This window comes from Lemur catta, chromosome 1 (assembly GCF_020740605.2).
Source record: "Lemur catta isolate mLemCat1 chromosome 1, mLemCat1.pri, whole genome shotgun sequence".
Taxonomy (NCBI): Eukaryota; Metazoa; Chordata; class Mammalia; order Primates; family Lemuridae; genus Lemur; species Lemur catta.
In genome coordinates, this window is record NC_059128.1 from 114,761,148 (window position 1) to 114,832,871 (window position 71,724).

A 71,724-nucleotide genomic window follows, 5' to 3' on the forward strand; every position below is an offset into this window, starting at 1 on the left:
TGTGTGCGTGTGTGTGTGTGTGTGTATGCTCTTTTGCATGCTTTGGAGCAAGAGCAGGTTTCAGAGAAAGAGGACCTAGGCTTCCTATTCCAAAATATACCTCATAAGAAAAACACCAAAATGCAAGGCAATAGAGAGAAATAAAGAAGGGATGCATCTTAATTCATGAGACACCTCTGCAATTGTATCAATAAAGTGCAAATGTAAACACCATCTGGACAGAGGGACTCCTTGTGTCTTTATGTTTCAGAAGCTACAAGGCCATCTCATTCCTCATTCCTCTGGCACCATCTCTCATCATTCTCCTCTTGTTCATTTCCTTGCCATACCGGCTTCCTTGTTGGCCTTGAACATCTGAAATAACCACGTTCCACAGGGTCTTTGCATCATTCTTTCTTTCTGCCTTGCACACACATTACAAGGAGCCTTGTGACTCCCCCTTGCCTTCAGTGTGCTCTCTGATTAACTGTCACCTGGTCTGCTGCCCTTGCCTGACTGCCCAGTAAAAATTAACACCCCATCAACACTTTTCTTCTTACCTCTTTCTTTTTCTTCATTGGAGAAGAAAAACATCATCTGACTTAGCACATGGCATTTTCTTTGGTTTGTATTCTTCCTCAGTCATTAGATTGTGAGGACTTTTGTTTCATAGCATCATTGACTTATTGCCTAGACAGTGCCTGGAACATATCAAAATTCAATTTATATTCCTCTAATGCACGAAAGATTTTTCTCCTTAAAACTGTGGAATACATGTCCCTTGGGAAAGGCTGAGGGTGAGAATAGAATTCCTAATGAGAGATGTCCATGGGATTCCCTAACGGAGACCAGACTCACGCACAAAATATGGAAATTAACATCCTATAGAATGGACTTTACCAGAGACTGGAGCATTTAGGATGGGGTGGGTGTTGGTTAAAGGATACAAAATTACAGTGAGATAGGAGACATAAGTTCAAGGGATCTATTGTACAGCGTAGTGACTACAGTTAATGACAATATTTTGCATTCTTGAAAAACGCTAAGGGAGTGGATGCTGCATGTTCGCGCCACAGAAATGATGCCTGTGTGAAACAATGCAGGTGTTAATGAGCTGGATGTAGCCATTTCACTATACATACTTCAAAATATCCTGTTACATGTGAATTATTCATAGAATATTCTCTGTCAACTTAAATTTTTTTTTAAAAAAGAAATTAACTTCTTGACTGTGGAGTATAAATGATAGAATTTCTGACAGGTTAGTAATGCATGTATGTGTCATGGTCTCCTTTTTTTTTTTTTTGGTAGTCACAGCAACCACACGGAACCAGAAGATGATACACGAATTTCAGGATTTCTTCTTCTGGTGTTCTCAGTGGACCCAGAATTGCAGCCCATCCTCTTTGGGCTGTTCCTGGCCATGCACCTGACCACCGTGCTGGGGACCTGCTCATCATCCTGGCCGTCAGCTCAGACTCCCACCTGCACACCCCCATGTACTTCTTCTTGTCCAACCTGTCCTTTGCAGACATCTGTTTTGTGTCCACCACTGTCCCACAGATGCTGGTGAATGTGCAGACACAGAGCAAAGTCATATCCTATGCAGGCTGCATCACCCAGATGTACTTTTTCATACTCTTTGTGGGGTTGGACAGCTTCCTCCTGACCGTGATGGCCTATGACCGGTTTGTGGCCATCTGTCACGCCCTACACTACACGGTCATCATGAGCCTCAGGCTCTGCGGGCTTCTTGTTCTGGGGTCCTGGATCATGGGTGTCCTGCATTCCTCATTACATAGCTTAATGGTGTTGCGGCTAACCTTCTGTATGGACTTGGAAATCCCCCACTTTTTCTGTGAACTTAATCAGATAATCCACCTTGCCTGTTCTGACACCTTTCTTAATGACGTAGTGATGTATTTGGCACCTATGCTGCTGGGTGGGGGGTGTCTTATTGGGATGCTTTACTCTTACTCTAAGATAGTTTCCTCCGTACATGCAATCTCCTCGGCTCAGGGGAAGTGTAAAGCATTTTCCACCTGTGCATCTCACCTCTTGGTTGTCTCCTTATTTTACTGCACAAGCCTAGGGGTGTACCTCGGCTCTGCTGCTACACACAACTCACACTCCAGTGCAACAGCATCGGTGATGTACACAGCGGTCACTCCCATGCTGAGCCCCTTCATCTACAGCCTGAGGAATAAAGACATAAAGAGGGCTCTGAAGGATTCTTTGGGAGGGAAACTAGAACAGGTCCAATTGTCCTGGGGCTGAAGGTAGACCCATGATGGCAGGGCCCAAAGCCCCAGAGCCAGAGATGGCTATTGTTTAATCAGATCACAGATGTAGAAATTATTCATTCTCTTTATTTCCTGAAGTTTCCATTTCTTTGAACTCAACTGCTTTATCAAATTTAAGCAACTTCCTTTATGAAGGTTTCTGCTCTCTCTGATATTAAATAGATTTTTTTCCCTCTGTCATTTTCCTACCTTCCCAAGATTATTCCTAACCTTGGGACAGAAACAATTTGGAGATTCCTATTTGTTCCAAAGAGTGATGAGTTGTCAAAGACCTGTGGAATAAACTGCAATTGACAACTGAGGCCATTTATACAATTTTATTGGAGAAGAATTTCTGAGGCCACAGTTTTTTTCACTTTGTGTCTGCCATTTATGTTTTTGTTAATATGTTTAATTTTATGGATACATCACAGTTGTACATATTTATGGGGTATATGCGATATATAGATACAAGCATATAATGTGTAATGATCAAGTCTGGGTAATGTGGCTATCTATCATCTCAAACATTTATCATTACTTTGTGTTGGGAACATTCCAAAATTATTCTTCTAGTTATTTTGAAATATATAATAAATTACTGTTAACTGTAGCCACCCTATTGTGTTACTGAACACTAGATCTTTTCCCTTCTACCCAACTGTATTTTTGCACCCATTAACCAAACCCTCTTCAACCCCCCTCCCCACTACTCTTCGTAACCTCTGGTAACCACCATTCTGTTCTCTACCTCCAAGAGTTCAAATTTTTTAGCTTCCACATATTGAGTGTAAACATGCGACATTTGGCTTCTTTCACTTAACATAACGACCTCTAGTTCTTCTATCCATGTTGTTGCAAATGATAGGGTCTCATACTTTTTTAAGGCTGAATTGCATTCCATTGTATTTATATACCATATTTTCTTTATCCATTCGTCCACTGGTAGACACTTAGACTGATTCCCTGTCTTGGCCACCGTGAATAGTGCTGCAATGAACATGGGAATGCAGGTATCACTTTAATACTCTGATTTCCTTTCTTTTGGATATATACCCAGCAGTGGGATTTCTGGATCATATGGTAGCTCTATTTTCAGTTTTTTGAGGAATCTCCATGCTGTTTTCCATAGTGGCTGAACTAATTTACATTTCCACCAATAGTGTAAGTGCGTTCCCTTTTCTACACATCCTCACCAACATCACCAATCATAGAGAAACACAAGTCAAAGCCACAATGAGCTATCATCTTACCCCAGTTAAAATGGCTATTATCAAAATGAAGGAGAATAACAAACCTGTCATTCATTTCTCTATCGCTACTGTAACTGCTCCTCCTAATAATGTAGACTTTAACACACTAAGGTGTTTCATAGCTGGGCATGGCATTTTACTCTCCTCACAGGAATCCTGTCCTCTTTCGGCTCAGTGTCCATAGTGCCTGCTATATTCCCTGGTAAAGAGTAGGAAGGCAAAAATTGCTTTTCAAATATATGTTCCAAGTGTAGGCTACACAGAAAGAAAAATTTGCATGAGTCAATTGACTTCATATAGCTTTATAGTCAGAGATGACTGTAAACACAATGTAATAAAATTTTCAACCATACATTGAATTACTATGGAAGATTTGTTTTTGATGATTTACATCTTTTCCTCGAAGGGTGGAAGTTTGGTGTCCACACGTGACAAGGTTTGCTCATCCAAGTGAAGGATTTGTTGTCATGGTCTATGTTATTTTATTGTACCCTCTTGCTGTTTCTACTTGAAAATTCCAGTGCTATCTACAAATAGAACTCTTTACCTTGTCCAGAAAAATATTTTTCCCTTTAACAGATTGTGACATAAGCATTAAAATACAGGTGAGTGGGCAATATGTGTATTTACTCTACCACCAATTTCTTCACTTCTTTTATGATCTAAACTCTTTTCAACCATCGTGGTCAAAGAAAACTCACCCAAAAGCTTGAAATCCAATAATCTCTCTGGGAATGGAGACTTGTGATTCGTGGTCACAAGTTATTCCTACAAAATTACACACATCCTTCCAACCTCATGGTTTCCTGAAAGGGAATCCTAATTGTAGTTTCTTTTTCATACAGTTATCTGGGGAAGAAAAAAAACATGAATAACCAGGTAATCATGAATTCTGCCTTCAAATATCAGAACAAATGTAAAAAAAAAAAAAAAAGGAAGCAGCAGATTATTCTGAATGTCCTCAGTTCCATTGGCATTGATTATTCTATCACTAAGATATTGCTGTATAATAAGTCATCCTGATAGTAAATGGTTTAAGATAATGCTTTTTCTAGTGCCTGGGAGTCTATATTGGAAAAGTCTTCTGGTCTCTGCTGGTCTCCTATGCATCTTTGGTCAGCTGTGACTTGGTTGGAGTTGTTCTATTAATGTTGTATTTGTTCTCTCAAATTTGGGGGTTTTCTGTCTGTAGGCTGGTCTAGGGAGACCATGGTTGGGACAACTGGACACAGCTCCACATACTCTCTCCTGCTACGGCAGGCTAGCCTGGACTTGTCCATATGGCAGAGGCAGAGTTACAATCAAGATATCAGCAGAAACACATCTAGACCCCTTGAGGCATACTGTCACTTCCACCTTATTCTATTGGCCAAAGCAAATTAAAAAAAACAAACAAACCTAAATCTAGCACAGATTCAGAGGTAGAGAAATAGACTCCACCTCTCTATGTGAAGAGTTACAGTCACACTGTGAAAGTCATGGGTATAGAGAAAATCAGTGAAGGGGACATCTCTGCAAATGGTCTACCACCATGCAATTTTCAAGTCAATGGATGGAATTTTATTAGATTCTTCAAGACACAAACATTGAAGAATGATTCCTTCCATCTCCATCCTCAGCAATTGAATACATTTCTTAGAGAACAGAGTGATGAACAGATGATATGTTTAATGAGAAGCCAGGAAAATTCCACTGCTAAGATATAAAGACTCCCCAGATATAAATGTCCCCTTACTGACCCTCCCCTCCAGCTCGCCATTGTTAGACTAAGAAAAAATAAACGTTTTTTTTCTTTTAGATACCTCATCATGTCCATGAATCTTATTCTGACACATTGGTGAATGAGCTGGGGGAACTGTTGTTTCACTGATAACATTTTAATGATGCAGGAGAGCCCCATAAGTGATGCAGGGAAGTATAGAGGAGGGAAGGGTGGACTTTACCTGCCAAAACTCCAGGAACACAGAGATGGACATGCCATGAGCAAGGTCTCCAACTAGAACCTTCTTCAACAGTGGAGGGTCCTTGGGTTTCTCTCAGCCTTACCCTTCTCCCCCTCCACTCTCCTTGTCTCAATTTCTGGGTCTTTTCAATCTCCATAGCATGAGCATTCTTCTCTAGGTCTGATCTTTGCTCTATCTTGTCACTCCTACCCCTGTGACATTTCTTATAATATCAATAGAGGCATGTATAGCCCATTCTTTACATGGAGGAATTGTTTTATTCAAATATAATGTTCAGCTCAATGAATTTCTGCAAATTGAATACAGCCTAGGAACTCTCTCACCTGTGCTACTTTCCAGCACTCTCTCCCACCACCAAGGTAACTACTATTATGACTCTAACATTGTACATTAGTTTTGATTCTTTTTGCATTTTACACAGAGGAATAATACAATGTCTTATTTAATGTCTACCTTATTTCATGAGTTCATCCCTATTATTGTACATGGTTATATTGCAACCATTCTTATTGGTGTATTGTCTTCCATTGTTTGACTACACCCATTTTTATGTATCCCATTCACAAGCCAAGTATCTTCTGTCTCCAGGAAATGCATCTAACCCACAAAGATGCTTTCAGACTCAAAGTCAAGGGTTGGAAAACAAACTTCCAGGCAAATGGAAGCCAAAAGAAAGTGGGGGTAGCTATTCTTATATCAGATAACACAATCTTTAAAATAACAAAAGTAAAGAAAGACAAAGATGGTCACTATATAACGGTGAAATGAAAAATCCAACAAGAAGACTTAACAATTCTTAATATTTATGCACCCAACACAGGAGCACCCAGATACATAAAGCAAACCCTGTTTGATCTAAATAGCATTATAAACAATAATACCAGAGTAGCTGGGGATTTCAACACCCCACTGACTGAACAGGACAGATCCTCTAAACAGAAAATAAGAAGAAATAATGAACTTAAACAGAGCTCTAGAACAAATGTGTCTAACAGACATCTACAGAACATTCCACTCAAATAAAGCTGAACATATATTCTTCTCATCAGCTCATGGAACTTTCTCTAAAATCAATCACATCCTAGGCCACAAATCAGATCTCAACAAATTTTAAAAAACAGAAATTATACCATGTATCTTCTCAGACCACAGTGGTATAAAATTAGAGATCAATTCTAACAGAAACACTTACCACTTCACAAAGTCATGGAAATTAAACAATCTATTGCTGAATGACTCAGGGAGGAGATCCAGATGGAAATCGAAAGATTCTTCAAACTAAATGATAACAGGGACACAAGTTATCCAAATCTGTGGGATACAGCAAAAGCATTCCCAAGAGGAAAACTAATGGAATTAAATTCTCACATCCAAAAGACAGAAAGCTCACAAATCAGCAAACTAATAAACTGTCTCCAGGAACTGAAAATGGAAGAGCAAATTAATTCTAAACCTAGCAGAAGAAAAGAAATAACTAAGATCAGAGCAGAACCAAATGAAATTGATAATAAAAGAACTATACAGAAGATTAATAAAACCAAAAGTTGGTTTTTCAACAAGATAAACAAAATTGACAGCCCTCTTGCTATATTGACAAGGACTGGAAAGGAAAGGACTCCAATAAACTCAATTTGAAATGAAAAAGGAAAGGTCACTACAGATATCACAAAAATACAAAACATTATCTTTGAATACTATAAAAATCTTTATGCCCCCAAACTAGAAAACATGGAGGAAATGGACAAATACTTAGAAACACACAACTTTCCTAGGCTCAATCAGGAAGAAATAGAATTCCTGAATAGACCAATATCAAGCACAGAAATTGAAACAGCAATTAAAACTATTCCAACAAAAATAAAGTCCTGGACCAGATGAGTTCACACCTGAATTTTACCAAACTTACAAAGAAGAACTCATACCTATACTGCAGAAATTATTCCACAACATTAAGAAGGATGGTGTCCTCCCCAGCTCATTGTATAAAGCCAATATTACCTTGATTCCAAAGCCAGAAAAGGACACAACAACAAAAAAAAAGAAAACTACAGACCAATATCCTTCATGAATATAGAGGCAAAAAATCCTCAGCAAAATCTTAGCAAACCAAATCCAATAGTACATAAAAAAAAATAATTCCTCATGACCAGGTGGGCTTTATCCCAGAGATGTAAGGTTGGTTCTCAATTCACCACATAAATAAAAGCAAGAACAAAGACCATATGATTGTCTTGATAGACACAGAAAAAGTATTTGACAAAATGCAGCACACTTTTATGATAAAAACTCTTAACAAAATAGGCATAGGGGCAGGATATACCTTAAAATTATTAAGGCCATATACAATAAACCCACAGCCAGTATCATACTAAATGGGGGAAAATTGAAAGCATTCCTGCTTAGAACTGTAACCAGACAAGGTCGCCCACTGTCTCCACTTCTATTCAACGTAGTGCTGGAAGTCCTTGCCAGAGCAATCAGACAAGAGAGGGGAATTAAATGAGTCCAAATGGGGGCAGAAGAGGTCAAACTCTCACTCTTTGTTGACGATATGATATTATATCTAGAAAATCCAAGGATTCAACCAAGAAACTGCTGGAATTGATAAATGAATTCTGTAAAGTCTCAGGATACAAAATTAATGCACATAAATCAGTGGCATTCATATATGCCAATAATAGTCAAGCCAAAAATCAAATCAAAGACGCAGCACCTTTCACAATAACATCAAAGAAAATTAAATATTTAGGAATATAGTTAACAAGGGAGGTGAGAGACATATACAGGGAGAACTATGAAACACTGAGAAAAAACGTTGTAGAAGATGGAAACAGATGGAAAACCCTGCCACGCTCATGGGTTGGCAGAAACAATACTGTTAAAATGTCTATACTACCTAAAGTGAGTGATCTGCAGAATTAACACAATCTCTATTAAAATACCATCATCATTCTTTACAGATCTAGAAAAAATAATTCTACAATTTGTACAGAACCAGAGAAGACCTCGTATAGCCAAAGCAATCTTAAGCAAAAAGAACAAACTGGAAGGTATCAGTCTACCAGACTTCAAGCTTTACTACAAGGCTGTAGTAACCAAAACAGCATGGTACTGGCACGAGAGCAGAGATACAGACCTTTGGAACAGGACTGAGAACCCAGCTATAAAATCATCCTCATACTGTCATCTAATCTTCGACAAAGCAGACAAAAATAAACATTGGGGAAAAAAAAATCTCTATTCAAGAAATGGTTCTGGGAAACCTGGATAACCACATGCAGAAGATTTAAACTGGACCCCCACCTCTCACCTCTCATGAAGATCAACTGCAAAATTACTCTTTCAGGCTGATTACTCTTTCAGGCTGAAAATAGTCACTCAGAGAGGATGCTCTGTGTCCTACTCTTCTTATTTTCCAGAACTGCTTTAGTAATGTTTGATTTGGGCTCTAAAAAAACCATCTTTTGTCAGTTGTTAAAGAGGGCCTATCCTCTCTGAACTGAAACAACATGGACCATCCAATGGGTTTGTTTTGAACCTGTAAAGATGCAGATACCTGCAGAGTCCTGCCTGTGCAGCCAACCAATTCCCCCATCACTGTACTTTTCTTTTGCATGCCTGAAACTCTCTCTACTTTGCACCTTCAATAGCAATAATAGAACTTGTGGCGAAGTCATTGCAATGGTTTTGTTCGGAGCTGGGTGTGTGGTCCCTGTCCACAACTCCAGCTCAGGACTCAGATGGTCTTGAAATGTGTGCTCATGACTTTGATAGACAAAGAAACTCCATCTTTTTGTTTGTTTGTTTGTTTATCTGTCTTCTTCTTCTTCTTCTTTTTTTTTTTTTTTAGACACAGTCTCACTCTGTTGCCTTGAGTAGAGTGCCATGGCATCAGCCTTGCTCACAGCAACCTCAGACTCCTGGGCTCAAGAGATCTTCCTGCCTCAGCCTCCCAAATAGCTGGGACTACAGGCATGAGCCACCACAACCAGCTAAATTTTTTCTATTTTTAGTCACCTGACTAATTTTTTCCATTTTTAGTAGAGACAGGGTCTCACTCTTGCTCAGGCTGGTCTCTAACTCCTGACCTCAAGGGATCCTGCCACCTGGGCCTCCCAGAGTGCTAGGATTATAGGCATGAGCCACCGTGCCTGGCCAAGAAACTCCATCTTAAATGTTGAAAAAACAATCATGGGAGAGTCCAGTGAGCAAGGGAGGTAGACCCAGGGAGAAGAAAAGAACATCATAAGCAAAGAGCCCCAGGAGAAGGAACATACATATCCGGTATCCAAGATGCTACCAAGGATCCAAAACTGCAGAAAAGAAGTTCCTTTCTATCTTGGTTCCCTGGTTCATGGGAACCAAATTGCTCAGAGACTAGAGTAACAATGGAACAATTAATTTAATGAGCATTCATGAGAATTCAACCTCTGAGGCCTCAGAAATTGTAAATATGCCCTTTCTCCTTTTTCCTACAGCTCAACTGTTCCAGGACCCTCTCAGAGGACGCCTGACACCAACTCCCTGCCCTTCCTCAAAGCTGAATTGAACCTCACTACCCAGGAAAGAAAGGATCAAGGGAACTAGAACCTCAGCAATGCCCTTGGAGCACTTGGTGTGGGAAACAGGTATGGATGGGGGCAGGCAGAACTGTCAAAGGAAGAGCTTTGGCGGCACAAGTGCGGATTAATGTGATGCTAAGAGTCCATTCACTTAAAGCATTCTAATCAATTCCTGTGTCTCTCTCATCTTCTTTTCCTCTTAGCTTCCTCTCGGCTTGCTTCCCCTCTCTCTCTTCCAGAACCCAATTCTGAGGATCTCTCACCTCCTGAACAGTGGTCAACCTTCTCTTAGATCCCCAATATCTCCCAAAATTTCTAACCCAGCCATCTGAGCCGAATTTCTGGAGCCATTACAAGTACCTCCATTCCCTCTATCAAAGATGCTCCTGTTTTCTTTCATCTGTAATATCTTATTCATTCATTCATTCATTCATCCATTCATTCATTCAAGAAACATTCCCTGGGATTCCATGTGGTTAGCATTGACAAGCCCATCATGTATGTCTTCTGATGTTAGTTTACTTAATGTCTCTGTGTCTCCGTCTCCACCTTTGTAAAGTGAGGATAATAGTGATACCCAACTTCATAGGGTTACTACGAGGATTAAATTAGATCGGCCTTATGATCCAGCAATCCCACTGCTGGGTGTATATATCCAAAAGAAAGGAAACCAGTGTATTAAAGAGATGTCTGCACTTCCATGTTTACTGTGGCACTATTCACAACAGCCAAGACATATAATCAACCCGAGTGCCCATCAGCAGATGACTGAGTAAAGGAAATGTGGTGTGTATGCACAATGGAATACCATTAAGAATGAAGGCTGGGCGCGGTGGCTCACGCCTATAATCCTAACACTCTGGGAGGCCGAGGAGGGTGGATTGCTCGAAGTCAGAAGTTCGAGACCAGCCTGAGCGAGAGTGAGACCCCATCTCTACTAAAAATAGAAAGAAATTATCTGGACAACTAAAAATATATAGAGAGAAAAAATTAGGCGGGCATGGTGGCGCATGCCTGTAGTCCCAGCTACTCGGGAGGCTGAGGCAGGAGGATTGCTTAAGCCCAGGAGTTTGAGGTTGCTGTGAGCTAGGCTGATGCCACGGCACTCACTCTAGCCTGGGCAACAGAGCGAGACTCTGTCTCAAAAAAAAAAAGAATGAAATCCTGTCATTGGCTGCAACATGGATGAGCCTAGAGGTCATTACGCCAAGTGAAATAAGACACACATCGCATGTTTTCACTCATATGTGGGAGCTAAAAAAGGGGATCTCATGGAGGTCAAGTGTAGAATGATGGTTATCAGAGGCTGGGAAGGGTAGGGAGAGGGGGAGGGATGAAGAGAGGTTGGTTAATAGGTATAAAAATACAGTCAGACAAAAGGAATAGGTTCCAGTGTTTGTAGTGTGTCTAGAGTTAACAGTAATGTATTGTATATTTCAAAATAGCTCGAAGAGAACATTTGAAATGTTCTCAACATGATAAACGTTTGGGGTGATAGATATTCCAATTACCCTGATGTGATCATTACGCATTGCATGCTTACATCAAAATATCACATGGACCCCATAAATATGTGCAATTATGTCTCAATTTTTAAAAATAATTACACTAAATATTTTTGAGTAAACTATGAGGGTTAAATCCAAACAGATTGTGCATTGACAGTTTTTTAATAGTCTCTAACATCTAGTGATCACCTGTTCATGTTAATTATTATCATTGCATTGCTATAAATATTTTCATTCATTAAATAAAAAATAGTGATGATGATAATAAAATGAACTAAGACATATAAAACAGCACAAGTGCTTGACATAAGCTAATAATAGCTTAATAGATTTTAGCTATTGTTACTCTCGTTTGTTGAGTATTTACAAGTTTCCAGTTTCTGTTCCAAGAGTTTTATTTTTTTAAGCTATGAAGGGCTTTATTGCACAAATTATTCTAATCACATTCCCAGTAATAACTCCTACAGGTTTGGCATGACTCATTTTAAAAAAGTCATTAAATCATAAAAAAGGGTTCCATCAAATTTTAAAGGATTTTTTAAACTTTTAAAAAAAATTACAGACTATTACAGGGGTACACACGTTTTGGTTACACAATTTGCTTTTGTACAGTTTGAGGGGGAAGGAGGGGATGGGTACACTCACACTGAACCAGGAGCTTTTTTTTAATTTTTGTTAATATTTGAAATGATTGAGATCTATTTTCCAAGAGCTCCAACTATACACACAAATGCTACTTTTATTCTCTCTTGGAACCATGTTTTCTGTTACTTTTTATTTTCAGATAATTTAGAGTGACAGAAAAGTCACAGAGACAGTTGCCATAGTGACAAAAATGTTAGGAACCAGGTAGAAGCAAGGGTTGCAAAACATCCTGGATGTGCTCTACGCCACCGAACACCACCTTAGAATGGCTACTGCTTTTTACATACGTGTTTGCTATCAGCTGCCTTAGCAATATCATGTTCAGTTAAAATACATTTTCAGCTACCAATCCATCACCTGCAGCCAAGCCATCATCTGAGAACAATGATACGCTGCCTTTTCAATACCGAGGTCTTTTATTTTTTTTTCTCCTTGTACTGCCTTAATTGGTTCCAGGGCACTGATAAATAATTAATAATGAGACACGTTTTCTTTTTTAATACTTAAAGGATAATTCTGCTATTGTGTCTGCCAGAGGGCCTCACCAAGGAATTTTTGGAGGTAAGTTTTGTCGTTTTTTAAATTCCTTCCTTGGTTTTTGATCTGTTATGCTCCATCTTGAATCAACTTCAGACACATATTTTCCCAGAAATTAAGTTTGTTTCTTGGAGATTTTCACATTTTTGACATGGAGTTATAGGTAACATTTTCTTGCAAAGCTGAGTATTTCCTTATGTCTGTGTTCATTTTTCTCATTCCTAATTCTAGGCATTTCTGTTCTCTCTTTTTATCCCTTTCCTTAGACTTCTAATTTTTTCTATTTGTTAGTGTTTGGTAAAGAATTAACTGTGGACTTTGTTTTTCAGTTCTAGAATCTTTCTTCTTTTTAGTGCATTAACTCTGTTCTTACCTTTTTTTTTTTTTTAAGAGATGGGGTCTCACTCTGCCACCCAGGATGGAGTGCAGTGGCACAACCACATCTCACTGTAACCTCAAACTTCTTGGCTCAAGCGATCCTTCTGCCTCAGCCTCCAGAGTAGCTCGGACTGCAGGTGCACACCCCCGGTCTGACTAATTTCTTTTATTTTTTGTAGAGATGGGGTCTCTCCCACCTCGACCTCCCACAGTGCTGGGATTACAGGCATGAACCACTATGCCTGGCCTTTTATTTTTATTAACTGCTACTTTCTGTTTGAACTAGGTTCATTTTGTGAAATTTTTATTACCAGTATCTTCAAATTTTAAAGTTTTTATTTCCTGAGGATACACTACGTATGTATTTATTTGCAACTTCTGAAAAGTATGCTAGAAAATGAATCTAAAAATCAAGACTGATGTTACCACTCAAAGATAATCCTTGTTCATATTTTGGTGTATGTTATAGATAATTTTTCTGTACAAATATATGTGTAATTACACAAGATCTATATGCTGGTTTAATTTTTCCAGCCCAGAAAAGGAGACCAAGTATCTTTTCATAGCAGTATCTGAAATGTTATTTCTCTTTCCATATGATGGAATTTTCCATTCTTATTCTTTTTCACAAAGGACTTTTTAATTCCCTCAGTAAACAAGTTACCTTATTTTTAATTTCATTTTTATAGATTCATAGTAAGAATGAAACTTTTCTCAAATATTTATTACCCTTTTTACATTTTGTTTTATGAATCTTTAATACTCTCTTCCTTTCCCCCAGAAATTCATCGATCTTTCTGTGATTCATAATTGTCTTTATAGATTAGAGATATTAACATTTATCAAATAGATCATTTGTGTATCCCGTTTTCTGTGTGGCACATTTTCTCATTCAGAATTTTTCAATTTGTGGTTCCAATTACTGATCTTTCCTTCTCTTATTTCTGCTAAAGATTTTTTATTCAGAAAGAATTTCTACTTTCAAAGATTATACATGTATAAATTTGTATTATCTATATATGTATCTATGTTTTCTTCAGATAGCTTATGTAGTCTCTTGTTCCATATTTAAAGTTTGAAATTCACTTGGGAATATAGAGATAGAATTTAACATTCTTTTTCTAAATAGTTAATTAATCATTAAACACTTATTCGTAACTTTTTTTAAAAAAATTAAGGAAATATCTAAATTTTTAAACACTGAGAAAGGCCATTTACAGATTATCCTAAGAGAAGGAAATATAAAATTAAAATTAATCTAAGCTGTATTTATTTTTAAGAATACTTAGAAAGAAAGTAAATGTCCAAAACGAGTATATTTTAAAGAGCTATTTCCATAGGGGGGAATATTTTGATGGGATAAGAAGCAAATGACAGAAAATGTGCGTAAGATTCACTTCTATATTTAGAAAATCTAGGAATTCTGTATTTTAAAACTCCATTTTTGTTAAGTTTATGTAGGTAAATTGATAATATAAATGAAATGTAAACAATGATTAATAAGGCTGGGCCCAGTGGCTCACACCTGTAAGCACTTTGGGAGGCTGAGATGGGAGGATCGCTTGAAGCCAGGAGTTTGAGACCAGCCTGGACAACACAGTGAGACCCCCATCTCTACAAAAAATGGAAAAAAGAATTAACCAGGCATGGTGGTACACACTACAGTCTTAGCTACTTGGGAGGTTAAGACAGAAGGATCACTTGAGCCCAGGAGTTCAGTGAGCTATGATTGCACCCCTACACTCCAGCCTGGGCAGCAGAGCAATACCCCAATCTCAAAAGAAAATAAAACAATGATTAATAATAACAGTGGCCATTTTGTTTTAGCAGAAGGAGCATCCAAGGTTCAGAGGATTTAACATGTAGAAATTACAGAAATGCAACACAATAGAAGAAAGACTCTTTCGACGATCGAAAAAAATCTGCCTAGAATCAGGGAATTCTTATTCCCACGTGAATTGGGCAGAAAAGCAAGAGTGGCCACCAGGGATGCTGGGCAAGGGCTGATTGCTTAGGGATGCAGGCAAGCCCTGGAGCAGCAGTCCTCAAACTTGGGTGTGCATGAGAATTCCCAAGAGGGCTTGTTAAAACCCAGAATGCTGGCACCATTTCTGGAGTATACAATTCAGTTGATCCAGTGGGTCTGATAAGGCACATTTCTCACGAGTTCCCAGGTGATGCTGATTGATGTTGCTGTTCCAGGGACCACAGTTTGAGAACCACTGAGGTAGAGACAATTTTTCCAGGTAGCAATAGTAACTGCAGCTTGTCAGCAAAGAGATCCAATGATTAGCCAAAATGCATAACTTCTTGAGTTCCCCGGGTTTGAATAAAGGATATTACAATCATTCTGGGGAATGCCTATTTGGAGCAAATTTTGTGTTGCTTTTCTCTCTCTCTCTTCCTCTCTCTCTCTCTCTCTCTCTCTCTCTCTCCTTCTGGACAAACCCAGCAGCCCCATTTAGAAAAGAAACCAGACAAGAGTTGGAAACTTCCTCCTCCTGGGATTCGTAGAGGACTCTGACTTGCAGCCCGTCCTCTTTGGGCTGTTCCTGTCCATGTACCTGGTCGCTGTGCTTGGGAACCTGCTCATCATCCTGGCCACTATCTCAGACTCCCACCTGCACACCCCCATGTACTTCTTCCTCTCCAACCTGTCCTTTTCTGACATCTGCTTGGTCTCGACCACTGTCCCAAAGATGCTGGTGAACATGCAGACACGGAGCAAAGTCATAACGTATGAAGGCTGTCTTGGCCAGATATTTATTTCACTGTGTTTGGATGCCTGGACAATTTACTCCTGACCGTGATGGCCTATGACCGGTTTGTGGCCGTCTGTCACCCCCTGCACTACACGGGCACCATGACCCCCCGGCTCTGTGGGCTGCTGGCTCAGGCGTCCTGGTGCGTCAGTGTCGTGGGCTCCCTGCTGGAGACCTTGCCTGTTTTGAAACTGTCCTGCGCAAACGTGGAAATCCCACACTTTTTTTGTGATCTTCCCGAAGTCCTGAAGCTTGCCTGTTCTGACACCCTCGTTAATAACATAGTGTTGTATTTTGTCACCATCGTCCTAGCTGTTTGTCCTCTCTCTGGGATCTTCTTCTCTTATTCTCGGATTTTCTCCTCTGTCCTGAGAATTTCATCGGCCAGGGGCAAGAACAAAGCCTTTTCCACCTGTGGGTCTCACCTCTCTGTGGTTTCCTCGTTCTATGGCACAGGGCTTGGGGTCTACCTCAGCTCTGCGGCCACACCATCCTCTAGGACAAGTTTGGTGGCCTCGGTGATGTACACCATGGTCACCCCCATGCTGAACCCCTTCATCTACAGCCTGAAGAACAGGGACATGAAGGGGGCCTTGGGGAGACTCCTGGGCAAGGCAACGCCTCTCAATGAATTACCCAAGGCCTCTCATGAGTAGCAATGTGCACAATACTAAGAACCAGAAAACCTGGCCCCCTTCAGCTAATATTTTGACTACTTCTGTTTTTATGTGTATTTTTTTTGGTGTCTCTGCTTTTATTTCCCCCAGAATATTATGGGGATACAAGCATTTTGGTTACATAAATTGCTTTTGTACCATTTAAGTCAAAGTGTGCCCATCCCCCAGATAGTGTGCATTGTATCTGTTAGGTGTGGATTTACTCATCCCCTTCCCCCAACCTCGTTTTATTTCCAATGAATGTTATTTCCATCTGTGCACGTAAGTGTTGATCGATTGGTTCCAATTTAACAGTGAGTACATCTCGTGCTTGTTTTTCCATTCTTGTGATACTTCACTCACAACAATGGGGTCCAGTTCCACCCAGGTTAATGAAAGAGGTATTAGTTCAACACTTTTTATGGCTGAGTAGAACTCCATGGTACACATATACCACATTTGATTAATCCACTCATGCACTGATGGGCACTTGGGTTGTTTCCACGTGTTTGCAATTGTGAATTGTGCTGCTATAAACATTCGAGTGCAGATGTCTTTCAGTTCTTTCCTGTGATCTTCCTTTGGGGTTTTTCCTGCCCTAGCTACTGTTAATAAAGCTATATATTATTAATAGATCTCCCTTTTCACTTTCTAACCTGTAATTTCAACTTTGTATGAATACAAACTGGTATTTTCTCAGTTATCTTCAGTAATGATTTGGATTTTTCAATGCTCTTTTTAAAAAATGTTTTTATTTTTAATTATTATGGGTACATTATGGATTTTTAAAAATAAATCAAATCTTACATGTTTAATATATATCCTCAGAAGCAATGGGATGTGTACCTATTTTGGAAATGTTGCCCTGGAAACTCATTGACAGAAATGTTTCTTGAGATTATGTGAATAAAATTAACTCAGAAGATTTCTCTCCCCCCTTTTTTTAAGGTGATTCACTTTTCTTTTAGTCACACCAACTTTATTAAATTTTTCTACTCTACCACAGTTTGAATTTCTTGAATGTCAGAGCTATAGCTTATTCATTTTTGTGACCACAATACCTAGTATAGCTCTTGGTAAGGAGTCTATGCTCAGTGAATATTTGTCAAAGGGAGTGAAAAATAGATGTGTGGATGGTTAAATATTGAAAAAATAACTAAAAGAATGGAATTGGAATGTTCCTAACACAAAGAAATGATAAATGCCTGAGGTGATGAATACCCTAATTATCCTAATTTGACTAATTCATATTGTATTCCCATATCAAAACATCACATGTACCCTATAAAGATATACAACTATTATGCACCCATAATAACTTTTTAAAAATTTAAAAACTTTAAAATATATATAACAGAATCTGGACCAAAATGATACAAATTTATTAATTTAATTAAAATGAGCTAGAAATAAATTCAAAGTTATTGCTATTGATATTAAAAACAGCACTCTGTATATGCCAGCACTGTTTAAGCATTTCATACACATTATCTCATCTAATGTTTCCAATAACTCTTTTAGTGAACAGTATCATTTTCCTGTATTTATAGATACAGAAGTGAGATCTCACGGTAACTAGGAAAGTAGCTCGAGGTAATGAATGTGGTGGTGGCAAGGCTCAAACCCAGAGCCGCGTAAATCAGGCCACTCTCTTAGACGTGATCAAACCTTATAACAGTAGTTACTAAACCTCAGAGGAAATAGGAGTTCTCAGACATGAATTTCTAATTCTACAATTCTTCTGCCCCACCAAGAAGTGCTCTGTGTCTGGGGACTGAAGACTTAAAAATAAATCCAACCATAGAGTAAGATTTATTAAGTTTCCTTTAATATATTAATTTGACTTCCTTTGACTGTTCATGAAAATGAGCACATTTTCATGTTTTTGTATTAATGCTTTTTTTCAGCTTTACTGGAGTATAATTTACAAATTAAAAAAATGAATGTATTCAAGATGTCCAAAGTGATGATGTAATATACATTTATGTTGTATAATGATTTACTTGTACTTATTTTTTCTAAATTTTCAATTCACCTCCTTTGATCATTTATCATCTTAGATTTTTTATTTCAATTGGATTAAAAGAATTTTTATATGTCTACATTGCTATGCTGTGTAATTTCCAAGACATTCCAAATATTTTCCATAGCTTTCCATTTGCCTTTTATTATCTTTATTGTTTGACCTACAGGTGTTTAATGTGCTTGAATCCATCAATTATGTTCTCAGTTCTATTCCTTTCTTTCCTTCTGAGTTTACACTTGGTGAATCTCTACTTTATTCTAGAAGTTTACTGCTATTTCAGATATTTCCTTCAACTTCATTTTATTATAATGATTAGCATTAATTTAACTTGATTTTGCTTCCCATTCATAACTAATTATACAAGCACTATTTCTTTCAAAATCCTTTCTTTCCTCATGAAATTTGAAGCCACTTTTGTAGTACAGTAGCTTCTTATTTTACTGAATTATTTTATGATTCTGCTGCATGGATATACAGTTATGTGCCACACAATAATAACATTTTGGTCAAGGACAGATCGCATATACAATCATGGTCACATAAGATTATAATGGAACTGAAAAATTCCTATCACCTAGTGATGTCATAGCTGTCGTATGTGGTAGCACAATGCATTACGTGTTTGTGGTGATACCGCTGTAAACAAACCTCTCTAAAAGCATAGACATGCAATTTTGTATAATACATAAGACTTGATAATAACAACTATGCTACTGGTTTATGTATTTACTATAATATACTTTTTACTATTATTTAAAAGTGTACTCCTTCTACTTATTAAAAAAAAGTTGGCTGTAAAACAGCCTCAGGCAGGTCCTTCAGGAGCTATTCCAGAAGGAGCCATTGTTATCAGAGGAGATGACAGCTCTGTGGGCGCTGTTGCCCTGAAAACCTCGCAGTGGGACAGGATGTGGAGGTGGAAGACGGTGATAGTGACAATCCTGACCCCATGTAGGCCTAGGCTAATGTGTGTGTTTGCTTCTTAGTTTTTAACAAAAAAAAAGTTTAAAAGGAAAATTTGTTTTTAAATTTTAAAAATAAAAAAAGCATATAGAATAAGGATATAAAGAAAAAATATTTTTGTACCACTGTACAATGGGGTTCTGTTTTATGCTGTTATTATAGTCAAAAAGTTTTAAAAAATTGAAAAGTTTATAAATTTACAACAAGCTGAGGTTCATTTATTATCAAAGAAAGAAAAACAGTTTTTTTTATAAATTTAGTGTTGCCTAAGTGCACAGAGTTCATAAAGTCTATGGCAGGGCACAGTGATGTCCGAGGCCTTCACATTCACTCACCGCTCACTCACTGACCCACCCAGAGCAACTCTTAGTCCTGCAAGCTTGTCTCCTGGTAACTGCCCTATACACATGTACCATTTTAAAATCTTTTATACCATATTTTTACTGCAACTTTTCTACGTTTAAATACACAAATACATACCATTGTGTTACAACTGGCTACAGTAACACGCTGCACAGGTTTGTAGCCCAGGAGCCATAGGCCGCAGCGCACAGCCTGGGTGTGGAGCAGGCCGCACTGTCTAGGTCTGTGGAAGTGCTCTCTGGGGTGTCGGCACAACCACAAAATTGCCTAATGCCACATTTCTCAGAGCGTATCGCTGTCGTTAAGTGATGTATGACTGTATGTATTTAGACCCGAGTTCACAATGCTTTGATAAATATAAGCTTCTTATATATTGTAATAAAGAGGAGGCCAAATATTTCCATTTTACTCCTCTTTTAAGAAACTTATCTTGCCCAATTATTCTTTGTGGAAAACGTGGCTGGTTGCCTTTCCAATATTTATTCTCAGCTTTTTCCTTAATAATAGAGCATCAATTTGCTTGCGGTGGTGATATACTCAGTTTAAAACATCAACATAGGTGTATCCTGTGTCTTAGTTCCCTATTGCTGCTGCAACCTCTTATAACAAACTTAGTGGCTTCAAAGAACACAAATGTATGTATTACCTGACAGTTCTGGAGGTCAGAAGTCCAAAATGGCTCTCACTCGGATGAAATCAAGGTGTCTGCAGACCTGTGTTCCTTTCTAGAGGCTCTAAGGAATAATGAAGTCATTATGAATTATCTGGGTGAGCCCTAAATCCAATTACAAGTGAAGACACAGAAGAGGAGAAGGATAAAGAGGAAAAGAAGGCGTGTGAAGACAGAGGCAGAGACTGCAGTGACGCTGCCACAAGCCAGGGAATGCCTGGAGCCACCAGAAGCTAGAAGAGGCAAGGAAGTTTCCTGACCTAGAGTCTTTGGAAGGAATATGGTCCTGCCTGTACCTTAATTTTAGATTTCTGGCCTCTAGAACTATTAGAAAATAAATTTCTATTGTTTTAGGTCACTGAGTTTGTGATAATTTGTTACAGCAGCCACAGGAATTGAACACAGGCCATATGGAAGATATTTGGAGGGTTAACAGGAGCAGCAGCTGTTTTGTGGCACACATATGTGCTGTGGCTGATCCGCTGATCTGCTGATCTGCATCACCGGCATGAGGTAGCGGCTGTTCCTGCAACTGCAACTCCCTTAGGTCCTTCTTCAGCTTCTCTGCCTCCTGGGCCTAGTGTGAGTGTTTAGCTCCGTAGCAAATGGCTCTGAATTCTGAAGAACATCCTCATCACCAATGTCAGAGGCAAAACTAAAGGACACAGGCCTCATTCTATCCTTGTGAATTTCCATCTTTTGCTTGTGGCTTCCAGCCAGCTCTTGGTCTTGCCTATTTTACATCAATTTTCCCTTTTCAAAGTGAACCCAGAGAAAACATCACATATTTTACAACAGATTACCTCTGTGGTCAAAGACAGATCAACTTGTCTTGTTTCAGCTGCCACAAGGGACTTAAGCAAATGAAAAGATCATCTAATCTAATCCACAATCCCCGTAAAAATGAGCTATGTTTCCCTTACCCCAGGGGATTCTTTAAAACCCAGACTTATATTGTAAAATCTCACACAATGAGAAACTCTACTTCCGTATGGAAACTTTCACTTCTGAGGGGAAATTAAGTGCTTCGGTAATTTTTTTTGAATTTCAGAATATTACGGGGGGTGCAAATGCTTGGATCATGAATTACCTCTGTACCACCTGTGCCAAGGCTACAAGCGTGCCCATCCTCTAGACGGCGCACACCGCACTAGTGTCTCCTCTGTGGAAAGCAGTATGGAGACAGCTCAGAGAACTAGAAGTAGAGCTACTGTTTGATCCAGCAATCCCGCTACTGGGTATTTACCCAAAGGAAAAAAAGACATTCTATAAAAAAGACATCTGCACTCTAGTGTTTACAGTAGCACAATTCACAATTGCAAAGATGTGGAAACAACCCAAGTGCCCATCAACACATGAGTGGATTAATGAAATATGGTACATGTATACCATGGAGTTCTACTCAGCCATAAGTGCATGATTTAAATGATCTTCTATGAGCCTCCCCTCTGTAACACTCATCCTTCTGAAAAGAGGTGTCCTATATTGCAACCCCTGTAGTGTGAAAGCCAAGCCTAAAAACTTTCTATCCTACTTTAACGATGATTTAATAAAGGAACATGTGTGATTCAACATGTAAGTAAAATATGGTTTCATCTTTAAGCAGAGGGTTTTCATGCCCTTTTATTATTTTTTAATTTTTTTTCACTCTATGGAATGATATTTGAGACTTCACAGGGATTTTTTAAAATGTTTTACTTCTGATGTAAAATATTATAAAATATATTATGTTTATTTAATATCCACATATCTGAGAAATGCTTATCCTACTCTGGTGGTGAAATCATTTTTAAAATTAAAAGTGAGTACTTATGGGCCAGGCACGGGGCACGGTGGCTTATGCCTGTAATCCTAGCACTCTGGAGGCCAAGGCAGGAGGATGGCTTGAGGCCAGGAGTTTGAGGCCAGCCTGAGCAAGAGCAAGACCTGGTCTCCGCAAAAAATTAGCCAGGTGTAGTGGTGCATGCCTGTAGTCCCAGCTACATGGGAGGCTGAGGGCAGGAGAGTCAGTCGGGCCCAGGAATTTGAGGTTGCAGAGAGCCATGATGATGCCACTGCACTCTAGCCTGGGCAAAAGAGTAAGACTCTGTCTCAGGTAAAGCAAACAAACAAAAAAAAATGTGGAAGGGTGGGGGATGCTTCAAATCATACCTGCACTTGATTTTCCTCCCCTTTTGGGAACAGGAGCTCAAATGAAGCTTAATTTGATTTAGAAAAAATTATGTTCTATTTCTCAGACAAAGGGGTCATAGAGTCTAGCTAGAGCATGTTTACTTATCTTGTGTTTTCTCCAAGTCTTTAATGTCCCACCTGGCTAGCTAGGCTGCAGAAAAATAACACCACGTGGCCAAGGTTCACCCCTGTATAGTAAAGAGACACCACTGGCCCTGAGACCAGCATGGAGGTGAAGCACCAACCAGTCTCCAAGAGTTAAGAGTTGAGGCTACAAGACCTAGCCATCTCTCCCATGGGAATCTGTTTCCTCCACTTCCAACCTTGAAGTATGTGCAATAAAGGGTTAACTCAATGGGATTGGGATGTTCAGAGCATGCACATCCCAAAGAAAGGACTGGCCCTTGAGTGTTTCCTGGGAGACGACCTCTGAGCCCTTGGAATGACCTGACTCATAAGAATGTCTGTGTACTGGGGGCCACATGCATAGTCTACACTAGCAACGTGGTCTATGGTGAATGCCTGTGGCCCTAGACCATACTGCATCAGACTGATCTCCGAAGGGACTGCAGACTGAATAGGTAAGGTCAGCAAGTGCTCCCATGCCTGTGATGGAGCCCCAATAAAAACTCTGAACACCAGAGCTCAGGCGAGCTTCCCTGGTTGGCAATACTTCACATGCGCCGTCACACATCATTGCTGGGAGAAGTCAGTGTTGTCCACAGCTCTACAGGAGGGACTAGAAACCCACATCTGGTGTCTCCTGGACTCTGCCCCATGCACCCGTTGCTTTTGCTGAGTTTAATCTGTACCTTTCAGTGTACTAAACTGTAACTGCAAGTACAATAGCTTTTCTGAGGTCTGTGAGTCTTTCTAATGAATCATTGAAGCTGAAAATGGTCTTGGGGGACCCGACACAGAGAGTATGGGTATTGTTTTATTATGAGAAACAGTGGTTTTTTTCTTTGTCCTCTTCAGTTCCACCACTCCTTGAGAAAATCAGGAGCATGAGTTGACCTCTCTTCTTGTTGAACCTGAAGCTTTCCCTCCCCCTAAACCGAGGAGAAACTGTTCCACCTCTCCCTTGTTCGCTGCCCTCCCTCAAGTTCTCAGCATACGCTCAGAGATGAACGGAGAGCTTGGATACCTTTCATTCGTGGTCCTTTATTTCAGTATCCTCCCCGCTAAACAAGCTAAGCTGAACATGTGTGTTCAACCCACAGTCAGTTGGGCACCACATTGTCCCCAGGACTCCCCTCCCTGGTCCCCTTCCCTGCTTTCTGGCCGGCAGGGCTGGGAGCCCCTCACATGGCACTCTCGTTGCCTCCCCGTCCCCTGGACGCCCCCTTCTCTTGTGCCATGAGTGACTTGTAGGGCTTCCCCAGGCTGGGGAGGGTGAGCTCAGCCTCCTGCAGCTCCAGCTCCCGCTGAGACAAATGCTCAATGACGGCCGCCCCGATCGAGTCCCCCAGCACGTTGGTCATTGTGCGAAGCCGGTCACTGGTGGAGGGGAGAGAGAAGCAGCTGTTAATGGGGGCTTGAAAAGTTCCACAAGGGAGAGGGTGCAGCAGAGGTCAGGGGGGTGGGAGCTCCCTGTACATTCCAGTACAATCCGTGACCACATGAACTCAAGCAGCTTCCTCACCCTCTCCTTCCTCAGTTTCCCCTCCTAACAAACTCAGGTTGGACCCGCTCTGAGATATTCATATTTGATCTTAGCAATGTGACTTTAAAAAAAAGATATGAATATCTGATACAGATGATTAGGAGTCATCAGCTGAAAATCACATAGAACCAGGAAGGTAACCACCGTGAGTAAATCAGGTCAGGCCCAAGTCAATAGAGGCACTGACTAGGGAAGGCTGGAGACTGTCAAATGGGACTCAGGCCCAGCTAACAGCTCTCACGTGGGGATTGACAGTCCAGATGGTTTTTTTTTTTTTTGATACAGGTTCTCACTCTGTCTCCCAGAGAATTTTTTTTTTAAAAATGTATGCAGTCCCACCTACTCAGGAAACTGAAGCAGGAGGAGCCCAGGAATTCCGGACCAGCCTGGGCAAGATAGCAAGACCCCATCTCTAAAAAAGAAAAAAATTGCAAGCTAGATCTGCCCCATGAATCACCTTTTTGTGACTTCCACATAAAACAGATAAAAGAGAAGTTTTTCTGGCTGATGGATAAGTCCTTTGTTGCATGTCTACTCTCCACCCTACATCCCAAGGGTAACTCTATTGCATTTGGAGTGCTCTCCAAGGCCCCCCTTTCACTCTAAAATTCTGGAACTCTGTGTCTTTGCTGGAATAAAATCCCGTGGGTTGCAGGTCATGGGAAACACAGAGCCAGGGTGCAGTCTGAAGGACACTCACAGGAACCAGTCCACGGCTATGATGAGTGTGATGTCTTCCGTGGGCAAGCCGACCGACGTGAGCACAATGACCATGGTGACCAGACCCGCCTGGGGGATGCCAGCTGCCCCAACGCTGGCCGCTGTGGCCGTGATGCTGCATGTGGTGGAGAGAGAGTGTGGGGAGACAGGGGGAGGGAAGGGGGAGATAAGGAAGAGAGAGAGAAAGAACACACAGACGGGAAGGGATCAGCTCCCCGAGGCATCTTAATTATATACCTGAGCCAGACACAGAAAGAAAAATACTGCATGATCTCTCTTATATGTAGAATCTAAAAAAAAAAAAAAAAAGAACATAAAAACCCAAAGTCAAATATATAGAAACAGAGAATAGAATGGTGGTTATCAGAGGTGATGGGGGACTAGGAGATGTATTCAAAGGACACAAAGTTGCAGTTATGCAGGATGAATAAAGCTAGAGATGCAACATCCCGCATGAGGACCACCGTTAGTAATACTGTGGTGTACACGGGAAATTTTCTAAGAGAGTCGATTTTAGGTGCTCTTACTAGAAAACAAAAGGAAGATAACTCTGTGATGTTTCAGGTATGTTAAACTGCTGATCTGTAGTCACCCTTTCACTATCTACATCAAAACATCATGTTGTACACCTTCCAGGTATGCAATAATAAAAAGTAAATTTTTACAGAGCAAACACCTGGCTACATGCAAGAAATGAATGATGGAAAATTCCCCCAAAATGAAAAGCAAATCCTCAAGCGGCTTCCACTGAGGGCCCAGGCAGGGGGATTCCCCTCATCCGTTGCTGGCTTCTGGCTGGAAGTCGGTTCAATGATACCTTTAGTAGATGCAAGAGTAGGTATGGAACCAGCTGCCTCTGAAGCCCAGAGAAATGCAGAGGCATCAAACTGCACTGCAGCCAAGTGACCTCCCTATACTTGCATATGCTAGAAGCAGGAGATCAGGACAGCCAGGTCCAGGTGCTGGGAATGGAACTCTGGAAGGCGGGCCAAGTTTACAGCCAAGAGAAGAAACCATCTACCAGCTGGGCGTGGTGGCTCACGCCTGTAATCCTGGCACTCTAGGAGGCAGAGGCAGGAGGATTCCTTGAGCTCAGGAGTTCAAGACCAGCCTGAGCAAGAGTGAGATGCCCTCTCTACCAAAAATGGAAAAACTTAGCTGAGCGTGGTGGTGCACACCTGTAGTCCCAGCTACTTGGGAGGCTGAGGCAGGAGGATCACTTGAGCCAAGAAGTTTGAGGTTGCAGTAAGCTATCATGACGCCACTGCATTCTAGCTGGGGCGACAGAGTGAGACTCTGTCCCCCTCCCCCAAAAAAAAAGAAAGAAAGAAAGAAAAGAAAAGAAAAGAAAAAAATGCTCAATATCTCTAATCATCAAGGAAACGCAAATCAAAACCACAATGAGATATCACCTAACTCCAGTGAGAATGACTTTTATCAAAAAGTCCCAAAACAACAGATGCTGGCAAGGATACGGAGAGAAAGGAACACTTACTTACTGTTGGTGGGACTGCAAACTAGTACAACCTCTATGGAAAGTAGTATAGAGATACCTCAAAGAACTAAAAGTGGAACTACCATTTGATCCATCAGTCCCACTACTAGATATTTACTCAAAGAAAAAAAAAGACATTTTATAAAAAAAAAAAGACACTTGCACTTGAATGTTTATAGCAGCACAATTCACAATCGCAAAGATGTGGAAACCACCCAAGTGCCCATCAATACATGAGTGGATTAATAAAATGTGGTATATGTATACCATGGAGCACTACTCAGCCATAAAAAAAAATGGTGACCTAGTTTCTTTTATAACCTAGATGGAGCTGGAGACCATTCTTAGTGAAGTATTGCAAAAATGGAAAAACAAACACCACATGTAATCAATACTAAATTGGAACTAATTGATCAACACTTATGTGCACATATGGAAGTAAAACTCAAGGGAAATCAAGGAGGTGGGAGGAGGCGGAGAGGAAGGGTTAATTCACACCTAACAGGCACAATGCTCACTAACTGGGTGAAGGGCACACTTTTAACTTTGACTCAAATTGTACAAAAGCAAATTATGTGATTGTCTACAGTGTTGAGCAAATGAAAAAAAAAATATATATATATATGTATATGAAGTAGGGGGGAACTAAAAGGCAGAACACACGGTGGAGAATGAAACAGATAGTGGTCCCCCATCAGATAGAGTCACACACCTATTAGGCTATTTTCAAACAGTCAACAGATAACAAGTGTTGGTGAAGGTGTGAAGAAAAGGTAACTCTTGTAGACTGTTGGTGGGAATGTCAGTTGGTACAGCCATTAGGAAAAACTACATGGAACTTCCTCAAAAAAATTAAAAATAGAACTACCATAAGATCCAACAATCCCACTTCTGGGTATTTGCCTAAAGGAAACAAAATCAGTATCTCAAAGGGATAACTGAACTCCCATGTTCGTGGTAGTATTATTCACAAAAGCCAAGATATGGAAGCAACCGAAGTGTCCATCGACAGGTGAATGGATAGAGGAAGTGTCATGTATATACACAAAGAAATACTACTAACCCTTTAAAAAGAAGGAAATCTTGCCCTTTGTTAACGTGGTTAAACCTGGAGGACATTATGTTTAGTATGTTTAGTCAGACACAGGAAGACAGATACTACTATATGGTCCCACTTATATATGGAATCTAAAATTGTTGAATTCATAGAAGCAGGGAGTAGAATGGTGGTTGCCAAGTGGGTGGAATTGGGAGGACATAGGTCAAAGGGTACAAAATTTCAGTGATCAGATGAATAAGTTGTGGGGATCTAATATATAGCATGGTGACTGTAGTTAATAATACTATATTGCACACTTGAAGTTTGCAGATCTTAAGTATTCTCACCACAAAAAAAAAACCAAAACAAAACAATAACTATGTGAGGTGATGGCTATGTTAATTAGCTTGACTGTTAATCAGTTCCCAGTGTATACATATATTAAATCATTGTGTTGCACACTTTAAATATATATTAATACAATTTTTGTCAATTATACCTCATTAAAGCTGTAGGAGAAAAGACAGAAATTTTAGGGAAAAAAAAAGTGGATGGTCGGACTGTATCAGTGCCTCTTTCTGGTGGCCTCTGAAGCCCCTTCCCAGATTCTAGTATTGTGAACATGGAGCCACTGGACATGCTTAGCCCAGACGATGGCTCTGTCAGAACAGGGACTGAGCAACTTGGGCTGTTGGACAGGGAATGGCCTTTGGAGTCCAGCAGACTCCATTCATGAGCCATACGACCTGGGACACACACTCAGAGCCTCCATTTCCTCATGTGTAGAGTAGGAGACATATACCCACCTTGTGGGGTTGTTTGAGCCACAAAAGAATACAGTGCTGGCATGTAATAAATGCTTGATAGGAATCAGTTGTTGTTAGTAATAAAATTTTCAAGAAATAAAATTACACTTTCTAAAAGGTCATCCAATTTCTCCTTCGTTTATTCTGTTTGGATTTGGTTTCCTTAAAAAAAAAAAAAAAGAATGAAAAGAAAAGAGAGAGGGAGAGAGAGCGTACAGTGCTTCATGATCTCAGCCTCAAGGAGGCTATTGCCACTATCCTAAGTGAAGGAGCCTGTCTCTTCCTAACTCTGGCCCCGGCATGAACAGTCATCTGTGGGTGTCCACAGGAGGCAGGTAGCATGCTTGGAATAGGGTAAGTTAATTCCACCTGGATCCAAGAAGCCAACCCCAAACTTCTTTGGGTTAAGTTTAGATTACATAATCTGAACATAGGTAATACCTCCAAACTAGGAAGCTCCAGGCATCCAATCACTACCTGCTACTGATTTTTGAAGTACTACCTGGTGGATCTCAAGCTAGCCACCCACCAAGCTCTCTCCACAGATTCCCAGGAAGAAGCTGGAGTGACACTCACTGCCCTGGTCTGTCTGTTCTTAGGAACACTCTTTCAAAATTCTCCCATCCTTACCCCTTTTGATAACTTCCTTACTCCCAAAGACGTTAAAGTTTCCCATGAGAAGTGGTCATTGCAATGATTGGGACCCTGCCCCCATCCAAAAAAAGAAAAAAAGTGTTCCTCTGAAATTATCTTTATGCCATTCTTTCCTGCATCCTTGGATTCCCCTAGAAAACAAGGCCTGTCCCATCCAGAGTGTGCATAAAGGCACTTTGCCCAAGACTGGTTACAGAGCGTTCAATAAATCGATCCTTTGAACACACATTTATGCAGCATCTACTACATGCTAGACACCTAGCAGAAATTCCCACAGAAGAAAATCCCTGCCCAAACAGAGCCTGCATTCAGGGGAAGGAGGCAATAAGCACAATGAATAAGTGAAATCCATACTAAGGCAGTTGGTGCTATTTGGAGAAACAGTGCAACCTTAGAAACTCCAGGTGTACAATTTTAAATAGGGCTTCCCTGAAAAGGTAACATTGGAGCAAAGAACTGAAGGAGATAATAATGTTTGCTATGACTTTTATAATGACTAAAGTAGAACCTCTGGATGAGGGGACCCAGGAATCCATATTAATAAGAAGAACCTCAGGTTATTAGGATGCACCAGGCATACTTTGGAAAACACTGGACAAAGGGACATCCCACAACAGCATGTGAGAGGAGAACTGACTGGAACATCTTTCTGGCTCCTGGAAGCCTCAGGTGGGAAAGTCTAACCTCCCACCTCACCTGGCATTGGGGTCTTCCTATATCCCCCTTCCAACATCCGAGGGCTCCTTTGTACTCCAGTTGTGGTTCCCTCCTCCCCCACGACCAAGCTGATGTCTGCACTCCTAGGTCCCCCCCCCAGGGCACCTCACCTGATGGTTGTGATCTGGCCCAGGTTGAGCTCGTAGTTGTTGACTTGAGCAATGAAGATGGCAGCCAGGGCCTCGTACAGGGCAGTGCCGTCCATGTTGACCGTGGCCCCCACGGGCAGCACAAACCTGGTGATGCGGCGGTCCACGCCCAGGCCCTCCTCCAGGCAGCGGAAGGTGATGGGCAGCGTGGCGGAGCTTGGGGAGAGAGCGAACCCCAGAGGGTGAGAACAGGGCGTGGCCAGGTGAGGCGGGCAGGGCTATGAAGGGGGCGTGGCTGAGAGTGGGGCGTGGCTGAGAACCAGGCATGGTTGTGGGTAGTTGAGAATGGGCATGACCAGAGGTATGGCTGAGAGCAAGGCGTGGCCAGGTGTGGGCAGGGGCTGAGAGAAGGGCATGGCCAGGGTGGGGCTGAGGATGGGGAGTGGCCAGGGCAGCAAGGGACCAAAGGAGATTTCCCCTTGGAAACACTGAGAAGGCCAAGTGAGGGTTCAGCAAGAGGCAGAGGGCAGGGGCGTAACATTTCAGAAGCTAATTGTCCATGGGAAGGGGGGAGCTCCTCAGGACACAGGAAGAACAAAGCAATGGGGGTTCCCTAGGGTGAAGATCTCTTGACCCACTTACAGCCAATAGCTTAAGGCTGATGACTAGACAGACACTAGTTTATGCCACTAGTTCACTGTGTTTACTGCCAGAAAGAAGAGGATTAAAGGTCTGCTGACCTCCCACAGCTCAGGGCTAAAAGAAGGGTAGTACAGAGGACCCTAGTTCCTGGCATGGGGAGTGACCTCAGCTATGCTAATTCTCTCCCTCTCTCTCTCTCCCTGCCACTTCACAGGAGAGGGAGAGTGACTTCATTGGTTGGCAAGTTGAGCAGGAGTGGGCATCTTGTTTCGGATCAGCCTGCCCACCGGACTTGTGCTCTGCCTGGTCAGCTTTACATAATTCGGTAAGAAGCCTGGACTCACGGAGCGGGCGTTTGGGTGTCCAGCTTGGTGGTGACCAGGTGAGTTTAATGCTGGGACACAGCAACATCAGTCTGGCTTGGCCACAGACCAAAAGGCACTTTTGCCAATCAGCATTACCGGCAATTTAAAAATACTTTTCCTCCATCTGGTTGGCTCTTGGGACACTTCTCAAATTGTTTTGAATTTGGATGATGCCGGAAGAGGAGGTTTTTATTAACCCCCTAAAACTACAAAAAAAAAAAAAAAAAAAAAAAGGAGAAGGAAGCCAAGAGAGCTCCCAGACACCATCTCAAGGGGAGTTGAGATCTCAGCTAGGAAATGACTGAGCTCACAGGGCATCTCGGAACTTTCCTCCTAACCTCAAAACTGGCATCTGGTTCTCTCCTCCATATAAAATGGAAAAACAGGAGAGGAGGAAAAGGGACCAGGAGAGCCAGCCTAGGACAAAGTCCAGCCCCCCAAGAGACCCTCAAGGGCCCCTGACATTACTATACAACTCAGAAGAAGTTTCTATGGCAGGGAGAGGGCAGGACCCCTAGGAGAGCCCATGAAAGACAAGGAGTAAGCCCAGGGAGGGTGCCAGTGGCAGGAAGTAAGGACATACCTGGAAGACGTGCCCATGGCGGTGATAAGGGCCTGTAGCATGCCCCCAATGAAGGGGAAGGGGTTCCGGTGAGTGACAAGGAAGTAGATGAGGGGAAGGATGCCACCAGCATGGAGGAACAAGCCCACGATGACAGTCAGGGTGTACATGCCCAGCTGACCTCCCAGGACAGCCATGTCTTCCATCTCCAGAATTTTCCCAGCAATCAGGAATAGGATGCCCACAGGTGCGTACCTAGGCAAGCCACACACCTTTCAGGTCTCCCTCCCAACCTCCCCTGTAGGGCTGAAGCCGGCATCTCTGAGGCTTTGCCCACAGAGAGCCCTGGAGCCAGGCAGTGCCCACCATACAGCAACCCTGCTCCATCCCAGTCTTCCCCACACGTTAACAAACAGCACTGGGCTCCACAAACACAGCCTTCCTCCTCCTTCTGCTCACACACAGCTCACCCCAACAACAGGAAAGTTCCTACAACTCCAGGACATAGAATCTTATCAGGTCCCTCCTTTGTTCACTCCCCCATTCAAACCCTCCCCTCCCTGCCCCCAAATAATCACCATCTTCAGCATCCCTTCCCTAGATAGTGCCAAGACAGTCCCTATCTCTGGCCTTCTAAACTTCCCTTATTTCTTGCTCCCAATTCTTTGTTCCACACTTGAAAACTTCATGCCCCTATTCCCTTTCCTAGCAGCACATATTCTCACTCATTTGCCAGCCTATTTCACCAGCATTTCCCACCCACATCTCAAACAACCAGTGCTATCAAAATCACCTATGTATTCATTCATTCGACGACTATTGAGCACCTACTATGTCCCAGGCACATGGTTCCTGTCCTCATGGTGCTTACATTCTGTTATGCACTGAATGTTCGTGTCTGCCCCAAAATTCATACGTTGAGATCCTAATCCCCAATGTGACAGTATCAGGAGTTGAGCCCCTTGGGAGGTGATTAAGGTCATGAGGATGGAGCTCTCATGAATGGGATTAGTGCCCCTATAAAAGAGACCCCAGAGAGCTCCCTTGCTGCTGCCACTATGTGAGGACACAGCAAAAATATGGCCAGAAGATGGCCCTCACCAGATGAACATGTGGGTGCCTTGATCTTGGATTTCCCACCCTCCAGAACTGGGAGAAATAAATGTTTGCTGTTTAAGCCACCTGGTCTATGGTATTTTTATTATAGCAGCCCATATGGACTAAGACATTTTCTAATGGGGAAGACAGAAAGTACACATAGAAATGCACTAGTTATAAACTTCAAGTGGTAATAACTGCAAAAGAGAGTCACTGGAGGGGGCTGCTTCACAGAGGGTGGTCAGGCATGGCTTTTCTGAAGAGGTGACATTTAATCTGAGCTCTGAATGATAACAAGGTAACATGGGTATCTGGGGGAAATCATTGCAGGTGCAGTGCAAAGACCGTGAGGTGGGCATGTGCTAAGGAGTGCTGGAGGACCATAAAGAAGACTGCTGTGGCTACAGCAGGGAGTGAAAAGAACTAGAGAAGAATCAAGTTCATCAGGGGCTTACCTGATTTCCCCACAAACTACTCAATCCATGAGTTTCTGCCAGTGGCACTGTCACCCACCAACCCCCAGGCTTCAATTGTGACTTCCCTCTCTTTAGAAACCAAAGTCTATACTCTTGGCCATGCTCATGGTGGATGTACTGGTGGAGATGGGGACCTCTTGAGAAGTTGGGGCAATAGCCTTGGGCCAGAAATGAGGATGTAGGAAACTTCTCCAGCCACATCTGCGTTTGCCAAGCTGGGTTCAGGGTTAGCCTGGGGGAGTGGTTGCTGAGTCTTCTCCAAGTCATGTCTAGACCTTTGTGCTTACTCTGGGCAACCCTTCTTCCAGCTCCCTCACCTCCATCCTTCTGACTCATGCCCTGCAAACGTCCTCAGCCATGGATCAGTAGTACGTGACTTCTTGCCCCCTGCACTCAGCCACCTGGCACATCTGGACATTTTACCCAGCCATGCCAATGACACCGCTATAAATTCATGGTTCCCAATTCAGCAGAGCCTTCAATGCTCCTTGTTAATCCTCTGCTTGTTCTTCATAAGCTCCCCTTCCTTCCATTCCCCTCAGATGATTTTCCAAGCTCTTGATCCGGCCTCAAGTCCCCTACATAACTTTCAAGTTATTTAGGATGATGTGCAAAGTCTTCCTCCATTTGGCATCAGACACCCTTGTTAACATCTTCCACCACTGCTTCCAACTTACTCTATGCTCTCGCCTTCCTGAACTCTCTGCCATTCTCCAAACAACTCAGGTACTTTCAAGCTCTACATGTTCTCTTCCCTCTGTTTGAAGTACTTCTCTGTCCAGTTGGATTCCTACTGGAAGCCCAGCTGAGAGGTGATCCTCTCTGACACCTCCTCACCTCCCCAGGCAGCATTCGCTGCATATCTCTCCATTCACTGCTCCCTTCTCCATGTCCCCAATGGTTTCTAAGTGTCCCTTTGTGATAGAATCTACCACCCTGTCTGTCCTCTCCAAGACTTTGTGAGCTCCTTGCAGCATGAATGCAATATATCTCTGTACTCCAGAGCTCAAAACAAAGTCAGCCTGAGAAAATGCCTGTTGAATGAGTGAAGGAATGTTTGAAGGAATGAAGAAACTTACAGAATGAATAAATTGATAAATGCATCAATTAAGGAATAATTAGCAAGGGGACAAATGAGTAAGAAAATGAATAAATAAATGAGACACGAGTGAGTGGGTGAGGGAATAAGCAAGTGAATGGATGAATGAATGAATGAATGAATGGAATATTTAAGTGAATGAGAGAATGACAAATGCATACACAAATGAATGGGTCAAAGAATGAATAAATGACAGAAGTGAGCAAATAAATAATTGAGTCCATCAATGGTTTAACTAATGCATGGATGAGTTTGTGAATAAATGTATGACAGGATGAATGTATAAATGTATGAATGAAGCTGGTGCATAAAAGAAATGGATGAATAAGAAAACAAGTGAATCAAAGCACAGAAGAATGAGAATAAATGAACAAATGAGTGAATAAAGAGATAAATGAGGGAGTAAACGAGTGAATAGATCATTGCAGAAAGGTATGAAGGAATGAATGAGTCAGTGAGTTGGTGAGTGAATTAACCAACACATAGAAAAATGAATAAGTGTTGGTCATTTGTGACAATGTGGATGATCCCAGAGGACATTATGCTTAGTGAAATAAGCCAGGCACAGAAACACAAATATTGCATGATCTCCCTTATATGCAAAATCTGAAAAAAGTTTGAACTCAGAAAGTAGACTGATGATTACCAAGGGTTTGGGGGGCCAGGAGCAGGGGCAAGGGGGTTGGAAAGATTTTAATCAAAGATACAAAATTTCGGTTAAATAGGAGGAATACATTCAAGAGATCTATTGTACAACATGGTGACTATAGTTGAAAGCAATGTATTGTAGACACGAAAATCACAGAGGGTCAATTTTAAGTGTCCTCACCACAAAAAATAAGCATGTGAGGCAACCCACATGTTAATTAGCTCAATTTAGCCATTCCCCAATGTAGACATATTTCAAAACATCATGTGGGATGTGATAAATATATATAATTTTATTTGTCAACTAAAAAATAAGTTAATCTTTTTAAAAGAACGAATAAATGAATAATGAACAACTGAGTGAACCAATGTGTGGAAGAATGAGTAGACAGGAGTGAATGAGTGAATGAATGATTTGGTCAATGCATAGAAGAATGAACGAATGAACAGATCAACAATGGAGTAAACAAGTGAATAAATCACTGCAGAAAGGCATGAAGGAATGAATGAGTCAGTGAGTTAGGGAGTGAATTAACCAATGCATAGAAGCATGACTAATGGATGAGGAAATGGGTGAACCAATGCATAAAAGAACGAATATAGATAAATATGCGAATGAGTGAATGATTTGGTCAATGCATAAAAGAATGAGTGGATGCACAGATACACAAAGGTGTGAATGAGTGAAGAAATCATTGCAGAAAGACAAGGAAGCAGTGAATGGATGAGTTAGTAAGTGAAGTAACCAATACATCAATGAATGACTTTCGCCAAAAGTCTCCAGCAAGCTCTCCAGTGCCTTCCCCACAGCCTGACTTCCCAGCCCTGGCTCCACATTCCCGTTGGCACAGCCCAGCACTCACCAGATGATTATGCCCACCAGCCTCATAATAGCCTCATTGAGGCTGTCGAAGAAGTCCCTCAGGACTCGGCCCTTGTGTTTCATGCCACCGATGACCAGCCCAAAGGCCACAGAAAAGACCACGAGGCCCAGAGCGTTGATGCCATTGGCTGAGCCAGGCACAGGCACGGTCTCCTCAAAGCTCAGCACCTCTTGTAAGGTACCCAAGGCCCGGGTGACATTTTCCAGGAAGCTGGTTCCGTTCTCCATCAAGAATGGAGGAGGCACGGAGGCACCCAGCTCCGACCCATTCTCCGTTCTCACGATGGTCCTGGTTACCACCCTCGTGCTGTACTGCGTCTTGAACTGAAATAGAGACACATCGATCCCAGAACTGGTTCAGAGGGTGCATCCGAATCACCTAGAGAAATTCCTTATGAACATCAATTCCTGGTTCCTACACCCTGGAAAGTCTTATTGGGCAGAACTGAATGAGTGAATGGATAATTTGACCAATGCATAGAAGAATGAGTGAATGAATTAGTAAAGTCATTACGGAAAATGGTATGGAGGATCCTCAAAAAATCAGAAATAGAACTACCATAGGACCTAGCAATCCCACTACTGGGTATATATCCAAAGGAAATAAAATCAATATTTCAAAGAGATATCTGCACTCTCATGTTCTTTGTAGCACTATTTCAACAGCCAAGATATGGGAGTAACCTAAGTGTCCATTGATAGCTGAATAGATAAAGAAAATGTTGGCCAGGGGTAGTGGCTCATGCCTGTAATCCTAGCACTCTGAGAGGTCAAGGTGGGAGGATCATTTGAGGTCAGGAGTTCGAGACAAGCCTGAGCAAGAGCGAGACCCCATCTCTACAAAAAATAGAAAAATTGGTCTTGGTCAGGCATGGTGGTGTGCACCTGTAATCCCAGCTGCTTGGGAGGCTGAGGCAGGAGGATCGCTTGAGCCCAGGAGTTTGAGGGTGCAGTGAGTTATGATGACACTACTGCTCTCTAGCCTGGGCAACAGAGCGAGACCCTGTCTCAAAAACAAAAAAAAAAACAAAAAAACAAAAAAAAATAGAAAGAAAAGGAAATGTGATAAGATACACAATGGAATACTATTCAGCCTTCAAAAAGAAGATCATGTCATTTGTGACAACATGAACGAACACAGAGGACATTGTGCTAAGTGAAATAAGTCAGGCACAGAAAGACAAATACCACATATCTCACTTATCTGTGGGATCTTAAAAAGTCAAACTCACAGAAACAGAGAGTAAAATGGCAGTTACCAGGGGCTGGGGGTGAAGGGGAAGATGTTGGTCAAAGGACACAAAATTTCAGCTAGCCAAGAGGGACAAATTCAAGACATCTATTGTACAACATGATGACTATAATTAATAACAATGTACTGTGTACTTGAAAATCACCAAAAGGATAGATTGTGTTCTTACCACAAAAAATAATCAATATGTGATATAATAGGTTCATGAACTCCATTGAGCCATTCCACAATGCAAACATATTTCAAAACATCATGTCATACCCCATACAAATATAGAATTTTTGTCAATTAAAAAATAAATTTTAAAAAATTAAAAAAAAATTGGGCCAGGTGTGTTGGCTCACGCCTGTAATCCCAGCACTCTGGGAGGCCGAGGTGGGAGGATCGCTTCAGGTCAGGAGATTGAGACCACCCTGAGCAACAGGGAGACCCTGTCTCTACTAAAAAATAGAAAAATTAGCCAGGTGTCATGGTGCACACCTGTAGTCCCAGCTACTTGGGAGGCTGAGGCAGGAGGATCACTTGATCCCAAGAGTTTGAGGTTGCTGTGAGCTACAAGGGCACCACTGCAGGCTACCTGGGGCCACAGAGCAAGACTCTGTCTCAAATTAAATGAATAAATAAGCAAACAAACAAATAAATAAAATTAAATGTTTAAAAAGAATAATGGAGGCAGTGAACAACCAACGCATGGAAGCATGAGTCTAGAGTCTGCATTTTTCACAAGCTCCCTGGGCAATATTCAGCCATATTTGAGAGCCCTCCTCCCCAACCATCTATGGTCAGAAGACCTGGAATCTCTACCCCAGCTTTGAGACCTTGTCTAGTCGTCCTATGTCCAGGCAGCCCATGGCCTAAGTCCTTCTCTCTAATCCTCCCTTGATCATCACACCAAAGGGAAACACATTCTAGACTCCTCCAGGAGCCCCCACGCATTGCTCTGTCAGGCCTTTCCCCTTGGGCCATCCCCTCAACAGCAACCGCCACCCCCTGCCACTGCCCCCACCAAACCTCCTTCATCAAACCATGTCCTTCCCGCTGACCTGTTTGAAGCAGGCCTCCACAAGGTTGGGTGGAAACATGTTTCTGCAGAAAAACATCAGAGAAAGGAAAGCGGTTAGACCTTGGGAGGGAGTGGTCTCAGGTGATAATAGTAACACGATCAATAACAGGAACAGTAATTATGGCAGCCAACATATCATATACTGAACACATGCCTTACCTCTATCCTGTGACATAAACACTACAACAACCCTAGGAATGATTGCTACCCATGTTCCCATTTTATAGAGAGAAACCAAAGCACAGGGAATTTACATAAGTTACCCAGAGCCACACAGCTGCTAAAAGGTACAAATGGACCTCAAAATCAGGTCCATCTGAGCACCCTGCCAGAAGCCCTACATCACTTCAAGGACTTCAATTCAAACACATGTGCCAGTGATACCTCACAAAACTACAGAGAGCTCCTAAACTCTTTCAACCCCAGGTTCCCCTACAGTCGGTTGACTAAGGTGGAGCCATGGCTAGACTTGATTCTGGCAGGCAAAATCTTGCTGCTCTAAGAGAATCATTGGCCCTCCAATGGGGCTTGGGAACACCAAGCAAATACCAGCCGTTCTGACTGCACCCCAAGATGCCGCAGCTATAGCTGTAGCCTCTCCAGCCCAAGGGTCAAAAGATCATATCTTAGGAGCAGATGCTGTTGGAGAATATGTGCACAGCTCCAGGGCAGAAGTTGGGTGCCAAAGATGAGTACCAATGGGTGTTGCCCTTTCCAGGCTGGGTTAACCTGTTCTTTTTGTCCTTTTGTTCCTTTGGCATATAGAGCTGGAAATCCCACTGAAATGAGAAAGAATGTCACCTGATCAGATCCATGAAGGCATCAGCTGTGGGGATGGTCTCTATCCGGCCCTCTCGGTGCAGGCCCTCCTTGGACCCCTTCCCAGGATGGATGATGGTGACCATAAGGATGCCAATGAAGACTGCGATGATCGTGGTCACCATGTAGTACACAGCTGCTCTCATCCCCATCCGCCCCGTGGCCTTGTTGTCCAGGGATGCCATACCTGGAGGACAGATGGTGCAGTCCCATCTATGCCCCACCACCCACTCTCCCATCCATCCATCCCACACTCCCTGTATCAGCAGCTCAACTACCATTACACCAAACATCCCTTCTACAGCCAGAACACACCCACCATCCATTCATTCACACTACCGTCTTTCTACCCCTATTCTATTTTCCATAGACACCTTCACACTCCACCCCATTCTTTACCCAAGCAGCATTCTGCTAACCATGCTACCTTCCCTCTACTCCAAGCTACCCTTTTTCAACCCTCACCCCATCCTCTCTTGACCCCTATTTTGCACCATAAACTAACATTCACTCCACTCATCATCCCACTATCCACCCCTAAATCACACCTCCAATCCACCTCACTGTACACTCACTGTAGTACATACTGTTGGTGCCCACCCAGATGCCCCTCACCAGGCCAATACGCTTATCCTTCAGCTGCCATGAGCATTGGCTGCTAACAGCCCAAGCTGCCTCGTTCTCCCAAGAATTGCTCTTGGCAGAACAGGAGCTGCCTCCTCCAGAAAGGCCCCAGGGGGCGCACATTGCCCTTGATGGACTGGTACAGGGATTCCATAGGCCAGCTCCTTTGACCCAAAAATGAGGGGGACAATTCCATGGTGCCATTCACACTCCAGACTCTCCATGGGATCAGGCTGAGATGCCAGCCTTCTTCTGAACCCACATCTTTCCTTCACTGGTTTCCTTATTTCATTCTGCTTCACTCACTTCCTCGTGGATTTTTCTTGAGAGGTAGCCCTTAATAAACCACCTGTGCAAATATCCCCATCTGAGGCCCGTTTTTAGGAAACCCAACCTAAGAAACCATTCTTTCACGCCTTTTTCTTCATCCTCATCCCCAAATCCAAGGATTGGCAAACCACCACCCATGTGCCACATCTGGCCCACTACCTATTTTTTGTAAATAAAGTTTTATTGGAACACAACCAGGCCCATTTGTTCACATATTGTCTGTGGCTGCTTTTGTGTTACAACAGCAGAAATGAGTACAGTTGACCCTTGAACAACACAGGTTTGAACTGCTCAGATCCACTTATACGTGGATTTTCTTCCACCTCTGCCACCCCTGAGACAGAAAGACCAACCCCTCCTCTTCCTCCTCCTCCTCAGCCTACTCAACGTGAAGATGACAAGGATGAAGAACTTCATGATGATCCACTTCCACTTAATGAATTATAAATATATTTTCTCTTTCTTAAAATTTTCTTAATAACATTTTTTTCTGTAGCTTACTTTATTGTGAGAATACCATGTATAATACATATAGCATACAAAATGTGAGTTAATCAACTGTTCATGTTATCAGCAAGACTTCCAGTCACCAGTAGGCTATTAGTAGTAAAGTTTTTGGGGAGTCAAAGTTTATATGTGGATTTTCAACTGTGTGGAGAGGGGATCAGAAACCCTAACCCCCATTTTTGTTGTTCAAGAGTCAACTGTATGCCTGTAATCCTAGCACTCTGGGATGCCAAGGCGGGAGGATCTCTTGAGCTCAGGAGTCCGAAACCAGCCTGAGCAAGAGTGAGATCCCATCTCTACTAAAAATAGAAAGAAATTAACCAAACAACTAAAACCAGAAAAAATTAGCAGGGCATGGTGGCGCGTGCCTGTAGTCTCAGCTACCTGGGGAGGCTGAGGCAGGAGGATCGCTTGAGCCCAGGAGTTTGAGGTTGCTGTGAGCTAGGTTGATGCCAGGGCACTCTAGCCCAGGCAAGAAAGTGAGACTCCGTCTCAAAAAAAAGAAAATTAAATTAAATTAAAATTAAAAAACGTCAACTGTAGTTGCAACAGAGACCATATGTCCCTCAGAGCTGAAAACATTCACTATCTAGCCCTCTAGAGAAAAAGTTTTCAGACCCCTGCATAAACCAACCAAACTTGCATCCCACCTCCACTCACCATCCTGACACCTCCATCTCACTCACCTTCCACACCTTCACCCACATCCCACCCCCTGCCTATCCACACTGTATCCCAGTTACCTTCCCTGCTGCCCCTCCAAGCTGTTCTTTCACCCCTAGATGGTACCTAGCCCCTTGCAGGTTGACATTTGACCTCTAAGGAAAAGAACAGGAAGGTTACTGAGATAAGTAGTGTAGGTCATATGGGGTCTGGAACCTGGGTCTGATCGGGACCTGGGCTTTGACCAAAGACTCTGGGCAAGATGCAGGCTACATGTTTGAGGTGCTGAGTTGGGGGGGAGGGGGCTCCCATGCTTGGGACTGCCTCAGCTCTGGGTTCAAGCTAGAGTTCTGGATGGCTCTCTCACCTGTGACCAGGCTGGAGACAATGAGAGGTAGTACCAGCATCTGTAGCATCCTCATGAGAAGCTCTCCAGGAAAAGAGAAGTACTTGATCTGGCGGTAGGTGAGCTGATATGGACGCAGGGCAAAAGCCAGGCTGACCCCTAAGGCCAAAAGGAGGGGTTCATGGACCACAGTCTGGGTAACCAAGCCCCAGGCAAGGTCCATCCATGCCAAGAAGGGTGTGTGAGGGTAGGAGTGAAAGAAAGAGAAACATTCAATGAGTGTGTGTATTTATGCATGCATTGGTACACATGCACACTATAAAAATATGAGTTTATGGGACATGTTGACATGTATGTAAATGTATAAACATCTGCACCCATTAGTGTGTACCTATGCATGCATATGTGATAGTGTATGTTCACTTGAGAGCATGTACACGTGCCTGTATACGTCGGCCCATACACGTGAATATGCACATGTACCTTCCTGGATGTGTCTGTAGGTGTGATTTGTGTGTACGTTACTGTTTTCAAACACTGGAATGTATGTGTATTTAAGCTCATAAGTGTGTGCATGTGTGCTCAGGAGAATGTATGTGCAAGGTGTGAATGGGTTCATGAATTCTAATGTATGTGTAAAAGTGTGCACATGAGTTTATGTTTGCACCTGTACGTTCTGTGCATGCATGAAAATATGTTCATGCTTATATGCGTGCATATGTAAAGTGTGTTTGTGCAATGTATACATATGTGTGTGTACACATTGATATACATGTGACGCTGTGTGCACATAACACAGCTGTGTTTGCCCGTGTGTGTACCCATCTATGTGAGTGTGTCCTTATGGAGGCTTGGAAGGAGGGGGCTGGTGGGACATCTGAGTGCAGGTGAGAATGGAAGGGGTGCAAAAACGAATAGATGTGGGAGGTGCGCGCCGGGGATTTTCCTGGAGTCCCCGCCCTCCCGGGAGCAGAGCTCACCGATGACCACAGCACTGACGGTTAACAGGATGAAGGCGTTTCGTCGCAGGAAGCGCAGCACGTGCTCGCGGGTCATGGTCTGCAGGCGCAGGCGCGTGCGCAGCGCTCTCTGCTGCAGGCTCTCCTGCAGCTGCTGCAGCCAGCCCACCCGGCCCAGGCGCTGGCCACTCTCCCGCAGGAACAGGCTGTTGCCATGGCTGCTCATCATCTATCTGCGGGGGACAGAGAAGCCAAGGTCTGGTGAGGGACAGGACAGAAGACTGCGCAGGCAGAAGGGGAAGGGTGGAAAAGGAGGGTGGGCACTTGGAAGAGACTGAGAAGGCAGGGGATGGGAGACGTCAGTCTGTTGGGATGTGCCAGTGCTGGGACAGCTGAGACACTGCCTGGAGTTCTAGAATGGCGTCCTGGCAGGAAAGGGTTAGAGTCCCCAGAATCACTCCCGGGCAGGCCTGGAAAGAGGTGAGGCAGACAAGCACAAAATAATGGGCGCTTTGGCCATTTTTCTTATTTCACTGAGATCATCACAGGCAATTGGGGGTTGCCCCAGCTCACCAACCAAACTAACAAGCCTTTGCTACGTGCCAACTGCATGCAGAGCCCTAGACATGGCACTTTGGAGCTAGTCTCCAAAATTAATACAGTGTGGTGTCCAGCCTGGAGATGTTCCACAAGAACAAAAGCAGCAGGTGCCTGGCAAACAGCAGGTGCCTAATAAATGCAGTTGCTCTGCTTAAATGCCCAGGTGAGCAACAGGGAGGGGGGAGTGATTTGGGAAGGAAATGGTGACAATTCTTGGCCCCAGTGTGAGTCCCTCTGGTGTTGCAGGCACTGCACGTGGATGGTTTTCCAGCCTGACTTTCATGCCTTTTCTTTACATTTGGCCGTATGCGTGCATCCTCACTTACATTTCTAAAAATATATATCTACGATGAAAACTTTAGACCACTACTTGAAATATTGTTGTAGTTATATTTTTCATCAACATTAAATAAAATGCATATAGAGATAAAAACCTGCCCATCCATTTACCAAGTAACACCTTACATGTCCAGGACTTCACGGACCTGAGGAACTTTTTCCTTCATGGATCTTTTCCTCCATTAAAAAAATTATGTAGATAGTAAAATTATATTTTGCAACTGTATTGGTATAAAGGTAAATATATTATTTTAGAACTAGATAGAGGTGATGGCTGCACATCATTGTGAAAGTACTCAATGCCACTCAACTGTATGCTTTCAAATAGTGGATTTTGTCATTTTGCGTTATGTGAATTTCACCTCAACTTTTAAAATGGATATATTCATATTACACGTTAAAACATTTTCTTTGACCTGAAAGTTTATTTCTGCTTTTTGATTTTAAAAGAAGTGGAAGCATCATGGTAGTAGAGAGTAGTATTAGAGGATGGCAGGTGGGTTGGGGAAAGGACGGGGAGAGGTTGGTTAATGGATACGAAGTTACAGCTGGAGGCCTGACATATCCCAGCACTTTGGGAGGCGGAGGCAAGGTGCCCTTGAGCGCGGAGTTCGAGATTACAGTGAGCTGTCATCACGCCATGGCACTGCAGCCTGGGCGACAGAGCGAGACCTAGTCTCAAAAAAAAAAAAAAAAAATTCACTAAAAATAAACATTTTTAGCTAGATAGCAGAAGTAAGTTTTGGTGTTTTGCAGCACTGTAGAGTGAATGTGGTTAATGATAATTTACTGTATATAGCCAGATTGGGGGATTTTGAATGTAATAACACAAAGAAATAATAAATGTTTGAGGGGTAGATATGCTAATTGCCCTGATTTGATCATTATGCCTTGGATACATGTATTGAAATATCACTCTGTATCCCATAAATATGTATACTTATGTGTCAACTCAAAATAAAGGGGAAAAAAAGAAATGAAAACATTTCTATGGGTCCCTATAAGTATTGTGGGCTCTGGGCACTCCTTTCCTGAGGGGTAAGCCAGACTGACCTACACGGATCTTGTAGCCAGAAGGTAGCAGGACCCTAATCCAGACATATTGGGAATCTGGTCGTCTTTCTAAATCCACTCTCAGGCTCTCTCCCCTACAACTCTCCCTGGGTCCCACCCCTGTTCCCTCCCTGCTCATATCTTTGTAAAGAGTCCTTATCTTAAACTCTTTTCAATTCCTCTTTTTGAATGTGCTATTTCCCTACCAATACACTGAATTCATCTGACTCTTAGAAAAAACTCTCTATGAACCAAAAGAAGACATTAAGTATTATATCCTGTACCTGGACTCTGTACCTATTTGGTTTGCCTGAGATTTTCACACTTATAAAGAGAAGTTGTTCACTTCCCACGGCTGCTTTCTGAGGGATCTCAGCTCCCAATCACTCTCCTCACTCTGCCCCCCACCCCCAGGATCACCCCCAGCACCTGAATTTATCCAGATCAGGGCCATAAGTCTCTTGGAGGTCTCAGTTGCACCAATATGTAGGTGCCTGGATTTTTTTTTTTTTTTTTGCTTCCACTGGCTGAGCAGCTACATTTCTGGGATCACCATCTTCCTTGCCCTCCTCTGTTCCTCCCACATCTGAGGGATGGGACATTGCCTTGGCTTCTCAGGCTATGCGGCCTCCAGGTCTAAGCTCTAGTTCCCAAAGCAAAGCCCCAGCTGGGATCCTGTTCCAAACAGACCAGTCTCCTGAAATCATGATGCTGTTCTCACCTTGCTGTGAAAAACCTCCCAGACAGGAAACCACAGACTACACAGGAGACACAATCCCTCCCTCTCCTCTGGAATATTACATTCCCAGTCACCAAACAGCAGGAGGAATTTGCCTGTGGAAACCAAGAGTGATCACTGAGCTGAGATCTAAACTAGTTAGGAAAACTCTAGAGCCTGGAGTTTTCGCTACAAGACATAGTACAGTATTGACAAACCATGGTATTCAGGCCAAACCTGGCCTCATTGCCTGTTTTTGTAAATAAAGTTTTATTGGCACACAGCCATGTTCATTCATAGTGTATTGTTTACAGCTGCTGTCAAGCTACAATGGCTGAGTTGAGTTGTTGGAACAGAGATTTATGGGCCACAAAGCTGAAAATACTTACCCTCTGGCCCTTTACTGAAAAAAATTGCCAACCCCCAGCCTAGAGAAGAGCCTGTGACACTTAGAACAGCACCTGGTGATCAGGAAATAGATGTTGACTGTGGTTGATAAGAAGCAGAAACCCAACACACACGACATCAAGAACAGAGAAAAATGCTACCATGGGAGAACGTCTTCCTAATGACATTTCTGAGTACTGTCTGCATTTCTCATTCATATATACCATTGTGATACATCCATTAAAAATAATATTAGATTTTTTAAAATACATGACTTGAAATGGGACCTCCACTTGGGCCTTTGTGGGTATCTCTTGGATTTGGGGGGATTCTCCCCTCACCCTGGGCTCTTTCTGTTGTAGTCCCTCCTGGTTCTAGGCCCTGCGTCTCAGTCCTCCTGCCCTAGAAATGGCCCTTGTAGCATCCCCAGGCCTTGCGGGGTGAGGGATTCAAGGATGGGTCTCTCACCTGGTTTCCCCAACCACCACACTCCTAGATGTCATGAGATTTGCCAGCTGCCCCTCGGAGCAATTGGGAAGAAAGGAAGATACCCTGAGCAAAATGAGAAAGTTCTCTACACATTTTCTCTCAATGCTATGCTGGCCAGAGGAGTGAGTGAGGGGAGGGAAAGATAGGATGGGAATCGTGTACATCACACACACACTCGGGAACACACAACCTCTCACACCTCTTGTGCACAATTGACGCATCCACAACCCTGCACGGACACACAGTCACACAAACTCTTCAGACATAAAACCACATGCACCCCTTCAGAAATGCAACTCCACGTATACAGTCATATAATTCCTACACACACACACACATTCATGCCCGTGCATAACTACCCCTCATAAATGAAACTCTACACAGGCAGTAACAGTCATACAATTCCTATGCACACATACGCAGGAACACACACACACACACAACTTAGGACACAAAATACAAAACTACAGACACTGAAATTCGTCCCCACGTGGAAACACTCAGCTCCACACATCTCTTCGGAAACGCAACCCCACTCATGAACTCAGTCTCAAACACACACCCCCCAAAACACACACACACCCCAACACACACACACACTCACTCCATCCTCAGACCCCCCTGTAGTCTTGGCCACACCAGGTATGCATGCACTTGGAGGAATAAACCCCGGGACAGCGGAGGGAGCTGAGCTCCGTACGTGGACGCGGCACAGTGATGGAAACATGCCCGTGAGTCGAGGCCACTGGATGGGCAGGCGGGGAGCTGGGCAGGGGACCCAGGCCTAACGAAGGCGACAGGAAACTCACCAGGCGACCTGGAGAAAAGCGGCGGCAGCGACTCTAAGGAGCAGGGACAAAGGGCGGCCCACCCGCCTGACCCCGGGGCGAGCCCAGCGCGCCTCGCCCCCGCCTGCCCGAATCCCAGGTTCCAGCGTGCGCTAGTCCCCTCGCCGGGCGGCGGTGTCCCCACTCACCAGCGTCCGGAGCGGCGCGGGCGGCCTGCCCACGCCTTGGCCTGTGCGCTGCGGCCGGATGCAGGAGCCGGAGCCCGGGGAAGCGCCCGGCCGGGGCCGCGGGGACCCGCCAGGGACCGTGCAGCGCTGGCGCGGGGACCGGACGGGCGCGGAGCCGGCACGCGCTGTGTGGCCGGCGGGATCCTGGCCGGCCCTGCGCTCACGTGGGTACGGGGGCGTCGGGCGACCGGGGGGAGGGAGCGGGATCCCCTCCGGGATGCCCCCCGCCTCCCTCGTGCCCAGCCCAGGCGCCTCCGCAGCGCCGGAGAAGGGGGACCGCGTGCTTGGGGAGGGAGGGGGATGAACGGTGGGCGGGGGTGAGTGGCCTCTCCTGCCACTCCCCCCACTCGCGCACCCAGTCCCCGCCCCCTGCTCGGAGCCGCGCCTCCGAGCCCCCGCCCAGCGCCTCCTCCCGAGCCCTGGGAGGCCGGAGCATCCCCCACGGGAGCGCGGGGACCGGGCCGTGGCACCGCGGGACCCGCGCCTCGCATCCTCGGTGGAGGTCTGGGGACGGCGTGAGCGCGAGCATCCCGGTGACAACAGCCACTGAGTGGGCTCCGCTGCCCCGCATCTCCCTTCGAGTGCACCTTCCAGCCTTGGCTGCTGTGTGTTCTTGAGCCAGCCCCTCTCCCTCTCTAAGCCTGGCCTCCTCCTCTAAACAAGGGAGATGACTCGGCCGACCCTACGGAAAATTAAAGCTGAAAAGATTAAAGCGCGCGAGCTTGGAAATACTCCGTACAGCCAGGAGCGCTGGGCAAATGGGAGATTAGTAATTGCTGCTCGCATTGTAATTAATATCATTCTTTGCCGTCTTCTTCTCCAGTGGCACTGACTTGGTTGCTCCCAACACCTCCCGCCTCTCCTGAGAGCTAACGCCATTTAGAGTTGAGCACAGAGCCGGTTATGCGAATAAAAACTCAGTACACATTCGCAGTTATTGCTGTTGTGGTTGAGCAATTACTGATGGCAACCTCCTCAACTAGGCAGGCTCTTTTATTTATATTTAATCCACACACCTGTATGAAGTAGTTATCACTTCCCCTACGTGCAGATAAGCGGACAGGCAATCAGAGAGGTTCAGTAGGCAGCTGCCCCAACTCCAACTCTTTTATCCACACAGTCCTGGCTCTGCTTCTTGACAACAGCTCCTAGACAGGTGATTCTCAAACTTAGCTGTATCTTAGACTCTCCAGGAGGGCTTTTTAAAATCCTGATGCTTAAGCCGCACCCTAGACCAAACGCATCAGCATCCCTAGGAATGGGACCCAGGCATCAGTATATTTTAATGCTCCGCAAGTATTAATAATTCCAATGTATGGCTAAGGTTGAACCCCTGCCCTAGAAATCAGGGTCCCCTGGGCCTCTCTGGCAAACCCCGCTTGCAACCTCCTCGCTCCCTCTGCTTCAGTCACTGGCTGTGTTTGGATGCTTCTGCATCCTTCTCTAAGTCTGCAGCTGCCCCTGAGCTCCTAGCACTTACGCTTATCCACTACACAAATATTTACTGTGCATCCACTGTGCAGCAGGCTGGGCTGGCAGCTGCAGATTCAGCAGGGAAGACGACAGCCTGCTTCCTCTATTACACAAAATAATAAGGAAATAAAATAGCAACAGTCCTCAAACTATTAGGCCTTGGAACTCTTTTTGGTTTTTTTGTTTGTTTTTGTTTATTGAGACAGAGTCTGGCTCTGTTGCCCTAACTGGAGTACAGTGGCCTCATCATAGATCACTGCAGCCTCCAATCCTGGGCTCATATGATCCTCCTACCTCAGCCTCCCAAAGTGCTGGGATTATAGGCGTGAGCCACTGCACCCAGCCCCCTTTACACTCTTAAGAAAATCAGGGAGGACCCCCAAAAAACATAACTAAGTCTACCCATGAGAAAAACAGCAGACAAATTCCAGTAGAGCTGCACCCTGCAATCCACTCACACAGTCCTCCTCAAAACCATCAAACCATCAAAACAGGGAAAATCTCAGAAACGGTCACAGCCAGGAAGAGCCTAAGGAGACAAGATGACTGAATGTAATGTGGGATCCTGGAATAGAAGAATCTAAATACAGTAAGGACTTTAGTTAATAATAATGTATCTATATCAATAATATTTAGTTAATGTGTCAGTATTATAATGTATCACTATTATAATATGGTAATTATACAATACTAATGAAAGACAGTATTAATAGGAAAAACTAAGTCAAGGGGGTATATAGGATCTTGCTATACTACTATGTTTTCAATTTTTCTGTAAATCTAAAAGTGTGCCTTAATGAAAAAGATTATGGAGGACCCCAAAGAGCTTTTGATTATGTAGGTTATACCTATGAATCTTTACTGTATCAGAAATTGAAACTGGGCCAGGCGCGGTGGCTCATGCCTGTAATCCTAGCACTCTGGGAGGCCGAGGCGGGAGGATCGCTTGAGCTCAGGAGTTCGAAACTAGCCTGAGCAAGAGCGAGACCCCATCTCTATTAAAAATAGAAAAAAACTTAGCCAGGCAACTAAAAATAGGAAAAAGAAGTTAGCTGGGCATGATGGTGCACACCTGTAGTCCCAGCTCCTCAGGAGGCTGAGGCAGGAGAATCGCTTGAGCCCACGAGTTTGAGGTTGCTGTGAGCTAGGCTGATGCCACGGCACTCTAGCCCGGGTGACAGAGACTCTGTCTGAAAAAAAAAGAAAAAGAAAAAGAAAAAAAAAGAAATTTAAACTGAAAAAGGTTTTAAATATTGATTCATTTTAACATAACAAGAAGGACCCCACTACCTGTTAACATTAAATAACCTACTTTTATGAAAAATAACTATATTTTCCAAAATGGGAAAAAAACAGTGAGAAGAGGAACATTGCTTTATACTTTTTCAAATTGTTTTAATGTCCAGTTTAATTTAAAAAAAAAAAAGAAAATGGAACTTTCACACAGTTGATCTTCATTATTCATGGATTCTATAATTCACCCACTTGCTAAAATGTATGTGTAACCCCAAAATCAATACTCACGGAGCTTTCAGTCATTCTGGAGCATGTGCAGAGCGATGCCTTTTTTTTTTCCCAGCTTATACTGTGAACCTTTTTGTGGTCTATTTAGTGCCAAGCTTTTCTAACTATTGAGCTTTCTGTTGATTTTCCTGTTTAAAATGCCCCCCAGACACAGTGCTGAAGTGCTGTCTAGTGTGTCTAAGCACTAGAAAGCTGTGTTGTCCCTTGCAGAGACAATATGTGTGTTAGAGAAGATTCATCCGGGCATAAGTTACAAAGTACTGTTGGCCATGAACTCAATGTTAATGAATGAACAATACGTATTAAATAAGACATCTTTAAACAGAAAAACACACATAAAACAAGGTGATGTAGTCATCAGTGGACAAAAATATTATGACCAGGGGCTCACAGAAACCTAACTCTACTTCCCCCTAAAAGCAAAGGTCTAGTACTCACTAATTCAGTGTTTGCAGCAACTTTACAGAACATAACTACTGACAATGAGACTTGACTGTAGCTGCTTCCTCATTGAATTTGTCATGGTGTGTTGTTTTGGTTGAAATACATGAAGGAAATTTGGCCTTTCACAGATAGGTAGCTGGAAAGGGAAGAGTACTTTAATCAGCTTTTTAGGTAACTGGCTATTCTTGTAGACTACACTAAAATGCTACACGTTTTGGTTTCTTTCTTTTTTTTTTTTTTTTTGAGACAGAGTCTCACTCTGTTGCCCAGGCTAGAATGAATGCCGTGGCATCAGCCTAGCTCACAGCAACCTCAAACTCCTGGGCTCAAGCGATCCTCCTGCCTCAGCCTCCCGAGTAGCTGGGACTACAGGCATGCGCCACCATGCCCGGCTAATTTTTTCTACATATATTTTTAGCTGTCCATATAATTTCTTTCTATTTTTAGTAGAGACGGGGTCTCGCTCTTGCTCAGGCTGGTTTCGAACTCCTGAGCTCAAACGATCCGCCCGCCTCGGCCTCCCAGAGTGCTAGGATTACAGGCGTGAGCCACCACGCCCAGCCACGTTTTGGTTTCTTAAAGGACAGTTATGATGTGGAATCTGAAGCTCTGTCGGTGAACTTTTTGAACTCTATTAACACTGAAATCCATTAAGCTAATTTTCTACCCATGCATGATTTTGAAACATCATGCATTTGTCATCTGAAAAATATTAGTTCACTGAATCACACAGATCTTCCAAATGTTAACACATTTCATTATTCAATAGCAAAAAGCCATATTTGTTAATATCACCACTGATCTTACCAAAAGTCTTTAAGTGTTGGGAAGCTGTCTAAACTACAATAATGAATACAAGTTTTCCAAAATTCGAATTTTTACTTAGAAGCTCAAGTTTTATCCTTGACAGTAAAGACTGTCCTTTATTTTCCTTAAAGTGACAGATACATTTCTTTCAGTTTTGCAAAACTATCCGCCAGATATCCATGTCAGAATAACCACTGTTTGTCTGTCTAAAAATAGTATTCCATGAAAAAAGTGACTAGTTAGGTCTGCAATTCAAACAATCACACTAGAGGGTTGTTTTTTTTTCTGGAGACAGCTACCAGAGTACTTTAGTGTGTAGCAAAATGCTTTATGCATACTTTATGCACGCAGAATACTAAAAAGGCATGTACTCAAGAGTTGAGATTTAAGAAGATGAATAATTTTAATTGCTTTATCAAGTACATGCTAAAGTAAAACTGGTTTTTTTTAAAACTGTCAGTGAGTGGCAAGGAGGAACATAATGACCTGGTACAGCCTGATTCACACTTACATGCCAGACATTGTTACTCCCCACTACTTTTGCACCATCAGTGTACAGATTAACACAGTGCAAAAAGGCCAATAATACGATAGTATTATTAAAATAGTTTTGGCCTTGTAGACTCCCTAAAGGGTCTCAGGGACACCTCATCCCAGGGATTTGCAGTCTGCATTTTGCAAACCATTGTCAGATGTAATAAGTCCTATGGAAAAAAAAAATCAGAAAGCCCAACTAGAAAGCCTTTGGGAAACAACTCGGGGAACCTAGTCTGGTCCCAGGCAGAGCCTGTCGTTTTTATTTTGTTTTTGTTTTTCCGTTGTAGTAAGAACACTTAATATGAGATCCACCTTCTTCTCGACAAATGTTTAGGTGTATAATACAGTATTAACTATAGCACAATGTTATATGGCAGATCTCTAGAACTTATTCATCTTGCATAACTGAAACTCTATGACTTAAATAAAACTTTCCATCCTGCCTCCCCAGCCCAGCCCCTGACAACCACCATTGTAGTCTGTATCTATGAGTTTGACAGTTTTATATATCTCATATCAGTGGAACCATGTAGTATCTGTCCTTCTGTGACTAGCTTCTTTCATTTAGCATGATGTCCCCCAGGTGCATCCATGCAGTAGCATACGATAGTGTTTCCTTCTTTTTTAAGACTAAATAACATTCCATTATATGTAAAAAAGATCCTAAAGACTCCACCAAAAAAAAATGTTAGAACTAATAAATGAATAAAGTTGCAGGATACAAAAATCAACACACAAAAATCAGTTGCATTTCTATACACTAACAATGAACTATCCAAAAAGGAAATTAAGAAACAATCCCATTTACAATAGCATTAAAAAGAATAAAATGCTTGGGAATAAACTTAACCAAGAACCTGAAATACTTGTACACTGAAAACTACAAATCATCAATGAAAGAAATTAAAGAAAGCATAAATAAATGGAAAGACATCCTGTGTTCACAGATTTGAAGAGTTAATATTGTTAAAATGTCCATACTACCCAAAGTGATCTACAGATTCGATATAATCCCTATCAAAATCACAATGGCATTTTTTTACAAAAATGGGGAAAAAAATTCTAAAATTTATTTATAACTATAAAAGACCCCAAATAGTTAAAGCAATCTTGAGAAAGAAGAACAAAACTGGAGGCATCCAACTTCCTGATTTCAAAATATATTACAAGAGTATAATAATTAAAACAGTATGGCAGGACTGGGTACAGTGGCTCACTCCTGTAATCCTAGCACTTTGGGAGGCCAAGGTGGGAGGATCACTTGAGGCCAGGAGTTTGAGACCAGCCTGAGCAAGAGCAAGACCCTGTCTCTATAGAAAAATAGAAAAATTAGCTGGGTGGTGGTGTTCACCTGTAGTCTCAGCTACTGGGGAGGCTGAGGCAGGAGGATCACCTGAGCCCAGGAGTTTGAGGTTGCAGTGAGCTATGATGATGTTACTGCACTCTAGCCTTGGCAACAGAGCGAGACTCTGTCCCAAAACAAAAACGAAAACAAAAACAGCATGACACTGGCATAAAAACAGACACATAGACGAATGAAATAAAATGGAGACTCCAGAATAAACCCAAACATATACAGTCAACTGATCTTTGACAAGGGTGCCAAGAACACAGTGGGGAATTGAGAGTGTCTTCAACAAATGGAAGTCACATGCAAAAGAGCCTGCCTTTTTTGAATATGGGTGACCTAAACTATTCCCATGACCCCAATCCCTTGCAGGTACTAAACATCCCTTCCATGCCAGAGGCTTCCAGGGTAGTCTAGAGACACATTTTAAGGGCATAAACCCCTGGTTTGGAACACCTGAGTTTGAACTCCACTCCTCCCTCTGCAGGTTAGGGCAAGTTGTTTAACTTTTCCAAGCTTGTTTCATCCACAAAACTGGAATGACAGGAACTACCCCATGTGGATGTAGTGAGGGTTAAACGAAGCACATAGGAGAGGCTCAATAAAAGTCAGTTGCTGTGATTCTCCAGGGCTTGGAGGAGCGTGAGGGACTAGCCGTGCGTGCAGAAAGTATGGGGGCAGCACTGATTCATGCCACAATGTAGATAAACCTCAACGATGTTATTCTCAGAAAACAATTTTAAAATGGGCAAAGGACCTGAATAGACATTTCTCAAAAGAAGACATACGGATGGCTGCAGGTTCATGAAAAAAATGCTCAGGATTATGAATCATCAGGGAAAGAAAAATTAAAATCACAGTGAGATATCACCTCACCCTTTTTGCATAGCTATTATCAAAAAGACAAAAGATAAGTGTTGGCAGGGATGCAGAGAAAAGGGACTTGTTGAGCACTGCTGGTGGGAAGGTAAATTGGTAAATCTATTAATGGAAAACAGTATGGAGGTTCCTCAAAAAATTAGAAATAGAACTACCATATGATTGATTTATCCCACTGCTGGATATATATCCAAAAGAAGTGAAATCAGCATCTCAAAGGGATATGTGCACTCCCATGTTCATTGTACCAGTGTTCACAACAGCCAACATATGGAAGCAATGGCCGGGCTCCATAGCTCAGGCCTGTAATCCCAGCACTCTGGGAGGCTGAGGTAGGAGGATGGCTTGAGGCCAGGAGTTTGAGAGCAGCCTGAGCAAGAATGAGACCCCCCTCTATACAAAAAAAAAAAAAAAGAAAGAAAAATTGTCCATGTATGGTGGCACATGCCTGTGGTCCCAGCTGCTCAGGAGGCTGAGGCAGGAGGACCGCTTGAGCCCAGGAGTTTGAGGTTGCTGTGAGCTAGGCTGACGCCACGGCACTCTAGACTGGGCAACAGAGCGAGACTCTGTCTCAAAAAAAAAAAAAAAGAAGAATGAAAAGATATGGAAGCAACCTAAGTGTCCTTCAGTAGAGGAATGGATAAAGAAAACGTGGCATATATATACAATGGAATATTATGCAGCCATTAAAAAAGAAGAGAATGCTGTCATTTGTGACAACATATGGATGAACTCAGAGGGCATTATGTGAAGTGAAATAAGCCAGGCACAGAAAGGCAAATGCCACATGATCTTACTGATGTGTAGAATCTAAAAACGTTGGGCTCATGTAAGTTGAGAACAGAACTGTGGTTACCAGGGGCTGAGGCGGGCAATTAAGGGTATTGGGAGATGTTGGTCAAAGAATACGAAATTTCAGTTAGATAGGAAGAACAAGTTCAAGAGATCTATTGTACAACATGGTGACTATAGTTTATAATAACATTATATTCTTGACAAACACTAAGAGAGTAGATTTTAAGTATTCTCACCACAAAAGTAAGTTTGTGAGGCAATGCAGATATTAATTAGCTGGATTTAGCCATTCCATGCTGTATGTATACTTCAAAACATTGTATTATACATGATAAATACATACAATGTAAATAAAATTTAAAAATAAGAATAATTTTTAAAACACACCTAAAATAAAAAACCATCATGCTCAGTGAAACAAGCCAGACATAAAAGGCCACAGAGCATATGATTTCATTTATACGAAATATCCGAAATAGGTAAATCCATAGAGACATGAAGCAGATAGGTGGTTGCCAGGGGCTGGGGGAGGGGGAGTGGCGAGTGGGGACAGCTAATGCAGACCTCCTTTGGGGTGAGGAAAAACTAGTTCTGGACAGAGATGGTGATTGCACAACAGTGTGAATTATACTCTTTAAAAGGGTTTATTTTATGTGATGTGAATTTCACCTCAACAAAAACAAAAGGGAGTACCAAAAAACTCAGTATTTAAGAGACATAATATTTCAATGCAATATTTTTTTTAAATCAAAATGAATGTCAAAAAATCCACAGTGAACAAATATCAACATGTTCAAGACAGGATCAAAATTTCTAATTTTTTTCCTCCTGCTTCAGGCTTCTGTAGGGCTCAGTTCAACACTTGGACTGATTCTGTGTTGAATATATTGATGTGTTGTTCACTGTGGATTTTTGCATTAATTTTGTGGGATTTTTAAAATTATTGCCATTGGAATATTATTTAGTTTAATTACAGAAGGTTTTTTGGTGCTCCCTTATATGTTGCGTGCTGGGCACGTTCCTTACCCTCACCCTGGCCATGTGAGTCTCTGGCTTCTCCATAGTAAAGGTTACTGGCTCTTTTGTACAGGTGTAGAAGAAGCTCAAAGAGGTTAAGTAGCAGCCCATAGGGTTAACAAATAGTGGGGCCAGGACCGGAGACCATGTGTGTCTGGCTCAAACCTCTGGCCTCCCCGGGTCCACTCTGACCCGTGGCTCCACCTCTGGCAGCAGTGTTAGGAGAGCAAGGCCAGCTCAGATGGAGCAACCCCGGGCTGTCCCAGATGACTGCCCCGGCTGCAAGGTGGAGCCTAAGACAGAGGAATTGAGGCTAATTCCTCTGTGGGAGACTCTCCCTATTAATTAATTAGGGCAGAGCTGGCCTGCGGCATCCCCACAGCCCCCAGAGTCATTAAGGGAGAGAGGGGTCTCATTATCGGCTAGCAGCTTCCCCTGCGTTCCCAGAGCCCCGGAGGGAACAGAGGAGAGGGGAGGAGGGCCAGGTCTCCCTTTCCTGACCACCCCTTCCTTCATTACCAGAGTGGCCTGATACGTGAGTGAAGTGTCCCGAAGCACATGAGGAATTTCAGGGGAGAAAAGAAGGGAAAAGTCAGATATGGAGGGGTTAAGTACCCTCCTTCTCAAATCCAGTCTGCATTTATATTTAAATAAAATATCCAGAACAGGTAAATCCATAAAGACAGAGATCAGATTAGTGTTTGCCAGGGGCTGGAGAGACAAGGGGATGGGGAGTGACAGCTAATGGATATGGGGAATTTCCTTTCCGGGCAATGACAATGTTCTTGAACTAGATAGTGGTGACAATTGCACAACACTGTGAATGTATGAAATGCTGCTGAATTGTAGACTTTCGAATGGCCTATTTTATGCTATCTGTATTTTACAATTTAAAAACAAAATCAGTCTCCTTCCAATGTATGATTCTTTACTCAACATTTTATTAACATCTGCTTTGTGCGTGGCATTGTACTGAGAAGGGAAGCCTAATCCTGCCCTCAGAGCTCTGTCTTGGTGATAAATGGTGCTGGAGACCTTCCATATGGCCTTCAGGGATGCTCTCCATGTGTCCTCCCTCTGTTCTGTGTCCAGGCACACTGACCTTTGTGGATCACACCAGCAGGCTCCCTTGCTCTCTGGCTCCTGGCTGTGTGCAAGAAATGAAAAGCCCTTGCAGACAGCCAGAGGGGTGGAGGAGAGTGAGACCAGGGTATTTATTCCTTTGGGTCCCTCCCTGCATGCTCCCTGCAGATTGGCCCTAGACTGCAGCCCACAGGTCCTGGCAGGCAGCCCTTTCCAGATTTCAAGAGGGACAGCTCCCTTCCCTCTCTGCTTCTGCCCAGGGGTGTTAACAACTCCCAGGTGCTGCTAGCTCCAGGTTGCCCCCACACCCGTCCTGCAATCATGCATGGCTTCCTTACCCCCTACCACACCTTGCCCAAACTCCTCTCAAATTACCCAGGTGGAGTATGTCCCTAGTTCCTGTTGAGACTACCCTCTAGACAGGTATTTAGAAGAGGAAGCAGAAAAATAAACAGGCAATTAGAAGTAGAGTCGAGTCACCATGGAATGCCATTCAGCCATAAGACAAGAAGGAAGTCTCACCATTTGCAACAACGCAGATGAACCCCGAGGACCATGATGTTATGTGAAATAAGCCAGGTGCAGAAAGACAAATACTGCATGATCTCACTCATATGGGGAATTTTAAAAAGTTGACCTCAACTTTTAGAGGGAGTAGAATGGTGATTACCAGAGGCCAGAATGGTTGGGGTCAGGGGTTGGGGAGAAGTTGCTCAAAGGATACCAAATTAATTTCAGTTAGGAGGAATAAGTTCAAGAGATCTATTATCCAACATGGTGACTATAGCTAATAATGTATTGTATCTTTGAAAATGCTAAGAGAGTAGATGCAAAGGGTTCTCATCCCAAAAATGATAACTATGTGAGGCAATGTATATGTTAATTTGCTAGATTTAGTTACTGCACAGTGCATTTATACTTCAAAACGTTATGCTGTACACAGTAAATCCATACAATTTTCTCTGTCTATTTTTTTTTTTTTTTTTTTTGGAGACAGAGTCTCACTCTGTTGCCCGGGGTAGAGTGCCGTGGCATCAGCCTAGCTCACAGTAACGTCAGACTCCTGGACTTAAGCGATCCTTCTGCCTCAGCCTCCTGAGTAGCTGGGACTACAGGCATGTGCCACCATGCCCGGCTAATTTTTCTATATATATTTTTAGCTATCCGTATAATATCTTTCTGTTTTTAGCAGAGATGGGGTCTCCCTCTTAGGCTGGTCTCAAATTCCTGAGCTCAAACAATCTGCCCACCTCGGCCTCCCAGAGTGCTAGGATTACAGGCATGAGCCACCGTGCCTGGCCTTCTCTGTCAATTTTTAAAATTTATCTAATTAAAAAAATTTTTAATTCCAGATCCCCAATGTTGATGTAAATAATTGTATTAGGTTGCTTATGTATAAACAAAAATAAAACTTGACATTTTTTTAAAAAAAGTAGAGTACAGTAATAGAAGTATCCTCAGTGGTAGATCCAGGAGCTGGGGTACCCCAGAAAGAAACACAGAATAGCAATGTCATTAATGGGGAAGAGACAGAGAAGGAAAAGAGGGCAGAGATTTTTTAAAATTATTTTACTATCAAGGTAATACATATTCGTTGTAGAAAATTTGAAAAATCCAGAAAGTATAGAAGAAAACACTGTACAAAAAATCACCCAAATCCTATTCAAAATCACCACTAAAATGTTGGTGGATTGGCCAGTCCCAATGGCTCACACTTGTAATCCTAACACTTTGGGAGGCCAAGGCAAAAGGATCACTTGAGGCCAGGAGTTTGAGACCAGGCTGAACAAGGGCAAGACCCTGTCTCTACAAAAAATAGAAAAATTAGCCAGGCGTGGTGATGCACACCTGCAGTCCCAGCTACTTAGGAGACTGAGGCAGGAAAATCACTTAAGCCCAGGAGTTGGAGGTTGCAAGTGAGCTATGATGACACCACTGCATTCTAGCCCAGGTGGCAGAGCAAGACTCTGTTTCAAAAAAAAAAAAAAAAAAAAGTTGGTGGATTGCTTTCCAAGTGGGGCTATCTTTCCTAGTTCAAAGTTAGAATCATGCCTACATGCTACAATGTGGATGAACCTTGAAGACATCAGACTAAGTGAAAGAAAAAACAGACACAAAAGGACAAATATTGTATGATTCTGTAACCACGGGACCAGCTCACACTGATTCGCCATCTCTTAAGTTGCTAAAGAAACCTGATGTATGAGTTAGACATTGCTGTGTAACAAATTATTCCCAACATTAGCAGCTTAAAATAGCACATAATGATATGAGTTCCTGTGTGTCAGGAATCTGGGCATGTCTTAGTTGGGTCCTCTGACTCGGTCAGGGCCTCTTACCAGGCTGCAGACAAGACGTCAGGTGGGGCTGCTGTTTCGCCTGAAGGGTAGACTGGAGGAGGGATCTGCCTCCGAGCTACTCGTATGGTTGTTGGCAGGATTCAGTTCCTCGTGGGATATTAGACTGGAGGGTTTCTGGCGCTTGCTGGTCATTGGCCAGAGGATGCCCTCAGTTTTTTTGCCACATGGGCTTGTTCATTGTGCTGCTTACAACATGGTAGTTGGCTTCCTTCAGAGTGAACACGTGAAAGGGAAAACAAGAGAGAGCAAAACAAGCATCTCTCTGAAACCTAACCTCAGAAGTTACATCTCATTCCTTTTGCTATATTCTCTCTTGGTTAGAAAAGAGACACTAGGTCCAGCCCACACTCAAAGGTAGGGGATTATGCAGGGTGTGAAGACCAGGAGGTTGGGACCATTCAGGGTCATCTTCAAGATGGCCCTACTCACCCCCCCACCAAAAAAATCAACAACTGTATTTTAGGGGTGGGTGGCAGCCAGCCAGCTGGTGAAAGACACAGGATAGAAGTGAAAAGAAAAAGTATCACAGAGTATACGGGAGGGAATTCAAGTTTCAGAGGGTTGACAATTTCAAATGCTACCTAGAGGTCAAGTTAAACAGGATGGAGAAAAAAAAAAAACTATGGACTTTCCCAATTGTAGAAGGACATGCTAAGTTTAGCATGTCTGACAAGCTCCCAAACATGACTGGTGCCACTGGTCTGGAGACACTATGGATAGTAATGTTTTAGTGAAAGAAGCTCATCTGAAAAGTCTACAGACTATATGATTCCAATTATATGGCATTTTGGAAAAAGCAAAAGTGACAGGAAAAAGGTCAGGGGTTCAGAGGAGGGAGGGATGGAAGTTGGCTCTGTGAAGCGATTCTCTATTATACTGTAGTGGTGGATATGTGTCATAATACATTTTCAAAACCCATAGAATGTACACCACCAAGAGTGAACCATGATGTCAACTACGGACTTTACTCAATAATAATGTATCAGTCTCGGCCCTTTGGCAGTAACAAATGTACCACTCTAATGCAAACTGTTCATAATAGGGGAAACGGGGGTCAGAGGGAAGCGTGAGGGGGTATATGGGAACTTTGTACTTTCTGTTCAATTTTTCTGTAAACCTAAAACAGCTCAAAAAATAAAAATCTATTACTCTAAAAAAAAAAAAAGGACATTGATGATGGTTGTCTGGGCCATTTCAGGGGACTGGTGGGGGCAGGGGAGTGGTACAGCCATACACACTGGTCCTTGTTACTCACGGACCAGCACAGTCACCACCGTCACAGGAGGTGACCGGGAAGAACCAGGAAGCACCTCCTCTCCCAGCCTGGGGCTTCCCACCGTCTCCTGACACCTCTACCAGAAGCACGACCTCATTTCTCAAAGACAAAACAGATTCTAGGTCATATCCCCCTGGAATGAGAGACCAACTGATGTGATTATCTCCAAGAGAAAGGGGGCACCTACTAAAAGTAGAACCTGGTGCCCCAGAAGGGAAGACATTGGGGAACCTGAAAAAGGGTCTCTGATAATTACCTGCCAAGATTTCAGAGTGAAGGGCATCTCCATATAATACCCAAAAAAGCAAAAGAAGAAGAAGAAAGAAAAGCTAGAAGTTTTAGGAGCTTCTCCTTCTTAATCCATCCTTCAATTTCACTCTATTTCACCCAAGGGCAGAATTCTCCCTATTTTGCATTACTCGGTATATAGAACAGGTGGCCCCAGCAAACATGGCTGCAAAAAGAAATTTCTGCAAAGCATCCTTTATTATAGAAATCAGAGAGCTAATTTCAAAAAGAAATATAATTCCCCATTGGCCTGAGTTAGAAACATTTGGGAGGAGGAAGATGTGTACAACTATAAGTGCATACACAGAGGGAGAAAGAGAGGGAGAGAGAGAGAGAGAGAGAGTATATAGGGAAATGGTTAAACAAGAGCAAGTTCAGAATAGATACCTCTAGCTAGTAAAATCAAAAATGATTCTTATTTTCTTCATTATGTTTTTCTGCCTTTTGAACGTTTTACTTTACATTATGCTTTCATAGCATAAAAACAGGCTCATTAGCTTAAGAGAAGTATTTGGGCTTAAGGAGTCATGAACTATTTCCCTACCTCTCAGACTTCTGTATATGTCACTGTAGCATATTTCCCATGTCATCGTTTCTGTTCAGTCACACAGAGTTGAATCTCCTGGCGACTGAGAGATAATCCCAGCCCTGTGATCATTGGTTCCTTCCACTCCCCTGCCCCCCCAGGCTGGCCAGCAGGCTTTCACAGCAGAGCAGAAGACGCTTCACCTATTGCTCAAATGCAGGCATACATGTCACACCAGAGAAGTATCCACAGTGGGCTAGAGGTGGGTTTTTAGAATTTGATATGGAGACTCAAAACTGGGTTTGGGAGATGGAAAGGAAGAGAAGTTGGCCGGATTAAGCAATTGTCTTCACCAATTTCAATGCTTGGACAACAGTGTTATACACTAGCAATGTGTTGGTGTGAATACCAAAAAAACTAGAATGGGATGGACTGCACCTCCACTCATAGCCCCAGTGAATTTCACCAAAGAGTCATGTGGGAGTCAAAATCCTCATAGGTAGGGGTCAAGAAAACTTCTCACATATCTCCCAGGTAGCTTGGCACAAATTCTGCGCAGTAGAGGTGCACCATATACCAGGCAGTAAACTAACCCAGTGATGTGAACGAAGCAAAAAGTAGATGACTGAATGCAGAATGTTGTCCCACGTGAGTAGTCTCCCTGGTTCTTCGTGAAACCCTCTCCATACTTCCTGGTTTTGAAATAGCTCATTTGTGTGTTCATTCAGTTAACGAAAATGCAAAGTAAAAACTTGCATCCTACTTGCTATATGTCAGCTATGGTGCTAAGCATTTCACTCATATTAACTCATTTCATCCATGCCACAATCTTATCATCCTAGTTGACAGACGATGAAATATGGCACAGAGAAGTTAAGTGACTTGCCAAGGTCACACATAAGTGCCAGAATCATAACTTGAAATCCAGATCCTCTGGTTCCAGAATATTGACCATGACACTATCTTGACTCTTCGTGAAGATTTGTTAAGCTAGATACCACACTGGTCCCAGTGGTAATGACTGCAATAAACGCACATTCTCACAAATCTTTGAAACGAGCCTGTCCCCTTCTCTTCCTGGTCACCCTAAAGAATATAACGGGTGAATCTCCAGCATGGCTGGCCTGGGAGCCTTTGGGTGTCCATCTTATTCTTCCCCGTGACTGAATGATCCTTTGGTTGTGGAGGCAGGATCATTCATTCTTTCTTCATTTTTGCACCTCTCATTCACTCAACAATAAAACATTTATTCATTCCTCCCATATGCTCATTTAATAAATATTTATTGCGTGCTTGCTCTGAGCTCCTATCTGTGCTGCATGCTAGATGGGGGGATGCAGTGGTATATAAGAGAGACAAAGTCAACACCCTCAGGAAGCTCAGTCTGATGTGGAAGGCAGACAAAGGACGTAAGTGAAAAACGAATAAATGTCCATTGTTGGCTGGATGAATAAACAAAATTATGGTATATAAACACAATGGAATATTATTCAGCCATTAAAAGGAATGAAGCATTGATCCATGCTACAATGCAGAAGAAACTTGAAAACATGATGCCAAGTGAAAGAAGCCAGATGTGAGAGGTCACATATTGCATGACACTATTTATATGAAATGTGCAGAACCTGCAAACCCATACAGACAGAAAAGCAGATGAGTGGTTTCCAGGAGCCGAGGGAACAGGGTAATGGGAGTGACTGCTAATGGGAATGAGGTTTTATTTGGGTGTGATGACAATGTTAGAACCAGATAAAAGTGGTGGTTGTACAAACACCTCTGAGTTGTGCACCTTAGAATCATTCGTTTCATTTATGAGAATTTCATCTCAAAAAAAAAAACAACAACAAATAAAATGGTCACAGCATGTGATCAGTGCCTTCTAGTTCTTCATCCCACGTTTATTCAGGACTCACTATGTGGCATGAACCGTTCTAGGCAGTGAGAACAGACCAGCACGGTTCCCACTCCCAAGGCCCTTAGAGTCTTCTAGGGCAGGTAAGGGGTGACCCAAAAATTATAAAGTAAACAAATAAATGGACGAGATACTTTCAGATAGTTGTATACAGTAAAGGAAAGGTAAGACTAAGAGAGTGTAACTGCGGGACCAACTCTAACCAATTAGCCATTGCTTAAGTTGTTACAGATGACACAGAGCTAAAATTGCAAGTCGTGTAGACCCTGCACGTGCCACAGGACAAAGCCTTAACCTCCTAATTGTTAACAGCAGCAGCCTGACGCACCCACTGCATTGGCGTCACCGGGACTAGTTAGGAACCTAACAGTTTGACCCACTCACCCCTCCAGATGGGGGTGGGGGTGGGGAGGGGTGCCTTCTGTCTCTCTGCCAGTCGCCTTGCAATAAAGCTCTTTTTCTCCTCAAAAGCCGGAGCCCTACTATTGGCTTCTATGCGGTTGTGCAGCAAACCCGTTGCTCGGTAGCAAGAGCTCCTTTTGAGTAGTCAAGGAAAAACCTGTCTAAGAGGTGGGACCTCCCTGAAGAACACCAAGAACTCAGCCAAGGAAAAATATGAAGATTGAAAAGGAACCAGCCATATGGGAAGGACATGGAAAGGAGTATTCTGTGCAGAGGGAACAGCAAGTTTAAAATTTAGAAACGGGAAAATGCTTAGGATGTCCTAAGAGCTGTAAGAAGGACCATGTTGCTGGAAGGTTGCTGGATGGGGACTTGCTCAAGGAATCAGAATTCCAAAGCACCTAGTCCAGGCTCCAAAGCAAAGACTCTATCCTACCCCTCCCCCAGCTTCGCCCCTCCCCCACCTCTGGAATTCTGTCTTCCTTGTTGCCTCAGTCGTTGCCATGGTGAGAGGCACTCTCAGTTTACTGGCTCTACAGACTAGGAAAGAGTTGTGTGTCGTTGGAGTGGTCCCCGTTCCTCAACGTGGGGATCCCGGGCCAGTCCGGGACACCAAGCAGGGACCATGCCTGTGTTGGCACCCCCGGCTGAGCACAGCCAGGACACTCGCGTTGGGGCCCCAGCATGGCGCGAGGCCACAAGGGCCAGAACAAGGAAGGCGCACCATGTGACTGAGCGCTGCGGGCACGAGGCGGTGGCCATGTGGCAACCCAAGGACAGCGTGCAGGACCCGAACGTGGCGCACCACCTGTGCCGCGCCGCCTACATCCAGCCTTGGCGCTTCCGCGTGGAGATGCTCCGAGGTGGAGGCCACGTGGAGAAGCCGCCGCCGGGCGAGGGCGTCACGCTGTGGAAGGGCAAGATGAAGCCGCCCGCCTGGCACGCCCGACTGCCGCTGCCTCTGCACCGCGACGCGCGCGCCCTGCAGACGGCCGAGGTGGTGCTCGCGCACGCGCGCGGGGCGCGCCTCACGGCCGCCCGCCTCGGCCACGCGCAGCAGCAGATCAACGGGCAGGTGCGGCAGCTGCAGCGCCAGCGCGAGGCCACGGACCGCAGGCTCAGCGAAGTGCGCAAGGGCCTGCTTATTAACCAGCAGAGCGTGAAGCTGCGGGGCTACAGGCCCAAATCTGAGAAGGTGGGGTCCCCCACCCCCAAGCCTAGTCGCAAAGACTGAGGTCTCGCTACCGGGTGTTCAGCCTGGGAGAAACCTTCCCCATAAAGAGAGAACACCTTTCAGGCCCCCACTCCGGTGAATAAAGGCACGAGAAAGAAGGGCATCCCAGGATGAGGTGCCTAAACCCTCAAGTCCCTGAGGGTGAGACCCACCAAAGAGGATAAGATCTTCCACTCCCTTGCCGCAGAGGGGGAATCCATCCCAATCTCCCAGCCAGGAAGAGAGAGTGGGACTCCCAAGTCAGACTCTATGAAAGTCTTCCCAAAGAGCAAAACCCACAGACCTCAGCCCTAGCATAAAATCATCCACCCAACTGCCGGGTGCAGAGCGTGAGACCCTCAATGCTCCGATCCTAGTGAAAACACACTGCCAACTCCCAGTTGAGAATACCTGATGCCCCAGTCCCAACAAGGTGAAACCCTCCAAAATGTGAAATAAAACCCAACCCTCTAGCCTCAGGAAGTGAGAACCCTCCCCAGGCCTCATCTGAGAAAAAGAAGTCCTGCCTACAGAGTGAGACTTCAGATTCCCAGTCCTTGAACCTGAGAGTTAGGCCCCTGGCCAAGGAGAAAGTTTGAGACCCCCTACTCCCAGTCCTGATGAAATCCCTTCCTAAAGTAAACCCCAAAAGGTGGGAACATTCCAGCCTCCCTGGGGAGAGATGAGATCCCAGTGGGTGGGTTTCCTACTCCTAGCCCCCAGATCCAAAGAGTAAGACATCCTAAAAGGCAAACCCTCATTGTCCCTGTGATGAGATCCCTCCATCTCTAGCTAGGCAGAGGAGATAAGACCATCACTGAGGAATGAGTGCCCAGCCCCCAGCCTCAGGGAGTGAGAACAACTCCCCCCACCCAAGTTGAGTCACCTCCATCCCAGTCCACTGAGTTCTTATTGGTAAAAGGGAGAAACCGCCAGCCCCAAACTCCAGAGGGTAAGACCCCTCCCAAGTGAGAGCCTCCTGAAAGGATCAAGCTTTCTCAGAGAGTGAAAGCACCAAAGGATTAGAGTACCCCCAACTTCATCCTCCAGACCCAGAGTTTATGAGGTTGGCAAACTCTCTACTAACCTGAAAAGAGAAATCTCTCTCCAGCCTTGTCCCGAGGGTGTGAGAGATTCCCTCGTTTCCTAGATCCCTGACAGAGCTGACAGCATGCTTACCTGGGAGAAGGAGGAGCTAAAGAACATGAAGAGGAAAATGGAGGAAGATATGGAAAAATCAGAAGCCCTGCTCAAGGTTCGGAGTACCTGGGGCCAAGTTGCAAGGGCTGGAGGGGGATTCCTGGCTGTCTGATGAACAAACTGCTCTGACATGGGGACTGTCACAACAGCACATCCCTCAACCCACACTGCCCTGATATTCACTTCCCATTTCCACTTTGCAAAATGGAAAAACTGGGGCTGTGAGTGATGAAGCTGGGCTGCAAAATAACAATGAACACCCACTCTGTGCCAAACCCTGTGCAGTCATTGAATCAACTCTTTAAAACATTCCTGTGGAATAGAAATATGATCCCTTCATGAGAGATGGGGAAATTGAGACTCAGAGAGAGGTGACCTCACCTGAATCACAGAGCTGCCATTGGTGGGGCTGTGGTTTCAGCCCAGGTGTCTGGAGTCTAGTTCTTCACACTCTGAAGACTCCACCTTTGTCAATTTCAGCTAGACATGATCTCTCACTGAATTTCTTTATGAGGACATGAATGGAAATGCGAAAGCACCGGATTTCGGGGAGCCTTTGGGACCTGCTTGGATTACCTGGTAACCTGTGTGTGCTTTTGACTTATCCCCTTGACCTATGTTAATCCAGCACCCTGTTGTCCCAGGCACTGTGCTTGGCATTGGGGATAAGGTATTGAACAGGACACAATTGACCTTGCCCTTGCAGAGTTTACATTCTAGGGGCATTCAAAGAAAAGGGACAAGCTGGGGAATGAGGTAGGATTTAGGGGGCTGGTATGATGCTGTCCGTGATGCTGAACTTCAAGAGGGAGCACTCCCTGACCCATTGGCATATTCTTTCAAATCTGGTGATTCCTGAGAAATCCTTCCAGGAAGTCTGAAACAAGCAAGGGAGAAGACCATGACAGTGGACGTGAGAGGTAAGGACATGAAAGAGAAAAAGAAAGTAGGAAGGTGGGAAAAGACAGATATAGATAGAAAACAGGCTGCTGGAGAGGACCTGGGATGGATATTGCTGGAGAAAAATGCCCACCACTAAGCAGACTTGTTTAAATTTAAAATCATGAATTCAAACTTTCAAAGTGGCCATCAGAACTTTCCTGGGGATCTCACCCTGTCCCACTGGACAGCTTACTTCATCCCTTGTCTTCCTTCAGACCTCTACAACTCCCTGTTTCTTCCTCACTCTGCAATGACCCCAATGCATGGAAGCCACCAAAGGGAACCTCTCTCATTTTTACTCTGTCAATCCTATAAGTCCATCTACCTCTGTACCCACCTCCTCTTTCCTCATTAATATTTCCTTCTCTGTTGGTGCCTTCTCACTAGTGAACAAAGGGGGAGTTACTTTTTCATGGGTGCGGATCTGTTTGGGATGTTGAAAATGTTCAGAAAATGGACAGCACTGATGGTTGCACAACAATGTGAATGTAGTTAACGCCATTGAACTGTACACCTAAAATGGTTAAAATGGCAAATTTTTATGCTACATCTATTTTACTGCAATAAAAAAGTCCACCTTTCTTGATCCTATGTGCCCCTCCAGATAATCCGTTTCTCAGGCTAATCAGTCTTGACTGCACATACTGACTCACTCACTTCCTTTAGGCAGGAACTGGACCTGTTTTACTGACCACTGCATCCTGACCAGCTAGCACGCTGCCCAGCATACAGTAGGGGCTTGATGAATATTTAAGTTAATGAATAAAATCCTGTAATCCCAGCACTTTGAGAGGCCAAGGCAGGAGGATTGCTTGAGGTCAGGAATTTGAGACTTGCCTGAGCAACATAGTGAGACCTCATCTCTGCAAAAAAAGAAAAAGAAAATTAATAGCTGGGCATAGCAGCACATGCCTGTGGTCCTAGCTACTCAGGAGGCTCAGGTGGGAGGATCACTTGAGCCCAGGAGTTCAAGGCTACAGTGAGCTATGATGATGCCACCACACTCCAGCCTGGGGAACAGAGCAAGACCCTGTCTCTAAAAAAAAAAAAAAAAAGAAGAAGAAGAAAAAACTTTTAAATCTATTTTTTAACCAAATGAATAAATCCCAAAGATATATTCAGAGAAAGAAGCTGGATATATAGAGTGCACACTGTATGATTCCATTTAGATGAAGTTCTAGATTCAGTGAGCTTTTTCTTAAAGGGCCAGACACACATACACACTACATTTTCTTTATCTAGTCATCAACTGATTGACACTTAGGTTGATTCTATATCTTTGCTATTGTGAATAGTGCTGAGACAAACATACAAGTGCAGATAACTTTTTGATACCATGATTTCTTTTCCTTTGGGTAGATACCCAGCATTGGAATTGCTGGGTTGCATGGTAGATCTAATTTTAGTTCTTTGAGAAATCTCCATACTATTTTCCACAGAGGTTGTACTAATTTACATTCCCAGAAACAACGTATAAGTGTTCCCTTTTCTCCATATCCTCACCACCATCTAATGTCTTTTGATTTTTTTTATTTCAGCATATTATGGGGGTAAAAATGTTTAAGTTATGTATATTGCCCTTGCCCCTGCCCTGAGTCAGAGCTTCAAGCATGTCCACCCCCCAGATGGTGCGCACTGTACCCATTAGGTGTGTATATACCCATCCCCTCCTCCCGCCTTCCATCTGCCCGACACCCGATAAATGTTATTCCTGTATGTTCACTTAGGTGTTGATCAGTGAAACCAATTTGATGGTGAGTACATGTGGTGCTTATTTTTCCATTCTTGGGATACTTCACTTAGTAGAATGGGTTCCAGCCCTATCCAGGAAAACACAAGAGGTGCCATATCACCATTGTTTCTTATAGCTAAATAGTACTCCATGGTATACATATACCACATTTTATTAATCCACTCATGTATTGATGGGCACTTGGGTTGTTTCCACATCTTTGCAATTGTGAATTGTGCTGATTTTTTAAATAATGGCCATTCTGACTGTAAGATGGTGTCTCACTGTGGTTTTAATTTGCATTTCTCTGATGATTAGTGATGTTGAGCACATTTTTGTATGTTTTTTGGCCATGTATATGTTGTCTTTTGAAAAAATGTTTGTTCATGTCCCTTGCCCACTTTTTAATGAGGTTATCTGTATTATTTCTTGTTCAGTTGTTTGAGTTCCTTGTATATTCTGGATAAAAATCTTTTGTCAGGTGCATACTTTGTGAATATTTCTTCTCATTCTGTAGGTTGGCTATTTACTCTATTGATTATTTCTTTTGCTGTGCTGAAGTTTTTAAGTTTAAGTCCCATTTGTGTTTGTTTTTGTTGCATTTGCTTTTAGGGTCTTAGTCATAGATTTTTTGCCTAGGTCATGTCCGACAGAGATTTTCCTAGGTTTTCTTGTAGAATTTTTATAGTTTCAGGTCTCACATATAAGCCTTTAATCCATCTTGAGTTAATTTTTGTGTATGGTGAGACAGGGATTCAGTTTCATTCTTCTGCATATGGCTATCCAATTTTCCCAGCACCATTTATTGACTAGGGTGTCCTTTCCCCAATGTATGTTTTTGTCTGCTTTGTCAAAGATCAGTTGGTTGTAGGTATATGGCTTTATTTCTGGGTTCTCTACTCTGTTCCACTGATCTATGTACCTGTTTTTATACCTGTACCATGCTATTTTGGTTACTGTAGCCTTGTAGTATAATTTGAAGTCAGGCAATGTGATGTCTCCAGCTTTTTCTTTTTGCTTAGGATTGCTTTGGCTATTTGGACTCTTTTTGTTGTTGTTGTTCTATATGAATTTGAGGATTGTTTTATCTAATTCTGTAAAAAATTACATTGATATTTAGATAGGAATTGCATTGACTCTGTAGATTGCTTTGGGCAGTACCTCACCTAATTACACGGGAATACTATTCAGCCATTAAAAAGAATGAAATCACATCTTTTGCAGCAACATGAATGGAACTGGAAGCCATTGTTTTAAGTGAAATATTGCATGTTCTCACTTATAAGTGGGAGCTAAATACTGAGTACACATGGACATAGAGAATGGATTAATAGATATTGGAGACTCAGAAAGGTGGCAGGGCGGGAAAGGAGAATGAGATGAGAAATTACCTAATGGGCAACTAATCGAGTAAGGGTTACACAAAAAGCCCAGACTTCACCACTATGCAATATATCCATATAACAAATCTGGACATGTACCCCCACAAATCAGTAAAAAGACAAATTTTAAAGAAAAAATAAATTTAAAATCCTTTTTTAGAAAATGGGAACTGGGTGAGGTGATGGATATGTTAGTTTGGTTGTGATTATTTCACATTGTATTCATATATCAAAACATCAAATTGTACACCTTAAATATACACAATTTTTATTTCTCAACTATACCTCAATAAAGCTAGGAAAAAGCAAACTGGAATAGATTTTAAATGATTTCACTACAAAAATAACGATAAGTCTGTTAAGTAATGGACATGTTAATTAGCTGGTCTCATCATTCCACACATACATATATCAAAACATCACGTTGTATAACATAAATACATACAATTATGTCATAGGCAATATATATAACCTAAACATTTGTACCCCTGTAATATGCTGAGATTAAAAAAAAGAAGGAATTTAAATAGAAAATAAAGTGGACCTTGAAGTGTGGCATGATGTGGGCCAAAGACAAAATAAAAATCTTTTTTTTTTTTCTTGAGACACAGACATGTCATTCCTAAAAGAGATTTCATGAAAGAAAATAATTCTCTGGAACATTAAAGAATAAATTTATTCAAAAAATATTTCCATAAATAAAAGCCTTTACCAGCATTAAAAAAGGGGGGGAGTGCTCAGGTACGTCCCTTCCCTGTCCCCTTTCCGCGCCTCCTCGCCCTCTCTGACCCCTGGAGAGGGTCAGTTTGGAGGCAGAAATGCTTTGCAGCCTGTAAGTCTCAAGGCTCCAGCAGAAAAATCACTTTCAGCCACCTCCCTGCAACGTCCCAGCTCACACTCTGCTTCTCCCTCCTCCCCTGCCCCCAGGCCCTGGCCTCCTGCCGCGACACTCTGGCCTTCTGCTGTAAGGACAGGCTCCAGGCCGTGGACCTCATGAACCAGCCACTGGACAAGGTTCTAGAGCAGGCGGGCCGCCACTCGTGGGTGAACCTGTCCCGCGCCCCCACCCCACGCACTCAGGGTCAGAAAACGCCGCCTCCAGACCCTGTGGGCACCTATACCCCAGGTAGGCGCCACCGGAAGGAGTCCACTATAGCTGGTGTCACCGGTGCCCACCCGGACACCCTTGACATTTGGTGCCCCCTCACCCACGTAGCTGCCTCCTTCCGTGGGGAATGGCCCTGGACCAAATGGGGGGGCTGAGAGCCCAGCTGGAGCTGAGCCCACGTTCTCGCCTGGCTTTCCCCCAACACGGTGTGAGCTCAGTCATTCACAGGCTCTGCTTCTAAGGAAACCAACCCAAGACGCTACTCGCAGGATCCCCCGCACTGACAGCCTCTCCCCTGGGCTTTCTCCCCGCCATTCCATAAAGCCGCCTCGCCCGGGACCCCCCACCACCTGAAAACAGAGAGGGGGACACAGACAGCCAGGGTCTGGGACGGGGGGGATGGCGTCCCCACGCGCGCCCTGTGCGTTCGCAGAGTGCGCCGCGGCGCTGAACGAAGCCAAACTGTTGTTGGTTGAGTCCAATGACAACTTGGTAGAAATGGCAAAAAATGAAGCCAAAACCCGGGAGCAACAATTACAGATCAGCGACCGCGTGTGCGCCTCGCTGGCGCAGAAGATGCGGGAGACCTGCGAGCTGAAGGTGGGCTCCGCGTGCGCGGCCGCGGGCGAGGGT

General features: G+C 43.3%; 4 protein-coding genes across 6 annotated transcripts in view; 3 read left to right on the forward strand and 1 right to left on the reverse strand.

The window, feature by feature from the left end:
- The first annotated feature begins 1,297 nt into the window (after nt 1–1,297).
- Nucleotides 1,298–2,702, forward strand: LOC123636780 (olfactory receptor 7A17-like). The gene is given in 2 exon segments (XM_045549353.1): nt 1,298–1,424; nt 1,427–2,702. Coding segments are annotated over 2 exon segments (852 nt in total). The 5' UTR covers nt 1,298–1,402; the 3' UTR covers nt 2,257–2,702.
- Nucleotides 2,703–15,125: 12,423 nt separating this feature from the next.
- On the forward strand, nt 15,126–16,612 carry LOC123638365 (olfactory receptor 7C2-like). Its single transcript, XM_045552009.1, is given in 3 exon segments — nt 15,126–15,131; nt 15,574–15,868; nt 15,871–16,612. Coding segments are annotated over 3 exon segments (957 nt in total). The 3' UTR covers nt 16,527–16,612.
- A 7,252-nt stretch (nt 16,613–23,864) lies between these two features.
- On the reverse strand, nt 23,865–47,144 carry SLC1A6 (solute carrier family 1 member 6). Of its 3 annotated transcripts, XM_045549367.1 has the most exons (10): nt 46,805–47,144; nt 42,264–42,475; nt 41,305–41,442; nt 38,796–39,000; nt 37,975–38,017; nt 35,660–36,003; nt 31,497–31,730; nt 29,928–30,122; nt 25,087–25,221; nt 23,865–24,220 (listed from the first exon to the last, which is right to left on the reverse strand). In XM_045549367.1, the coding sequence occupies exons 2-10, from the start codon at nt 42,469–42,471 to the stop codon at nt 24,025–24,027; spliced, it is 1,698 nt and encodes a 565-aa protein (XP_045405323.1). In that variant the 5' UTR covers nt 42,472–42,475; nt 46,805–47,144; the 3' UTR covers nt 23,865–24,024. The 3 variants fall into 3 exon arrangements, with proteins under 3 accessions (XP_045405323.1, XP_045405333.1, XP_045405343.1); XM_045549377.1 differs by lacking the exons at nt 31,497–31,730; nt 46,805–47,144 and having other exon boundaries at nt 23,995–24,220; nt 42,264–42,469; XM_045549387.1 differs by lacking the exons at nt 23,865–24,220; nt 25,087–25,221; nt 29,928–30,122; ... (1 more) ...; nt 38,796–39,000; nt 46,805–47,144 and having other exon boundaries at nt 35,973–36,003; nt 42,264–42,468.
- A 16,896-nt stretch (nt 47,145–64,040) lies between these two features.
- The window catches only part of CCDC105 (coiled-coil domain containing 105), an 8,927-nt gene continuing 1,243 nt past the window's right edge, over nt 64,041–71,724 (forward strand). Inside the window, exons 1-4 of the mRNA XM_045549401.1 lie at nt 64,041–64,709; nt 65,878–65,982; nt 70,911–71,109; nt 71,525–71,691. Of these exons, the coding sequence (XP_045405357.1) occupies nt 64,140–64,709; nt 65,878–65,982; nt 70,911–71,109; nt 71,525–71,691 (1,041 nt within the window). The 5' untranslated portion in view covers nt 64,041–64,139. The remainder of the gene's footprint in view (nt 64,710–65,877; nt 65,983–70,910; nt 71,110–71,524; nt 71,692–71,724) is intronic.

Excerpts from the sequence above, each read along its gene's own strand:
- SLC1A6 (XM_045549367.1), bottom strand. The coding sequence starts at position 42,471 with ATGATGAGCAGCCATGGCAACAGCCTGTTCCTGCGGGAGAGTGGCCAG. Across the intron at positions 39,001-41,304 it reads TGTCTCCAGCCTGGTCACAG|GTATGGCATCCCTGGACAAC; the intron begins GTGAGAGAGCCA and ends TCTGTCCTCCAG. Across the intron at positions 36,004-37,974 it reads TGGAGGCCTGCTTCAAACAG|TTCAAGACGCAGTACAGCAC; the intron begins GTCAGCGGGAAG and ends TCTCTATTTCAG.